This window comes from Mustelus asterias, chromosome 15, assembly GCF_964213995.1.
Source record: "Mustelus asterias chromosome 15, sMusAst1.hap1.1, whole genome shotgun sequence".
Taxonomy (NCBI): Eukaryota; Metazoa; Chordata; class Chondrichthyes; order Carcharhiniformes; family Triakidae; genus Mustelus; species Mustelus asterias.
This window is the reverse complement of record NC_135815.1, coordinates 26,746,183-26,818,271: the sequence shown is the minus strand read 5'-3', so window position 1 is coordinate 26,818,271 and position 72,089 is coordinate 26,746,183. Positions and strand designations below refer to the sequence as shown.

The 72,089-nt window shown below is 42.1% G+C and overlaps 1 protein-coding gene across 5 annotated transcripts; it reads left to right on the top strand.

Moving 5' to 3' along the window:
• Positions 1–23,992: 23,992 nt before the first annotated feature.
• On the top strand, positions 23,993–45,342 carry six2a (SIX homeobox 2a). 5 transcript variants are annotated; one of them, XR_013499624.1, is made up of 4 exons: positions 34,453–34,704; positions 34,845–35,679; positions 36,585–37,091; positions 44,044–45,342. XR_013499624.1 is itself a non-coding variant. In XM_078229678.1 (3 exons), exons 2-3 carry the CDS (start codon positions 35,114–35,116, stop codon positions 36,913–36,915), a joined length of 897 nt encoding a protein of 298 aa, XP_078085804.1. In that variant the 5' UTR covers positions 23,993–24,268; positions 34,845–35,113; the 3' UTR covers positions 36,916–37,632. The 5 variants fall into 5 exon arrangements, 3 of the variants coding, with proteins under 3 accessions (XP_078085804.1, XP_078085805.1, XP_078085803.1); XR_013499625.1 differs by having other exon boundaries at positions 34,623–34,704; positions 34,845–35,673; positions 44,044–45,340; XM_078229678.1 differs by lacking the exons at positions 34,453–34,704; positions 44,044–45,342 and adding an exon at positions 23,993–24,268 and having other exon boundaries at positions 36,585–37,632.
• Positions 45,343–72,089: the final 26,747 nt, after the last annotated feature.

Genomic DNA, 72,089 nt, shown 5'->3' with positions numbered 1-72,089 from the left:
GCTTGGGTCACTGTCTGTGTGGAGTTTGCACATTTTCTCCCGTGTCTGCATCGGTTTCCTCCGGGTGCTCCAGTTTCCTCCCACATTCTGAAAGATGTGCTGGTTAGGTGCATTGACCTGAACAGGCGCCAGACTGTGGCGACTAGGGGAATTTCATTGCAGTGTTAATTAAGCCTTACTTGTGACAATAATAAATACACTTTAGTTTCAGGTTGCACACCAAGAACATGGCTGGACTCAGGACTTCCAGGACAGGGTCCTGACATCCTTCTAGGTGAGACTTGTCGAAAAGCAGGACTTTAAAGCATTATATTATCATTTCAATAAAAAAGTATTTTGCTGATTCTTTTACTTTGTGGGATTTTAATCTGTTATTTTTATGCATTCCTTGCTGCTATGAAGATTATAATTATCTTGCAACAGGAACTGAAGTAGCCACACAAATAAACTGGATTGGAGGGTTCCAGCCAAAATGTTGCAAAGAGTATCAGTCACCAAAATCATGAGGTTGATTACACCTTGTTTATATTTCGATTAACATATTCGGCATCTGGATGAAATGCCAGTTTTATAGACATGTTAATTTGATAAAATTTGTTTCACCTTTACTCAAAATGTTGTGAGGTCTTAAAGATTGTTGAGTGAAATTCTCCAGCCTCCCAGGCGTGTGCTTCCCGCTGGCGGGAGGTGGTGTGTTGTTCGCTAGCAGTGGGATTCTCTTGTCCCACCACTGTCAATGGGAATTCCTGGAGAATTTCGGCCATTTTGTTTTGGGACTGTCGCTTTGAATTGAGGGTAAATGAAGTGGGTCATGTGACCCATTCTGGTGTCTATCTGACAGCCTAGGTGATTTGATTGAAAGAAAGGCTCAGATTGCTCTACTGAGAAGGTGATGTAAGGTTATTATATTTGGACACAATGGCAGCAGTCTCTAAGCTTACAATGAGTAGAGAATGAGTCTCCCAAAGTCCCAGAAAGGTGTCGGAGGTATCAGGTTGTAAATAGTTGTGCTGTAAATTGTCCATTTACTTCTAAGATTGAAGGGAGTTGGGATCAAGGATGGCTAATTAGCATTTTTACCTGGATGCAAGGTCAATGTGTTTCATGTTGCCATGGGGATGGCGGCAGAAGAACCCATTTTGAGATCAGGTAACAGGCTTCCTGACAAATTGATGAATATCACAGGCAGAGCAAAGGTTCTATTTGGTCAGCAGAGAGGAAAGACTGCTTGGCATTGCAAGCTATCTCAGTTGGATTCAAGAGAGACAGTTCCTCATCAAAAACATGCACCATGCAGCCATCTAAGTATTCCAAGGGAATTGTGCTGGCATGGCTGTGGGGTGGGGAGTGGAGAAGGGGTGTGGGGTGGGGGCTAGTGGAGGAGTGGTGGGGAAGAAGAATCATTGGAGCAGGTTTTACTGCAGGTGATAGATTCAAGTAACCACTCAGGAGACTGAGGAAAATTCCTGGAGATAGTCATTCAAACTTACTACTGCACAAAATTGGAATATGGAAACGCATTGGAAGCTGGGAGCAAATGCAGAGTGGTTGCCATAAGGACTATAATTCCATGGAGAGCTTCAAAACCCTCCGAGATATTAATGTTCTTCTAATTCTGGCTTCTTATGCATTCCCAACTTTACGACCTCCACCATTAGTGGTCATGCCTTCAATTACCTTGGACTTAAGCTTTGGAACTTCCTCACTATGGGCGCAATTCTCCCAAAATATTTTTAAGTGTTGTCCCTGATGGGAAAACTATGGAGGTTCCCATTGGGTGGATTAGCACAATCCCAATCGCAATCCACATATACTTAGTCATTTATTTGGAATTTGGGGAAATTGCTGCCGGCAAAGAGATGCGCAGGACTTAAGGATGCCGGCAAAACCGGCTTCTCGGAGATCAGCGCACCTTTTTTAAATGGCTTCTTGGTCTCCAGAGTACCCTACATGTGCCCTTCCACTTCAGCTCACCGGCAATGACCCCCCCTCCCCCCCCAACTCATTGGCATCAGACCCCTGCTCACAAATCACCGCTACAAGTGGCCTCCATGGGGTCACCAAAGGCCCCCTTTCAGGCCCTTCCTCTCATGCCCCCCCACTTCAGGCCAACTTTCTAATGCCCCACCCCCTCAGGTTCCTCCCTCTTTCAGACTCCACCCCTCCTTTCAGGCTCCACCCCCCCCACCCCCCAACTTTCTTTAGGGTCCCCCCTTCAGGCCCTACCCCTTGGCAGTGCTAATTTGGCTCCCTCCCCTTAACCTTGCTGTCCCATATTGAGGATGTTAACTTTTTCTCTGTTTCCCTGAGATACTCCAGTGCCTGCCAGTCTGGAAATTGAGGCTGGACATTAAAATGCCATTAAGTGACCATTAAGCGGCCTTAATGGGGTCAGGCTGAGCTATCCACTATAAAATCATGTCCAGGTTGGGGCGGGCAGGATTCTGGGTGGAATCCCATCTCTGCAATTTCTCACTCCTCCCATCATCTTGCACCCCTGCCCTCCACCTTCCCTAGCACCCCTCACCACCCCCTCAAAACCTGCCGGGTAGGAGAGGTAAAATTCAGGCCTCAGTTGCAGGAATTTACATTGCTCATTCATTGACGAGACGCACAGTAATATCATAGATTTTTTTGTGAATTGCAAATTGTAAATCTCCTAAGGCATATCAAGTTTTTCTTACAAAACCTAGCCTATTGTTAAATTCACTGTAAGTTTGTAGCCATTAGATCAAGTTGGTAACACTGGCTATATTGCATTAAAATGCTACTATTGCACTTACTAACATCGTAAAAGGTACAATTTTTAAGTTTTCAGTAACGCAGAGGTACTATATTTGAAATGTAACTTACAGATGGTACTCTGGTTTCAAGTCATTGAAACTACCACATACTGTTTTTCTTCAAGTTCCAACATTCCAACAACATTTCTTTTGAACTCTACAGGTAGTCTGGTGTTGAATCACTGGGTCTCACGCACACCTAGTATAATGTATTGATCGCAATAGGCTGAAATTTGTTCCAGTATATTCTTGCAATTTTTTTTTTAGCTCTTAAAATCTGGATCAAATAATAATTTGGTCACTTAGGCTGCCAACAAAATAAACTAATGCTACATGACCTGTTGCGAGTTTGCAAAGATAAATACCCCACAGTAAATTATGCATAATAATGAATTGGACAGTTAAAAAGAAAGCTTGATAGGACTAAACAGCACCGGAATGTTCTAATTTACTTACTTCTTCCTTTGGTTTTAATTACTTTACAATCCAGCTTTTCTAACAGTCATATGAGGAAACACTGTTATTCATTACACCTGCTACAAAAAATAATTTAACCACTTCCTGGACATATACAAAATTCAACACTCAGCCTGAATGGAATTTCCTCTGTAATCATCAGCAGGAATACACAGAACCTCTGGGTCAGCATGAGTCAGCAGCAATTTCAATGTTTCAGTTATTGCTTTGCGATGTTTCACTTTAACTTATGTAGGAAACTGTTGTCAATAGCAAACCCGAGTTTACACCCTGGTCCCTCATTAGTGTTCTGGACAGGAATGGAGGAGGTGGGGAGAGGGGGGGGGAGGGCGGGGTGTTGTTATTTTAAACAGCACTAATCTATTCTCTCGCCATCTGATGACAAACAGAAAGGTGTTTTGAATTTGCTTCCCTGTTTAGTGAGTGGACAGAAATTTGGCAAATGGAATTTAATGTGGGAAAATGGGAGATTTTTCACTTTGGAACAATGAATGAGAAGGCGGATTATTATTTAAATAGAGAGAGACTGCAGAAAGCTGTAGCACAAAGGCACTTGGGGGTCCTTGTTCAAGAAACCCAGAAAGCTAGCATACGGGTGCAGAAGGTATTAGTGATGGCAAATGAATTGCTGGCTTTTATTTCAAAGTGGCTGGAGTATAAAAGTAGATGTTGCTACAAGGTACTAGTGAGGCCACATTTAGAATACAGTGTACAGTTTTGGTCTTCTTATTTAAGGAAAGATATATTATCATTGGAGTCAGTGCAGAGGAGGTTTAATAGGATGATCACAGGTATAGAGGAATTGCCATATGAGGAAAGATTGGACAGGTTGGATCTGTACTCCTTGGAGTTCAGAAGAATGAGAAGTGATATGATTGAAACATATAAGATTTTTAGGGGGTTAGACAGGATAAATGTTAGGACAATGTTCTCACTCATGGCAGAGTCACAGGATAAGAGTGTTTTAATTGAAGATGGATTTGAGGAAGAATTTCTTCTCTCAAAGAGTGGTGCATCTTTGGAATTATTTTCCACAGGAAGCCGTGGAGGCTGAGTCCTTGAACATTTTCAAGACTGAGATCGATAGGTTTTTAATCAGTAGGGGAATTATGGGTTACGGAGAGAAGGTAGGAAAGCGGACTTAGTTAGTGTTAGATCAGCCATGATGTTATTAAATGGTGGAGCATGATTGAAGGACCGAATAGCCTATTTCTGTTCCTATTTCTTATGGTCTTACAAACAGTGGTGTATTTCCCAACCCCTCAGTTCTGATGTGATCCAATTCTTTTTAATTGTCCCTCAGCAAACAAAGGGTTAGTTTATTTGCAAACACTCAGACCAAGGGAGGAGGGTAGTAGCACTGTCATTTGCATTCATACAGTAAAAGAGGGATGAGGATAGAGAAAAGAAAGATTTACAGTGCAGAGGTCACAGAGAAAAGAAATATTATTTTACATGGGTCCTGAGTCCTGAGTCAAAGTCCAATGAGGTATTCCTTCATGGAGGTCAGTTGAAAACCAAAGCGGGAGCGATGGTCCCCACAGACATCATCCCACCCCCACAACGTAACTGTCCCCCTTATCCACCCATCCCCCCACAACCAGACCGATCGTGACCCCCTGCCCCCATTCCCCCCCCCCCCCCCCCACTGATCGCCCGCAGAGTGGCAACCCCACCTAACCCCACCTCCCCACCCCACCTCCCCGCCTCCCCCCCACCAGAGAGTGATCTGTCCTCCCACCTCCCCACCAGAGATACATCTGACCCGCCTCCTCCTCCCTCCCCCCACCAGAAAATGATCGGGCCTCCCTTCTCCCACCCACCCCTCACCAGAGAATAATCTGACACATCCCCCTCTCTCCCCCCACCACCGATCTGAGTCAGAGAGCCGCTGGAAGCTCTGAACTTACCACCTCAGCAGCTGCAGCGCCCGAAACAGACCTTTGCTGAGCATGTCCGTTTTGTGCCGAATCTGGACGGGCAAACGCGATGGTAAGGGGGCAAATGCTGATAAAGTTGGGCGGGCAGTTCATTAATTCAATTTAAATGCATGCTAAATGCATTTAAATCACTGATAAATGTCACTCCAAAAACACTCAAGAAGCTCAATACCATCCAAGACAAAAAGCTTGCTTGATCAACAGCTCATCCATCACCTTAAGCATTCACTCCCTCCACCATCGGCACACAGTGGCAGCTGTGTGTACCATGTATAAGAGGCACTGCAGCAATTTTAAGAGCATTTTTCAAACCCAGGAACTCTACCATCAACAAGTTTCCCTCCAATCCACCGACCATCCTAACTATAATAAAAACAAATCACTGTGGATGCTGGAATCTGCAGCTCAACGCAAACCGGAGGAACAGCATCTCATCTTCCTGCTAGGCACTCTGCAGCCTTCTGGTCTCAACATTGAATTCAACAACTTCAAATGATTTGCTCTACCCATCTCGACCCCTTTGTTTTCATTCTATTTTATTTAATCTTTTTGCTCTTCTCTACCTTTTATCTCTTTATTGTTTTTCTTCATTTCCCCCCCCCATTTTTTCCCCCTACTTTATCCCCCTTCCCTTACCTTTGCTCCCCCTTTGCTTCCGCTTTTTCTAAATTTTACTTCTGTCCCATCCATCCCCCCCACCTCCCCCCCGCCACTCCCCCCCCACCCCCCCCCTCGCGCCCCCCCCCCCCTCGCGCCCCCCCCACCCCCCCCCCCCTCGCGCCCCCCCCCCCTCCCCCCCCTCGCGCCCCCCCCCCCTCGCGCCCCCCCCACCCCCCCCCCCCCCTCGCGCCCCCCCCCCCCCCCCCCCCCTCCCCCCCACCATCTTCATCTGTCATGGCTTACCCTCTCATTTCAGCTTCTCTGCCATTTGGTCATTCACACCCTTTATCCTCTCTGTGTACAGCCATTAGCAATCTTTTCCCCTGCTTTCTGTGACTATGATTCATCTTTCATTCCCTTACCTTGCAGTATAAATATCTCCCACTTCCAAGCCTTTTAGCTTTGACAAAGGGTCACCTGGACTCAAAACATCAGCTCCTTTCTCTCCTTACAGATGCTGCCAGATCTGCTGAGATTTTCCAGCATTTTCTCTCTTGGAACTATAATCATCATTTCTTCACTTTCAGTGGGTCAAAACCCTGCAACTTCCTTCTGCTGTGGGTGAACTACACTAAATGGACTGCAGTGGATGAACAAGGTAGTTCAGCACCACCTTCTCAGGGACAATTAGAAAAGGGACACAAATGCTGACCTTGCCAGTAACACACACATCCCATGGACAAATAAAAGAAAATCCTGGTACACATTTCTGTGATATTTACATTTAGGATTATGGGGCCCAAGGGAACATTTCTGTTAAGACCCCAAAACTGGTAAAAATGTCCAAAGCAAAATAATCTGATCTTCACTTTATAAGACTGGTAACTTTTTAAGTGCTTAAGTTACGGTTTGAGTGATGAAGAGAAGAGCAACGCAGGCAGAAAGAGGAGGAGGATGCGAACTTGAGACAGAGAAAGAGAAAACCAACAAGAAAGAGGCCATCAGCATGCACCTATTAAGAGGGATAAAGAGCATTGTCACACTTCCAAACTGATATTTAAACATATATGATCAGTTAGTCTGACAGGTTGGTCAGAGAACTCAAGGCTCACCATTTAATTGTATCTGTTATTCCAGATTTTAAAGAGGCCGATAATGATATTATCTGGACATGTGAATTGTTAGTCAATGCTGGGTAAAAATGAATGGGGCATCCAACTCCTGACATTACAAAGAGGAATCTGATGGAATGGAGTGCAACATTGTTAATTTAACAATCTGGTTACTTGATCAGAACTATAAAACTTGAGCAGCTAGGCATGCATGTTTATCATTATATGATGCAAGGAATCCAGGTAAACCGTGGGAAACTGGGGTGAATTTTCATGGAGTTAGGAATTGGAAGTCAGGAATTCTCCTGAACCAACACCCCCCGCCCCCCACCTTTCCCATGCTGCTGAAAATAGCAGGAGACAGAAATGGAGGAGAGACTTCTGCCTTCGCCGATGTTACGACTAACTCCAGGTGAGGTTTCCCAAAGTTGTTGGGCAAGGAGGGACCCCTCAATTTGTCACCTGGGATACTGGGACACCCTCAAATTGTTACAAACCTTGTTGAGAAAGGATGAACTAGCTCCCTGTTGTTCATTGAACCACCACTGTTGGTTGCAGCAAGATTAAATCTGGAAAAGATCTCTTTTCGCCGATATCTTTTTTCCCAGATCCAATAGTTATGTTTTAAAAGGAGCCAATTTAAATAGGTTTTATTGAGTTAAAAGTAAAGTGAAGAAATTAATTACTAAAGACAAGAAATATTTAAACACATGCAAAAACATTCATACAGGTTAGAAGTGTGAATTGAGTTCAAAGTAAGTAAACATATTTCCATATATATATTTTATATCTATATATATATAGAGAGAGAGAATAGTAGAGGATTAAGCATTGCGGCCAATGCAATTTAAGATTCCAGTGGAGTTGACTTCAGTAGGTGAATAGTCAGTTTCAAGGCTCCAGTAGAGTTGACTTCAATAGACAAATTATAAGTTTTGAGATTCCAGTGTTCCATAGATCGGCAGAGAAGCTTCCCAGTCCTCTTTTCAGTGGCGGTCTTTTCTGACTTGACTGGCTTCCACAGTCAGAGAGAGAGAAATATTGCGATGAAGTGGTTATTTGCTGGGGTACTATGCGTGCGCTATTACTTCTGCATCAAAATTTACAGTATTTGTTCTCACAGAGTACGCATAGACAGACCACCAGGGCAGCTTTCCAGCTGGCTTTTAACCCATTCCTTGTACATTCCAACAGGGAAAGTGAATCCGCAAAATCTGTCTGGGCATTACTGAGGAAATTTCTTGTTGAGATGGCCATTATGGCCCTTCGTCTCCATCAAAATTGCAATCAAATTCTGGGTGTTTTTTAGAATTTTTTTTTTTAAAATACTTTTCCAATTCAATCAAATCAAATCCAATTCAGAGTCTCAACAAGTTGAGACATTTCAGATCCAGGCTGACAAGACAGGGCAAGCGACCAAACCACCCTGTCCTGGGCCCGATCTACATGAGCCAAGCTGATTGGAGAAGGGGGAGGTTCCTCCTCCAAGACTTGGGCTCATTTGCAATATCTTGTCTGGTAAAAGGGTGGAGTTCCATTGTCTCTTAGAAAATTACCCTGCAGCAATTCAGTCAGTGGCTTGTATGTCCATTTTTAAGTAAAACTCAGGTCTTATTAAAATTCCAATATTTCCATGTGCAATTCAATGTTGTTTCCTTTATTATTACAATACCGTTCAGTGGCTAATTTTTTTCAATTCATGACTCCGTGTAATCCCGAAACAGAACTACAAAGTCTGGTCCCTAGATGTCAATGGCCCAGCATTTTATGGTTAAGACAGGTATTGGAAGTGGCAAATTGGTCAATCTCCACAATCCATCAACACCCTGGAGGAGCCTGTCTGCCCTATCTTTGTGGCGGGGGAAGTGACCTAGGCTCAAGGCAGGCCCGCTGCCTCCAGATGCAGATCAGAGGCAGACACAAGCCTCGAGAAAGAGGTGGGCCAATGCTGATGCAGCCCAGTTTTGAAGTGTATCCTCAAGGATGGGAACATCAGTGGCTCAAAGCAATAAATAAAGCAATGCAGATCAGTTTTTTGGCCCTGCATTCCCACTCCTCTGCACCCCTCCATATGCACCCTCACTTTCTTGCTTCCTCCAACCCCTTCACCCCCTTAGCACACACTCACCCAAGTATTCCCTGTTGGCCTGTAATAATATATCCCAACCACTTCAAATAACTATTGTTATGGTTCATGTCACAAACTCCAAAGTGTTTTATGGAGCCCGCCTGGATCATAGGTTTTGCACCTTGAATTTGGCTAGGATAAGCATGATATGTTTCATCTCAGGTATGATTCAATTGACCACTAGGGAACTTTTATCAAACAAAGTTTAATTAAGAATATAGTTAATATATACAGTAAGAAAATTTGCAAGAGCTTTTATCAATTACAAACAAAACAAAACAACGATAATAATGTATAACCCTCAACAAATATATCTAAGATGTTCCAATCAAAACCAATCCCATAAGCAACCCTTTAGACAGGTTTGACACAGCAAAGAATAATGTTCATGTGATACTGGAATTGAGTACTTTGGATGAATTCTGCAGTTCTCTTGATAGACCCAGAATAGTCTGAAATCAAAACAGCTCCCAGGCCACCAGGGAAAGACTCTGGTCAAGCAGATTCTCCCCTTCAGAAAGGCAAGACCTTGTTTTCAGATAACCAGCAGAATTTCCAAATAAAACAGGAAGAGCTTCTTTTCAGCTTGCTGTCACTTCTAAAAACCCTGCAGCTCAGAACTGAAAATGAAATAATTCCTGTCACCTGACCTGCCAACCAGTTTTCCTCCTAACAATATCGGGTCATCAAACTAATCTCAGAAAGTACTTGAGGCCCACATTTAAGCCATGTAAGGAGCAATAAAAGAATATCCGGTAGACAGCTCGGCAACAAAGAGAAATACTAAAGCTGTGAGAGCTCCAGAGATCATGATCAAAAAAAACTTCCTTAAAGGTACACTAACATCATACTATAGACCTGCCGAAATTCAAAACAAATTAGCCAAGTAAGCTATTATAAAAGTGACAGTTCCCTGTCCAAAGCCCTGCTTGCTCTGATTTTGGATGCCAGTTTTCCCACACCATCTCCATTTCAATCTTGATTGGAACCGGGAAAATCTGGCCCCATGCCATCCCATGGATGAACCATTGAATTATACAGCTGCTGAGCACACCCAGGGCCCTAGAAAATTGACAGGGATTGTCTGGATTAGACCCTTCCTTCAGGTTTTCATATAGAAGGAAGTATGAAGATAGAGATCAAAGGGTCAATTCATTTCCCCCTCTTGGGAAAGTTGTGAACAAAAGTGAAGATGTTGGGGGTGGATTCCGGGCACATTTATACAGTCCTTCACTGACAGGTTTGCAGATGAAATTCCCTGAGTTACCTTCCCACTTCTCCGCACTCTTTCTAGAGCAAGAACATCTTCCTCAGCTAAAGAGATCAAAACTGCACACAATATTCCAAATGTGTCCTCACCAAGCCCCTGTATAATTGCATCAAAACATCTCTACACCTGTACTTGAATCTTCTTGCTCTGAAGGTCAACATGCCTTTTGCCTTTTTTTACTGCCTGCTGCACCCACACTTACCTTCAGTGACTGGTGTACAAGAACACTCAGGTCTCACTGCACATTCCCCTCTCCTAATTCATGGCCATTCGGATTAATCTCTACTAATTAGTAGAGATTTGCATTCTAATTAGTATTCTGTAACTTGTAGAGATTTGCATTCTAATTAGTATTCTGTAACTTGATTTCTGTGTCTGTGCACTGTTGGGGAACAGAGACCACTCCATCTGACGAAGGAGCAGCACACTCCGAAAGCTTATGGTATTTGCTACCAAATAAACCTGTTGGACTTTAACCTGGTGTTGTGAGACTTCTTACTGTGCTTACCCCAGTCCAACGCCGGCATCTCCACACTGTGAACCTGTACAACCATTCAGTAAAATCATAGCTGATCTTCTAACTAAACTTCATCTTCCTGCGCTATCCCAATATTTCTTAGTTCTCTGAGTGCTCTCAAATCTATTGACCCTTTTCTTGATTACATGAATCACAGAATCAAGTGCAATACTGCAGTGATATTTTCAATATTGATAATACAACAGCACCCTGTTTGCAACAATGTGAATAAATGCAACTGTGATATACTGTCTGCTGACATGGTTCTTCAACCAGAAGAAAAAGAATTCAATATATGAATACTTAATCATGGCATCAAAACTGGCTCAATGATCTCTGACAATTTTTTAGTCTTAACAGAAAGCTCACAGGGCAGTCAACTCTTTTCTATCATTGTAAATATAAAGACAGTTCAACAGTCCACCCTTGCACTTTCTAAAATGTTAATTTTGCATTTTACCTGTGAAGGTATACAGCAGCTGGTGCACATCACAAGCCACCTGTTTTCCCAATGAAATAATTCAACAGTTATCACATCATTTTGTACCAACACAAGGTGTGCAGTATAACTGCACCAAAAGAGTTTCCAAGATCAATTAAAGCCCTCCCAACTTTGAACGCTTCTGGTCTGAATAGGTTTTCATGTTTCTCTATAAAACACTTGACCCATGACTGACCCCAGTCTTCCTAGGATTGTGTAATTAGATCCTTCCGTCTTGCCTACTCCCGGTGACATTAAAAGAAGTGCTAATCACCGTTTCAAAGTTCTGTGTTGTGCGGTAGCTATAGACTTATCTCTATCATCAACATGGACTGCAAGCTCTAGTAAAGACCTTGGGATCTTGATTGGAAAATGCTTTATCTTAATTAATTTGCACAGATTACCTGTGCAAGAGGAGAGCATTGATAGTTACCTCTATAGATTTATAGATTCATGCAAGGAAGTGGAGTCATTGTCTATAAAAACATAAATGATCAGATCAGACAAAGATATCAGCTGCTCATCTTCCACTATTTGGGATTGAGAGACATCACATGAAGCCAAACTCAATACTTGGTTTCTACAGCAATAGTTTCTGCAAAGAGTATTACCATCTCTGATAATGCATGCAAGCAAATAAGCTGGACTGAGTAATTATTTCTCTACTTACCATTAAAGACTGATATATATAAAACATTGGGGAAACAATGGCTGGGGTTTAATGGAGCCCACCCAAGAGGGCATGATGAGCGGGAGATTTGGGAGGAATTACCCATTTCCAATTCCAGGCATCAGGAAAGCTGTACCAATTTATTTGGGGGGGTCTGCGGAGTGAGGCGGTGGCGGATGTGGGGGGGGTGGGGGTGGTGAGATGGACACAAAATGGGAATCCCACCTGCTGGTAGCAGAATGTCATTTTGGCTCATTAATGAACCACTTGAGAGCCAATATCTCTGATCCCACGAGGATTCAATGAAGGCTCAGGGATTTGACAGGACTTGAATAGGTCACTGCACTTCCTGAAAGCCACCCTACAAGCTCTGCTAGATTTCCCAGCGCTCTACCAGAGGGGCTCCTCATTCAAAGGCACTCTGTAACCACCCAAAGAACCCAGCGTCGGGAAGAAGGACCCTGCAGAAAGTCATCCACTGTCAGGTAGCTGGTGCTACCAGTACTGACCTCTGATTGGCTGTTTGTAATACATGTAAGTTTTCCAATATTTTGATTTTGCCAAATATCATACTTTCTCATTTTTAAAGCTGAAATCACTGTAGCAGAGTAGCTTTCATATCTTCAGGATATACTAAGCACATCACAGCCTAACAAAGTATGTCTGCGATGTAACCAATGTTACTTTATAGGCAAATGCAGCAGCCAATGTGTGCAAAGAAATGGCAATAGGATACAAGGCGAGTGAATCTATGTTTGAAAGTTTTGAGTGAGGGATAATCATTGGCGAAGGTACAAGGAGAACTTCCCTTCTCTTCTTCATATTATGCAAAATCATCTTTTACATTCACCCAAGCAGGCAGATAGGGTCTTGGTTTAGCCTATCATACGAAAGACAGACTTCCATCAACATACTCCTCCCTCAGTAGTAGTGTCAATGTTAGTCTAGATAATGTGCTGAAGTCCCCAGAATGAGCTTCAAATCAGTGCCACCCTGATCCGGAGCTGTCATGGATCTGCCTGGTAACAGCAGTAACGAGAATTTAACAAGGCATGATAGGATGCAATCTGCCAAGCAACAGGTAGAAATCTGCCTAACGACAGTCGTAGCCAGCATTGTGATTTTCCAAGTAACAAAATTAGCAGGCATCTATAAAGAACCAGGAGTAAATCACCCTTATTAGTAGGAAACAGCTTACCTAGATAACTGAGAGATGACTGGAGTCATATACATGTTAATTTTTAAAATCCAAAAACTTGAGAGATCCTGACAGCCATATATACAGAATGAAGTATCAAAGAGGAAAAATGGTATAATTACCTCAGAAGCAGGCAAATCAGTTTACATCTACTAGCCAAGCGGCCAGTTTACATCTAAAAGCCAAGAAGTCAGTTTACATCTAACACCTGAGAGGCCAGTTTACATTGAACAACTAAGAGGCCAGTTTACATCTAACAGCCTGAAAGGCCAGTCCACGATTCACAGCCAGGGGGCAAGGCCCGCATCTAAATCTTAGTGCCAAGGCAGTGCAGAAACCTTGGTAAAGGCAGTTTAAATATCTTGGACCAGGAAAAGACGTTTCCCAGACTTGATCCTCAGGCTGGTATTGTGTGGTAAGCATGATTTGACTCATAGATTTGTTTAATTTGGCCGTTGTTTGGAAGAGGGAAGTCTGAAGGAGTTCAGCGATCATAGATATATTTTGGAACAAGGGGTAATTTCTACATAAAGTATGTGTGTGTTTAGTGATTCACATCCTTAAACTGTCCTGGAGTATTGTAGTCCTGGATGTGTATATTTGTCTTTTCTTTAATTTAGTAAATAGTATTTACTACTTGTTATATGATGACTGCACTGGTTATTCTCACTGGAGTTTCACATGACTTCTCACACCATTCCAAAAACAAAACTATATACCACCACAATCTGGTGTTTCAAATTGGGACACCCTGACTGATAACATTAGCATGATTCAGGACAGGAGTGAAGTGAAAAAGCCATCTGACAGGACAAAATTCAATAAAGCCTCTGGAGCAGATGGAATCCTTGCCAAAATTCTGAAACATGCCGGAGATGTTCCTGGCACAGCTCAGCTGCACAACCTCCTATCCCTCATCTGGGAGGAGAAGTGTGAGTTGTGGACCTCAGGGACCCTGTGATTGTGACTATAATCAAGAAAGGAGACAAGTCCGACATCAATAACTACAGAGAGGTCACCCTGCTGTCTCCTGTAGCAAAGATCATTTCAAGGATCCTTCTCAATCGCCTGCTCCCACAATCTGAGGAGCTCCCTCCAGAATCACAGTGTGATTTCCTCTCATGAGGAAGCACCATGCACAGCCATGATCTTCACCGAGCAGCAAATCCAAGCAAAGTGCAAGGAACAGCACCAACTGCTTGTGCATAGCCTTTTTCAACCTCACAAAAGCCTTTGAAGCTGTCAAACGTGAGGGTTTGTGGAGAACCCTCCTCAAATGTGGCTGCCCTCAGAGATTTGTCGTCATCCTCCACTTACTCCATGGTGAAATGCAAGCTATGATCATCACCAATAGGACTACCACAGACCCTAACTCAGTGAAGACTGGAATCAAACAAGGCTGTGTCATTGCACGAGTCCCCTTCTCCATCTTCCTCACTGCAATGCTGCACCTCACTCTGGCAAATTACCCACCGCATGGAGATAATTTGTAGAACAGAAATGCTGTTTAACCTTCAACACCTTAAATTATTCCATATAATAAAATAAAAGCCAATTATTGCAAATGCTGGAATGTGAAACAAAAACAGAAAATGCTGGAAAACCTCAACAGGTTTGACAGCATCTGTGGAGAGAGAACAGAGTCAACATTTCGAGGCTGGATATTTTTGAAGAGATAACAGAGAGGGTTGATGTGGTGCACATTGACCACTAAAAGGCATTTGCTATAGTTCTGCACAACAGGTTTCTTTTAATTTATAGCTCAAGGGAAAGTAGCAACATGGGTACAAATTGGGTAATACAAACATACAAATTTACAAACATGGATATGAAGCATAAACAGTCGAGAACTTCACATTTTTAGGTGCCCAGATCACCAACAGCCTGTCCTGGTCCCTCCATGTCGATACTATAGTTAAGAAAGCCCACCAACGCCTCTACTTTCTCATAAGACTAAGGAAATTTGGCATGTCCGCTACTGCTGTCATCAACCTTTACAGATGTACCATAGAAATATTTTTTTCTGGTTATATCCCAGCTTGGTATGGCTCCTGCTCTGTCCAAGACTGTAAGTAACTACAGAGGGTTGTGAACAAAGTCCAGTCCATCACTCAAACCGGTCTCCCATCCATTGACACTGTCAACACATCCTGCTGCCTTGGAAAAGCAGCCAGCATAATTAAGGACCACACACGCCCCGTGCATACTCTCTTCCACGTTCTTCCATCGGTAAAAAGAAACAAAAGTCTGAGTTCACATACCAACCGACTCAAGAACAGTTTTTTCAATGTTGCCATCAGATTTTTGAATGGACCGACCTAGCATTAAGTTGATCTTTCTCTACACCCTAGTTATGACTGTAACACTACATTCTGCACTCCTTTCCTTCTCTATGTACGGTATGCTTTGTCTGTATAGTGTGCAAGAAACAATACTTTTCACTGTATATTAATACATGTGACAATAATAAATCAACAAATTTGGCTCATGCCAGGAAACAGAGAGTGGTGGTAATAGATGTTTTTTGAGCTGGAGCAAGGTTTGTAGTGGGGTCCCCCAGGTAAAATTAAAGAAAACTCAAAAATGTTTTACCAGTACATTAAAAGCAAGAGAAGAACTAAGGAAAGGGTAGGGACATTTGGAGATATACATGGTAGCTAATGCATTGATGCAGAAGTTGTGGAAAGGGTTCTAAATTATTATTTTATCTCTATCTTCACCAAGGAGAGGGTTAATGTAGATATTCTAGGTAAAAAGGAGTGAGAGAGGAAGTACTGGAGGGACTGACACCCTTGAAGGTGGATAAAGGGCCAGATAGATTGTATCCCAGGCTGTTAAAGGATGCCAGAGAAGAAATAATGAATGTATTGAGGATTGTTTTCCAATGCTCATTGGAGGATTGGAGGTCTACAAGTATGGTACCATTATTTTAAAAAACTGCGGGGGATAAACCAGAAAATTATAGGCTGTTCAGTCTGATTTCAGTGATGGGAAAATTATTGGAATCAATTCTGAGACAGGATAAACTATCAATTAGAAAAGAATGGATTATTCAGCATGGTTTTGTTTGGGAAATATCGTGTCTTACTAACTTAATCGAACATTTTGAGGAAGACAAGGCCGTAAAACTCTGGCCATAGAGCCAATACAGAAGAGGCCCTTTGGCCTATCGAGTCTGCACAGTCAAAACTACACTAAATCTACACTAATCCCACTTTCCAGCTCTTGGTCCATAGCCTTGAATATTATGACATTTCAAGTGCTCATCCATGTACCTTTTAAAGGTTGTGAGGTTTCCCACTTCTACTGCCCTCCTAGATAGCGCATTCCAGACTCCCACCACCAGCTGGGTGAAAATGTTTTCCTCAAATCCTCTCTAAACCTCCAGCTCCTCACTATAAAATTATGCCTCCCTTTAATTGAGCCTTAAACTAAGGGGAACAGCTGCTTCCTGTCCATCCTATCCATACCCTGATAATCTTATGTACCTCAATCAGGCCCACCTCAGCCTTCTCTGATCTAAAGAAAAGCCTATTCTACTTCTCTTCATAACTCAAATGCCCATTCCAGCCAACATCATGGTGAATCTCCTCTACACCCTCTCTACTGCATAGAGTCTGCTTTCATTAAGGATGGAATTATTGCTGTTTCTTTCACTAAAATGCATCACCTCACACTTACTGACATTGAATTCCATGTGACATTTTAACCCATTTCTCAAATTATCAATAGCACCTTGCAGCTTTATTCAGTCCTCTAAAGAATTGACATGAGAATAGATTTGTGGGAGTTTCGCCATTGTAATGGTTAGTATTAAGTCCAAGAGGAAATTTACAAATTTAGCAAAATAAAAAGGCTGTATATCGACACAACATCATAAAATGATAGTCAAGATAGGGTGTAGAGCCTTAAAAAAAGGAGGCAAGTTAAAGGGAGGTTCTAAGTCAGCAGTTTGCCTCGGTTTCCCTATAGGAGATAAATATTGGGATTGTAGAATCACAAACGGTGAGTGTTAAACTATTAGTGAAAGTTATTATACTGGAAGACATGGTACTAATGAAGTTATTCATACTTAAAGGAGATGGCTCACATTTGACAGTTTATATCTGAGGATTGGTAATGGAAAAACTAGGAAAGAAGTAACAAACAATCTGACTATAATTTTCCAAAGTTCTGTGGAGATGTACATTTTGCTAGATGACTAGTGATTGGCAAATGTGGCTTCCTTCTTCAAAAAAATGAAGCTAAGGATAAGCCAGAAAATTTGAAGCCAGTTAACCTTACTTCAATGGTAGTTAAACTCCTTAAGTTTATATTACAGGATGAAATTACTGAACACTTGGAGAAACAGGATTTAATCAGGGCCAGTCATCATGGATTGCTAAGAGGCAAGTCATGCTTGACTAACTTTATGGAATCTCTTAAAGAAAAACAGAATGTATAGATAAAGAAAATCCAGTAGATGTGGTTTATATGGATTTTCAAAACTCATTTGATTAAATATTACAAAAGAGATTGGTGGAACACGGAATTCAGGGAAATGTGGTGCCAACTGTGATGCAAGTTACACATGGAAGCGGAGTGATCAGGAAACTTGCATACAGAACTTATTTAGCGTTTTACAGTCTCTAAACAGACTAAACTCATCTGCAAAATATTTCAAAACCACTAAGAATGACTCTAACAACAGCTCATTTGACCCTTTTGGGTCAAGTATCTTCAAGACAACTCTCACTTTTATTTTATTGCCCATTCTGACAGTGCCGTGAGCATTAGGAGCCAGCTCTGCCTACTGAGCACCGTGACAAGATTCCATAGTAACAAATAACTCAAGGTTTTTTTAAGAGGGTGACTTGGAAGAGTTGGAAGACAGGAGAGGTAGAATGCTGGGTGTGAGAGCCAGCAAGCAAGCTGTGAAGGTTACTTATGATGCCCAGCAAAGGAACATGACCAGTGGGTGCAGCTTCCACTTGCATTTCGTTACTCACTAAGAGTAAGCTATAGAGTTCCTGGGGTGTCAACTGTATTGGAGGTGGAGTGAGACTGCTGCACTGTGGAGAGAGGAAAGTGGAAGCCTTGCTAGGTAGAGTGGATGGATTGCAGCACATCCTGTGAAGCCAGGAATCAGAAACAAAGTTTGGAAACCATTCAAAACTGTCAAACTCTTCACCCTGAAGCTGGTGACAGGGAGACAGCTGTGTTCTGTTGTTTGGCTATGTAAGTTACGCAGGCCGCAGTAGTGGTGTAAAAGTAGATGTCCTTGTCCATCCCATCCATTTGACGCATGGATTCATATCGGCCAATGGAACTTACACAGACAGTGAAAGTCAGTTTAAAAAAATGTAAGCATAAGTTTAAGGCTTTTAAAGCCCTATTCTTATATTTAAGTTCAAGAATTTTCTCAATTTATCTGTATTTTTCTTAGAATATTTTGTTTTACTTAGATACCTAGATCAACCTCCAATTGCCTTGACTTTTGTCTCTGAAATTCCCTCCCGATATTTCTCTGCTGCTTTACCACTTCCTCCCCCTTCAGGACACTACTTAAACCATAACACTTTGACCAAGCTTATGATCATCTCCTTATCTCCTTATTGACCCAGTGTCAGATTTTACTATGTTAAAGACACCGTATAAATTCAAACTGTTGTTGTTGTTAAAGCCACATGCAAGTACTGCTTTGGGGGTATTTAACTTTCTTTGAAGGTATCTACCCCAGCCAGTCTCCCAGAAAGAAATAATGATACGTTAATACCACTGGAAACTCTCTGTGGTCTTTGAAATGTTGGTTTTGTGTGAAACTAGCAGACTAGAATTGTTCTCAGAGCCAAGTTGTCTTCCATACTAGTTCGGCAACAGAAAATAATGAAAACAATCAAATTACAGAAGCTAATTGCCTGAAAGTAAAGTTGATTCAAAACATGCCTAGTGTTAAAGTACTGCTTTGATCTGGCATGTCAAAGCTGGCCTAGAGTATTTATACATGATGCTGACTTTCCCTATTCTGCACTTTGCTTGCTTCCCCTGCTTGTTTCCACATCACTAGAGTGACAGAAGTCTCTGGGCAGAAGCACATTCATGTCATGTCTAATGAAGGCTGAATGAAAAGATTTAGGAATGGACAATCTCTGAATTTCCTAACTTGAAGAAGATGTGAGCTCATGTATACCTGGAGAAAAAAAGGACATATATTTATCGAGTGCCTTATTCATAACCTCAGGATGCCCCAAAGCACTTTACAGCTAATGAGGTGCTTCTGAAATGTACTCACCATTGTAATGTAGAAAGCAGGGCAGCCAATCTGCGCGTAGCAAAATCACAAAACAGCAATGTAATAATGATCAGATAATCTCTACGCCAGTGATGTTCATTAATGGATAAATATTGACCAGACCATCAGGGAAACCTGCCCTGCTGTTCTTTGAAATTGTTGAAAGGAGTCATTTTCATCCACCTTACGCAGCTAACAGAACTTTGGTTTAACATAAAAGCAAATTGATGCTGGAGTCTGAAACAAAAACAGGTCTGACAGCATCTGTGGTGAGAATCAACCAGACTCAAAACGTTAGCTTTGTTCTCTCTCCACAGATGCTGTCAGACCTGCTGAGATTTTCCAGCATTTTCTGTTTTTTGCCAATCTAGAGACAAGTGTGCGACTGACTGAGGCGCAACTTAACTTAAACTAAGAGTAGTTTGGGGTGAGGAGGTGGGTGGGTGTGCAGGAGGGAAACCAGGAATTTGGACCAACCCCTCACTCTGCTGGGCTTCTTTGAAGTTGAATATGTACTTATCTCTTTCCATTAGAGATTCTCTTATGTGCACTCACGAGGTCTTGTAGTTCCCCGAAAGTTAGATTAAAATTCCAATTCTCAAGATTCTTTTTTTTGGTGTGAGCACAGATGTGTATGCACACATTAATGCTGACAGACAATTAATTCTTCCACAGGCTAACCCCTCTCTGAGTGAAGAAATTTCTCCTCATCTCAGTCCTAAAAGGTTTAAGCACAAATGTAATGACAAGGGGAAGCAGTGGCATAGTGGTAGTGTCATTGGACTCGTAATACAGAGACCCAAGACAAATGAAAACCACAACTTTATTAACCACAACTAACCTTCCTTCCTGGTAGTCACAAATTTCTTGCATGAATGTAGCAATTCCCAGAATTAGGTGAAAATTTGAAACTCAAGCTCTATGTAAAAGGGTAGATCTCTGCTGAGAAAACCTCACACAAGCCTTATTAAACATTAATAACTAATTCCACTGATAGCTTTAATGGTTTTTCAGAATTATTATGCTATTAATTTTGAATGTTTTCAACTGTGTGCATGCATGCAGATGAAAATAAGTTGCTGAATTCAACTTGAAAAAATATTTTATCAATACAATTGATTTGTTAAGGGATACTGTTACTTTTCTGCTGATGGGTTCTCCCTTTTCTGGTACCTTTTGCTACATTCTGACTTGTTCACTCTGAGGTCAGTTGAATATTTGATTGCTAACAACAGGTAAGTGATTACTTGGCCCAATCAATACATGTTTACGATAATGTGACATCTTGGATATGACACCATGGGGTGTGACACAATTGCTGTATGACCCATTCCACAACTGCCATTGAGCAGGACAATTTTTAATTGGATAGATAAATGGCTCTCCTGGTTTTTCTCCCTCCATGAGGGAAAATCTCATTTGCCAATCACATTTTCATAGGAGAGAGTTCTGAATGTATAAGGGAGCAGCAACAAAATAAACAAGAATCAGGGAACACATGGAAACGTAGAAAATAGGAAGAGGGGTAGGCCATTTGGCCCTTCAATCCTGTTCCACCATTCACTATGAAATGGGATATGTAATGTGCTGTTTCTGCATGATGTGGGAGCAAGTGAACCCCAAGGTGGACCCCAGGGACCATGTCTGCAGTAAGTGCTGGTTGCTGGAGGATCTCCAGCTCAAGGTAGATGAACTGGACTCTGAGCTACAGACACTGAGGCTTATCAGGGAAGGGGAGAGCTATCTGGATAATGTGTATAAAGAGAAAGTCACACCCCTTAGACTGACTAACTTAGCTGGGGGTCAGGGACAACAGGGAGTGGCTGCGGGTGAGGTGGACAGTGGGGGGAAGAAGGCGGGCAGTGGGGGGAAGAAGGCGGGCAGTGGGGGGAAGAAGGCAGGCAGAGGGGGGAAGAAAGGAAGTAGTTTGCGGGAGGTAAAGTCCCAAGAACCTCAGCCCTTAAATCTTTGCAACAGATTTGAGGTTCTTGCCACCAGTGTAGATGGGAAAAATGACTGCGAGAAGGACGAGCAAACTGTCAGCAGTACCAGGGTGCAGGGTGCTGCTGCAATGGAGAAATCAAAGAGAAATGTAGTAGTAATTGGGGATAGTGTAGTTAAGGGCATAGACACTGTTCTCTGTAACCAGGATAAGCAATACCGTAGGTTGTGTTGCCTGCCTGGTGCTCGGGTCCAGGATGTATCATCTGGGCTGCAGAGGAATCTGGAGTGGGAGGGTGAAAATCCAGTTGTTGTGGTCCATGTAGGTGCCAATGACATAGACAAAACAGGAACTAAGGATCTGCAGAGGGAGTACGAAGAGCTGGAGAACAAATTAAAAAGCAGAACCAACAAGGTGGTAATCTCTGGATAAGAATGGTTCGATTAAGCAGACGCAGCATGGATTCATGAGGGGAAAGTCGTGCTTGACGAACTTGTTGGATTTTTATGAAGATGTGACTCGTGCGGTTGACGGAGGGGAACTGGTGGATGCGGTGTTTTTGGATTTCCAAAAGGCGTTTGATAAGGTGCCTCGCAAAAGGTTGCTGAAGAAGATTGGGTCACACGGAGTTGGGGGTAGGGTGTTAGCGTGGATTGGGGATTGGCTATCCGACAGGAAGCAGAGAGTCGGAATAAATGGGTGCTTTTCTGGTTGGCAGATGGTAACTAGTGGCGTGCTGCAGGGATCGGTACTGGGGCCTCAACTATTTACCATTTATGTAGACGATCTGGAGGAGGGGACTGAGTGTAGGGTAACAAAGTTTGCAGACGACACAAAGATAAGTGGAAAAGTGAATCGTGTGGAGGGCGTAGAAGGTCTGCAGAGAGATTTGGACAGGCTGAGTGAGTGGGCGAGGATCTGGCAGATGGAGTATAACGTTAACAAATGCGAGGTTATTCACTTTGGAAGAAATAATAGCAAATTGGATTATCTAAATGGAAAGAAATTACACCATGCTGCTGTGCATGAGACGCAAAAACCCAGTCTGCAGGTGCAACAGGTGATCAAGAAGGCAAATGGGATGTTGGCCTATATCGCAAGGGGGATAGAATATAAAAGCAGAGATGTCTTGCTGCATCTGTACAGGGCATTGGTGAGGCCGCAGCTGGAATACTGTGTGCAGTATTGGTACCCTTATTTGCGGAAGGATATATTGGCCTTGGAGGGAGTGCAGAGAAGGTTCACCAGGTTGATACCAGAGATGAGGGGTGTTGATTATGAGGAGAGACTGAGCAGATTGGGTTTGTACTCGTTGGAATTTAGAAGGCTGAGGGGGGATCTTATAGAGACCTATAAGATAATGAAGGGGCTGGATAGGGTAGAGGTGGAGAGATTTTTTCCACTTAGAAAGGAAACTAGAACTAGAGGGCTCAGCCTCAAAATAAAGGGGGGGCAGTTTAGGACAGAGTTGAGGAGGAACTTCTTCTCTCAGAGGGTGGTGAATCTCTGGAATTCTCTGCCCACTGAAGTGGTGGAGGCGACCTTGTTGAACATGTTTAAATCACGGATAAATGGATTCCTGATCGGTAAGGGAATTAGGGGTTACAGGGATCAGGCGGGTAAGTGGAACTGATCCACTTCAGATCAGCCATGATCTTATTGAATGGCGGGGCAGGCTCGAGGGGCTAGATGGCCTACTCCTGCTCCTATTTCTTATGTTTTTATGTTCTTATTATGATTATGGCTGGTCATCCAACTCAGTAGCCTGATCCCACCTTCCCCCTTTGATCCCCTTCACCCCAAGGGCTGCATTGAGCTCCTTCTTGAAAACATACAATGCTTTGGCCTCAACTGCTTTCTGTGGTGTCAATTGCCACAGGCTAACCACTCTCTGAGTGAAGAAAATTCTCCTCATCTCAGTCCTAAAAGGTTTAAGCACAAATGTAATGACAAGGGGAAAGCAGTAGCATAGTGGTAGTGTCATTGGACTAGTGACCCAGGACAAGGTCCAGCGACCCAGGTTCAAATCCCCCCACGGCAGATGGTGAAATTTGAATTCAGAAAAAATCTGGAATTAAAAGTTGAATGAAATGATGACCATGAAACCATTGTCCATTGCTGTAAAGACCCATCTGGTTCACTAATGCTCTTGGAGGAAGGAAATCTGCCATCCTTACCCGGTCTGGCCTACATGTGACTCCAGAACCACAGCAATGTAGTTGACAAATGCCCTCTGGAATGGGGAGGGGGAAATTAGGGATGGGCAATAAATGCTGACCCAGCCATAGCGACGTTCATGTCCCATAAAAAAGAATGAAAAAAAAAGAACACTTTCCAGCTTTGAAAGTTTTTTTTTTAAATCCACACTTCTGTCTTTGAAAGTAAACGAAAATAGACGTGGAGGCATTTGATCTGTCAATAATACTCACAGGTATTGGAAGCAGTGGGTGTTGTGCAGGGAAGTTGCTCCCCATGGAGTTTGCAGACTATCTGCAGCGGGCGCGCGGACCTGCTGCGCCCCCCCTCCCCCGCCCATGCATCGCGCGCCCTGGTCGCGCCGCCGCGCGCAACCCCCGGGGCTGGGGACAGTGGCTGCACAGCCTGTGACAACTGCAAAGGCTGCTGAAGCAAACGGGAATTGTCCTGAACGTTTATTTGGTTTTTTTTTGCAAAACAAACAGTGCAATGCAAAACTTTCTTGGGGGTGGCGGAATAAAGCCCACCGGCGCGAGGCACATCCCCCTCGGATTTAAAGCGTTACCTGGGTTGGTGGAGAGGGATGCAGACCATTTGGACAGGGCTGTGACATTGGTCGCAAAGTCTTGTCCTTCCCGAGCTCTCCTGTGGCTGAAGGAAGCCCTGAAAACATCCTCAAACCCGTAAGTCTCAAAGGACATTCCAGTTGCACCCTCACTTTTGATAGCGAGCAATCGCAGTCAGTGCCGTTGATGGAAATCTTAATTTTAGTTTGCTATTTTTTTAAAGATCCAGATGTCCTGTTCTTGCAAATCTCTAGAATGTGGTATGAGAATGGACTTCTCTGAACTGTGCCCAAGAGAAGCGCTGTAGTGTTGCACAAGCCTGAATCAGTTTATCGTAACGCAATGTTTGCTTAATATTCTAACACGAATATCTCTACCTGCAGAACCAAAAAAAAATTGATTCAAAAGCTGCTGAAGAAAGTTGCCAGACCGATTCTTAGCAGCGCCACTCTCCCAGCTGTATCATTAGTTATTGAGGAATCAAATGTGCCCAAAGCGCACAGCTCTTTAAAAGTTCATTCCCTTTGTACACTGCTGAAGGGTAGTCAGAATTAATATAATTAAATCACAATAAACAGAGCTATATAAACCTCACGATTCTGTGGGATATTTCATGGACCTAATTCCCTAGGTGTGTTTTTTTTTTTATTTACCCACCCTGATCAGTACGTCTGCTAATTAGAAGTCTGAAGATGTGATAATGTCATTTTAGTTTCATGCAACAATAGAGCTAAATGTTTATTATTTTGCTGAATGGAGGTTAGGGTTAGGCCACTGTCTGGCATATTGAATGAAGCAAAATCATGTGTACAGCTGGTGCTATTCACCCCTACGGAGTTATAACTTTTAAATTCTTTATTTTCATTTCCAAAACGTTTGGTTGTTTATATGGCATTTAGTTATTTTTGGTTCGAACCATTTAGACAACGTATCACTAATAAATCGTTCAATTATTTGTAACACGTTAAATTACACTTGCTTCTCATATTATTGCAATAGTTGGTTATCAAGCAGAAAACAATCCACTCATAGGGTTTGAAAAAAAAATGTATTTGATATCCTTTCAGTATCATGCAAAATATTAATATGTTCTGTGGTGACAATTTTATTGGTGAAACTGGAAATAACAGTTTTTAAAATTTGAGTATGAGGCAGAATGCATAAGCTTGACACTGAATTTTTTTTTTTGCCAAACCATGTTGTGTTTTTACTTAATTTAAGATCAAAATGCCTGTCCTGTGTTTGTTTAAGGCGGTGAGATCAGTTCTTCCCAGTGCAATTAAACATTTTACAACAATGTCAGTTTACCAGTATTAGAAGTCTTCAATGAAGTGTCCTTATGGCAAACACATTAGAAATAAATGAATACAAACTAGACCCACATAATAAATTGCTAAAACCAAAATCGAAAGTGCACTTAATCAACATGACTTCAGTCTATTTGTTCCATCAACATACCAGTCATCCTACAAATGTTAAATTAGGAAGACTTCAAATTTAAAATAAACTTCTTACAAAGTAGAGAGTCTATGATTTAAAAGATTCAGAAAGAATATTAAAGGTACAGTTCTAAACAAAAGTAAATTACCTTTTTGGCCAGAATTGGATTTGTAATTTTCAGTAAATATATTTCAAACTGCAAGTCCATTCCTTGTTCGTGCACTGAAATAAAATACAGTACATAAAATAGTTCGTGTCTGGATTAGGAAGATCATTGGAGATTATGTCTCCAATTAAACATCAGAATGATCTTACAATAATTTAAATAAAATACAGTATTGATAATCTCATCTGTTTTACGAGATTATTTGTAGTTTTTGGCAAATGTAACCAATAATAATAAGAACATGGCCTCCTCATAAAGTACTCATCTTTCTGCTTAAAATAAGCTTTCAGTGATTACTTGAGGACTAATAACCCACTGTTATCATGAGATAGATTTTGAGAGGATAATTTTGAGTAATGCAAATACAGAACTATTTAGATAGGTTTTGGAATGATTTGTGGTTTTGACAAGAGGTATGCTGTTTTTATTTTGATCCAACCTTTTAAAATAATTTTGCTTCTTTATTTAAAAAGAATACTGGTAGTTTTTATTTATTTTCTTTGCAACTGTTTCTTCATTCTTCTGACCCAGCTGGCTGCATTTTCCTCAAAATCAGCTGGAGTTCTGTCGCTGTAACAGAGATTGTCTATGGAGTTGGATCGGGCTGTACATGGGCAGGAACATGTCTGTTTAATTCATCTAATTTTAAACGGCTTTGGCAGGTTAGCGTGAGTATTATTTTGTTTAATTTTTCTGTTGTTTATGTACTTTTCTATGGTAGATTGTTGGTGGTAGCATTACAATATTACCTAATCTGCTGCCAACATATGCAGTTCAAGCATGCTGTTTCTTTAACAATACACACATGTGTATATGTTATATATATAATTAGGTATACTCAGCAGCACATTGTACCGAAACTGGACCATTTATTGTTCGTTAAAGATTCTTGATGTGGATTAGGGTGCCATTTTTTATTACATTAAAATATGATGTGATTTAGTACGATGTGCATGTCTGAGTCCAACCCTGGCAGTTTATTTAATTCTGGCACTACCTTTAACCACAAATATATCACCTGTTATGAAAGGCTAGATCCCAATTTTATCCCGAATGCTGATAGAGGGAGAAAAAATAAATGTTCCAGTTGCACTTCTCCATTATTTTTGTCTTTCCACCCCTTTTCTTTTTGCAACTTTTCACTTTGGGTTTATTGTCTCTCCCAAACTATCTTTACTGGCTTTTTCTTTTGTTCTACTTTAAAGACTGCAGAAATAAGTTAGTTAGCTCATCACACCTGCCATGACTTTATGAAAGTATGGTATATTGATCATATGTCTCTCCCCTTTCCCCGTACTCTTTTCAAAAATGTATTTTACAAATATTTGTCCACTTCCCTTTTAAAAACTATCATGGATTCTGCTTCCACCATAGTTTCTGATAGGGGTTGTCCTCTCAATGCACTCGTTCCAATTTTCCTAGCCTCTCCCCTTGATCTTGTGATCAATTGGTTCTGTTTGCTTTCTGAATGAAGAGCAACAATATTTTTCTTATTTTCCAAAAGTAAAGAGGGAAGAATCTTCCTTTTAGAACCCTACAACTTTGGATTTCTTTCTTGTATTCATAGCACATAGAAAACACACCACTTTTATTTTTCTCAGAGGTTCTGACACATTTCTTAAATGGTATCCCTGTTCTCTCTACTTTTGTATTTCTGCTTCTATCTTGATTGCAGATACTTGGCGTTTCCTTGAGAGCTGACAGCAAAGAAAACGCTGTGACAGCTACGTCATGTAGTACATTTCCAGTGTGAACAGGACTTGAGTTTGTTCAGCACAGACTGAGGCCTTGATGTCCCATTTATCACCACTGAACTGCATTACAGAATTCTACTGAAATATAACAATGCAGCAAGAACTTGACCAATATTGACATAGAGTCATGAATTTTCATCCAAACTACTTAAACTACATTCAGATTTTATGGTTTATAATTCATAAGTAAACTACAAAGTGACTTCGCTGGCAAAGCCCAACAGGTTTTAATGCTGATCATAGATAAAATGCTTTGTGGTATGTGTTGATTTCTTTACTTGTGGTAAACCTAAGTCCTATGATCTATCTTTCTAGACTGAGTCAAAATCAGCAAGGAGGCAGCAATGATTAATAAGTAATATAAGTATTTTTTCATGAATTAAATAAGATGATTGCATGGTCCAGTTACTTGTTATCTTGTTTGTTCAATGACAATTGAATTGAATGTTGGAAGCTGGTTGATTCAAATTGTCCCCATTTATTAATTGGGGAGAACTGAAATAATAATAATAAAATAATAACGACTTGATTGTTTCATGATAATAATTCAAAACTTCTGTGCAAGAAATTGATTTCTGATATTTTTTAAAATACACAGGGGAATAAGAATGCAAATAGTTTGAGTTCTTATTTAGTAGGCCATAATGAATAGCTGGGAGTGATTGCTGGACATTGATTCAACCGATGAGTTCAGGTGATGTCATACACCACAAGCATCCATTTAAAACCGAACCCCAAGATGAAATTACTGCCCTGAAATCGAATTACTATTATTTTACCTGCAATCTAATCTGATGTTAGTGGAGATTTGTTTTGGTTCCTTCTGCTTCTTTTGCTGGTGACAATGTTATGATTAATGTCAACATGCAGGATATTTTGTGCGGTTGATGCATCATGATGTTTTTACTCATTTCAGATGTAATCACTACAGTGTCAGTCCTGTCATTGATTACCACAAAATGATGTAGTCAGTATATATTATATAGCAATGAATGGATATGTACTATATTTCCCGATATAAGTTAAAAAGCAAAACTGGTTGATTTGCATTCTGAGCTGATCCTTCAGTCATCTAGTCTGCCCTCCATTTCCCCCAACAGTAAACATGCTATTGCTTAAGGCTACTCTGTCTCTTAATGTGATGTCTTTAATTTTCAAACCTAGGTGGCCCTTTCGTTTTAGACCTTTTTTATATAATTATTTTCATGGTATAGTTAAATATGATTTACTTAAGATTGGCTAGGACCGAACAAGATTATATTTCATAAATAAAGAACCATTAACATTATTTTCATTTTTTTCCTAACAAGCTTAATCCAGTATTTCTTAAGATTTTTTTGCCTATTTGTTATGCTTTACTAAACGTTTTATTCATTTTTTTTCTCTTAGTTGTGATTGACTAAAATATGTGAGAATTAATAAAAACAGTTAAGCATAAACTGATAATAACATTTAGCTAATAAAGCTTGGTGTAATCAATAAGGTGTGCTTGAATCTGTGCCTCATATTCCATCACATGTCATGCACAGCTGGTGTATATTAGTAAATATGGAATCAATGCAATATAACAGCAAAACCAATAAGTAATAATAGCAATAACAATAAGTGAAACTGCTAGCCATTGAGTGTTACATAATGTGTCATGTTTTATATTGTAAGTGAAGAAATTACTACTTCTTATAAATGTACTTGATAAGTCTTTGATCTCTGAATATAATATACATGTTCCACTATCCGAAAGAAATGTATGGAAATTATTCTAAATGGTGAAAGATCATTCTAAATCACAACTTCAATACATTCAAAAAAATCAAGACATTCATAAAGCATAAATTCAGATAATGTACATAGAAATATAGTTAGAAACAGTGTAGGATCATGCACATGGGCTTAATGTAAGGTAATTTGATTGTACTATACCCTAAAATGCAGCAGAGGAACATGGCAACTCATGTATGAAGTAAGTGGTAGGTTTGTAAGAAAATACTTTATTGCTGTCCTTTAAATAGAAAAGAAGACATTTCAGTTTTTAGAAAGCTGATTTTCAAAGCAAACATAATCATGGAGAAAAATAAATATCATTTATTTACTCAAACCAGTACAATCATAAGGTGATATCTGTAAAATTTAACATGATGTTCAGTGTATTTGTATACTTCAAATCAAAGCTTAAAATATCATACCTTAGAATCCACCTGCAAGTCACTCTTAAGGATCACTTTACAATTTATGCAAATTTCATATCAATTAAGAGTTATAATTATCTTGGTTGTACAAATATGTAATAGCAATTTCTTCAATTATGACATTGCCTCTTTTGCTATGTATTAGCCACTCAGCAAAACAAAAACATTTTAAAAAATAATGTTCGTGATTACAAAGATATGCTGATAAAACAGAATAAATCAACAACACATATTAAGAAGGTCATGGTATTAATTTACAAAGTAAAACATCAATATAAAAAAAATCAAATGAAAACATAACTGCATCAGGTAGGCCTTTTGGTGTTTCATGTTTATTGTACCCAGTTCCAAAGTCCAAAACTCAAGTCATTGTACTCTGCCAATGGCTCAAACGTAAATACAAGTTAAAATTAGCCATGTTAAGCCTTACTCTCTATTAAACCATTTTCGTGAATTATGTTTGTCTAAGTATGCAATTCAGTTAAAACCTTTTATTTGATTTGCAACACACTGTGCAGCTGGTCCTGCATTTCCCATCGCCGTCCACGCACCAGCATAAGCGTTTATTTTTCATAAAGCATTGACATTGCCACAACCTTTATCCAGTTTAATTATGTTATGCAGTTAATCAACTGTTTTGTCACCGCGTAAAATAATTAAATCAAACTTTAACAAAAACAGAAAATGCTGGAAAATCTCAGCAGGCCCGATAGCATCTGTGGAGAGAGAATAGAGCTAACGTCTCGAGTCTGAATGGCCCTTCGTCAGAACAAACGTTAAGTTTTTAACATATGTAGTAAATAGAATTGCCAGATTAACTCTGTGTATCGTATTCTATGGCACTTAGAAAATGCTGGAAATTCTCAGCAGGTCAGGCTGCATCTGTGGAGGGAAAATCCGAGTTCACATTTCAGGTGAATGATCTTTTTCATCATCTTTCCTGGCATCTACTAAAGATTGACTTGGATTGTTCTTGAATGTGCTTGAAATGTTCCATAATACGCCCTATCCATAATTACATAAAGTCACGTCAGTACCCACTGCACACTGTTGGATTTTACTTCATGTCGTATTATATCACAATTAAATGGAGAGTGAACAGAAATCTTGTATGTTGGCTCGTCATAGAGTTTCACAATCAGAGGTCAGGCTGACAAGTTTCAGCCAGATCTGCAATATTGACAAATAAACCTGAATTCATGCAGATAAAACACGTGTGCTTCCTAAAAGACGATCCAGGGGCGATTGAGTTATTTAAATGTGTTTTTTTGTACAAGAGCAGCAAACAAGGGAATGCTAATATTCTTGATTACAAGCTAAGCAGCATTTCACCAGTTCAAACCATCAGTGTCCGGAAGAAAGTTTCGCACAGAATGGTTCATTTCAGATATCTTGCATATCAGAGTCGGTTGTGGCAGAACCATTGGATGGGCCAATGTTCACATGTAGAGTTTTTTGAACACTCCATTTGCACGCCAGGTTGCATTTTTCTACCTGGCCCTTTAATCCTGCCGAACAGACGAAAATTTATGAAAATTTATGAAAATGCCACATGATAATCAGGGTAAAAGTTAAACGGTGTATTTATTTTGAAAATAATTGACAGAATACGGACCACTGAGAAAGCAATTCCGCGAGCGTTTGTATTTAAATCGCAGATCTTGCTTTAATAATATCAAGGAACTCTTGCAGTTTCATTAATCGCATATGCTAATTAAAGTTTAAAAATGTAAATATATTCAGACTTGTATTCAGTTTAGTAATTGAATTAAGTGAGAAAACAGGTACATCTCTATGAAGACCTTTTAAAATATTATCTTTGGTGAAATTGTGAAGCATCGTGAAATGAAAATATTAGACGACGTAATAGGACTGTCATTTCCCAATAGCAATTGGAAGGCGCTTCTATCACATCAGTTTGCTTCGACATCTTGGAGCAATCAAGCAAATTAAGGCCGGTCGACCTACCAGCTTCTCGGGTTAGTAGTGGGAGGTTGTCAAAATACGGGGCAGCCATTAGTAGAAACGTGATATCCATTCATCAGCAAGTCTAATCACTGGTCAGACTCAGCCGAACCCTCAAGCTCTCCATTCTCAGATATGCAGCCCTGGCACGGAGGAGTTTACAAATATTGTCAAATTGATTCTTACACCGTCAATGAGTCTGTCATTCGCTGCCTGGCCACCGGAGCTTTTGGTTCGACTGATCTATCTGATCGTAGATTCTTACCTACAATTTTGCTCTCCGCATAAAGACAAGGCTTAACTCTGAATCACAATTAAGTAGTAGTTGGTAGAATGCCGATTATTTTTTCCCCCAGGTTTTTAATATTTACCATTTTCCCTAATATATATATATATATACATACAGCGTTCCCTGAGCAACAATATTGAATCACGGGCTGTAATTTAAAGTATGTTTTGAGTTTTATTTTTATCCCCAACATTCGATTTCTCCGTTTCTAATAATTAGACATCTGCTTTCTTGCCATTATCTCCGCCGACTTATGGTAGTATCAGTTTGAATCTTTCGCTTTTTCCCATTGCAGTGGCAATGTGCCACTATGGGTGAAACAGGCATCCCAGCGTATGGAGTGAATTAAGGTGAATATGCCTTGGTGTTGTTTTAAGATCCAAACTCACGATAAGCAAACCTAATTGGTATAAGTGACAGAGCTAATGCGGAAATAGCCGCATCGTTATTCTCTCTCGCTCTTTTCTCCCTCTTCCGGATAAAAAAAATGTTGACTTCCATTATATTACAATTAATCTCGCCACAAATAAAACAAACTACCACTTTAGCCGACTAAATCCATTGAACAATATGTGTGCAATATCAGGGCATGTGTAAAGTACACACAAATATTCTACAACTGCACTTGCCACGAAAAGGGAGCTTCATTTAATTCAGCCCTCGGGTTTCTTGGAGTTTTAGCGGAATTCATCTGCAACATTGTCTGCAACAAAGGGGCGATCCACTTTGGCAGTATCGTAATTCACCACAGACCAGAAATATTTCTTCCATGTAACAAAATTTGCGCACAAGTTATAGCTTGCGTTGACTGAGGAAATGCGTTATTAATGAACTGAACATTTGAACCATAACAAAGTGCGTACTTCTGGAGATTAATAATAAGTTATCATATCATGTCCAATTAAAACGCACAACCATTCATTACTGGTAAATATAGTGGGGAGTCTCTTTAAAGCCTTAAAAAAAACAGTGCCGTTAAAAACAAACACAAATAAATAATTTAGGATGAGAAGAAATGAGTTTCCGAATTTAGTTAAGATAAATGAACAGGATGTGGCAGATCAGTAGAGAGCGAGGAAAAGCGAGGCAGAAACGCATTTTACACCCGACTCAAAAGTTAAATAAATATGGATAATTAAGCTGTAACCACAGCGTAAAATGTATTTGTTGTCCTCTCAGGATACAACATAAATATTATTTTTTTAAGTAATGGTTTACTCATTTAAATGTTGAATTTAAAATGCAGGCTGGAATAAAATAGTTGGGGGCAGTTTTAACCCAGTTGGATTGAAACTTTGAAGTCTCTATTACAGAGTTCCCCAAGGTAGGGCTGTGGATTAAATTGGCAACTCGCTAACAGCTGGTTAAGCCTTTGTTTTCAAATGAACTCGACCTATTTATTAAAAGGGCGGGAAACGGGAAGGTTTTCCAACTATTACTAAAAAGCTGAGAATATTGCGAACATTATAAAGCAACAGACATTCCCGAGTGGGGAACGTGCGGAAACTGCAATGTAAGATTCAAGCGCGGGTTGGAAGTAAAGCTTGTCAGAATAAGGATGCACGCTTTGTTTTGCTAATTCGATAGGTACATTCTAGCCTTGTTTTGATCCAAAGTGTTGCTGACGCACACGTTGTTGGGAGAACTGTATAAAGAAACACTTGGCCGATTCAATGTTCTGGTGTTTGCTGAAGTTTTTGACTGGTTACCTCAGATTTGAAACACTGCTCCGGGCAAAGCGAAGCAGCTGTTTGCTTATTCCGACCACCGCAACACCCCCCCCCCCCCCCCCAATACCCCTCAAAACACACACACACAGTACCCTTCCTCCCCTTTTGTTATTAAATGTCATGAATGAAGACTTGTTAACCCAAATGCTGAAAAGAATAAGCTTGCCTTAGCTTACATTAGTCTCTAATCTCCCTTTCTACCAAAACGACAACCGCATCATCTATTGCCAACTTCGGTTCTGACATTAACGTCAACCATTTAACATGATGGTGCAAAAAAAAACCCTCATATTACCGTTTAACTACAATCTTAATAATCACACGAAAACTTAGCTCTTGCCCGAATGTTTCATGCAGCTGTTTGTAAACAAAATTGCGTCCCATCTGAAAACATCCTCCCGGTACTCCAACCAGTGATTAATATGCATGTTCGCACCATAGTGATAGTACACCTTATTTATATCAAATAGCATATTTCTCCAGAATGTAATGAGGCGATGCCTTGGAGGTGGCCGCTTTATTAATACAGTAGTTTTGTCCAAACTCAATATTCCATCCTTGCCCTCCACCCCCAACACCACGGCAACCGCCCCCCCCCCCCCCCCAACTCCGCAAGAAAAGCATTGTGGGAGCTGTATTTCAACTAACAGGGTCACAAAGTACCGCAGAGTGCCGGAGATGTAACTACAGATACCAGAGCACAACGCGATCAAATCCACGCGTTACTTCCAGATCACTGGCGCCACCCTTGTGTTCCTCTGCATGGTTGCTGCTCGGGGTTGGGGGTGGGGGGCGGGAGGGGCGGCGAAGCGCTCTCCTGTGCGGCTTACTGCGATGTCAATCATCGGAGAGGCTCCACGAGGTTCTTGTCAAAGCGGCTGAAACAAATAAATATATGGCCAGGCAGCAGCAAGGGCAAGAATTGAAAGAAGTGTAATCAGAGTATTAAAGCGCGGCTTGTTCTCCGTTCCCCGTCCATTGGAGTGTCAAAGTGGAATCACACATAGTGCAGTATTACAAAAGGTAGGTCTGGAACCGGGCTGGAGCTACAATCTGTTAGCTCAGCGAGGGAGACACCTCAAAGGGGATCGGGTTACTTTGAGTGACAGCGTCTCCATGGCAAATAATTTGACTAACTATTGTCTTATCCTCACTATCCGTAGGTCAGATAACCAACCAATCAAATTCTACATAATGACTATTCATGCCAACTTAGAATAATATTATTAAAAACGAAGGGAGGGCACTCTGGACGTCTTCAAGTGCAGTATGTTGGGTCTTCTGTGAAAGAAAGAATATTTTTTATGTGTCTACAGCCAGAACGCACTGGTAGAGACTGTAACCTTCAAACCAAGGAGAGGCACAGAGGAGAACACTTTTTTTTCCATTAGGATCTGGATGTGTTTTTAGAATATCTCAAGGCGGGGGAGATATGTCGATGCTTCCAACTTTTGGGTTCACTCAAGAGCAAGTGGCGTGTGTGTGCGAGGTCCTCCAGCAAGGAGGTAACATTGAGCGGCTCGGCCGCTTCCTGTGGTCACTACCTGCCTGTGAGCATCTGCATAAAAACGAGAGCGTCCTGAAAGCCAAGGCCGTGGTGTCTTTCCACCGGGGCAACTTCCGCGAGCTCTACAAGATCCTGGAAAGCCACCAGTTCTCGCCGCACAACCACCCCAAGCTGCAGCAGCTGTGGCTCAAGGCTCACTACATCGAAGCCGAGAAGCTGCGGGGGCGGCCGCTGGGGGCCGTGGGCAAGTACCGCGTCCGGCGCAAGTTCCCGCTGCCGCGCTCCATCTGGGACGGCGAGGAGACCAGCTACTGCTTCAAGGAGAAGTCGCGCAGCGTCCTGCGGGAGTGGTACGCTCACAACCCGTACCCTTCGCCCCGGGAGAAGAGGGAATTGGCCGAGGCCACCGGCCTCACCACCACACAGGTCAGCAACTGGTTCAAGAACAGGAGACAGAGGGACCGAGCCGCCGAAGCCAAGGAAAGGTACGAGTAAGTAAAAATAATCAACTTTTTTCACCATTAAGTGAAACCATTTAACTTACCTCGCTTGGTGCAAACTGCAGCAATTCCACCGATCCGCCGCCTATCCCTTCTCCAACCAGGGATCCGGCTCTTTTTGTTTCAAACTTATGTGTCCTGCTTTTTTGGAAGCAAAGTACGATAGAACCCCCCAAAAAACCCTCAGCAAGCCGAAGCGAAGCGCAAGACTGTGTCTGCATTGGATACAAAAACTCCAGCCAGCCTGCTGCCCAAATGCGGGACAGGCTGAGGCCGCATAAGTTTTAATGTAACTTTTATTTTGGCTTCGTAAAGTGAGGAACCGTTAAGTGGGGAGGAAAAAAAGTTCCAACTGTTTGTACAGAATGTCAATCTTTCCGTCTCCCGCACACATATTGATATTCTGCACAAATATATGATACATATGTACACATGATATATATAAATATCTTGCTGTGGGGAGTACAGTGGTTTATCCACGAATAAGTTTCAAAACTAACCCCGGGGTTCGTGGGGCCGATTGTTGTTCATTTAAAATCAAAGTTAAATTTTGCAAGTGTCGGCGCCAGGTCCTTTGGAATACTTTTTTTTAAAGATAAAGGGACGGCTTTAGAAATCTGAATCGTGCAAAGTGTAACTTTTCCAGTGTTTCCCAAGTGTTAGTAACTAGTGTTAATAAGTTTAAAAAGTTCAGAGGACTGACTTGAAAAGTAAGTTTCTAACCCGTCCTGGCGCCTCTCTCTCTGTCACACACGCACAGGATATTCTCAGGATTTTTTCTCTCTAATGCTCCTCTGTTTTGTTGATTAGTTTAATGGTTTTTTTATGCAGCTTTCTGATTGTGTTTTATTTTTTGTGATTTTTTTTCTCTCTCTCTTTCTGGCTGCCTGGTGCAGAGAAAATAACGAGAACTCCAATTCCAACGTCACCGCCGGCGGCCACAACCAGATGAATCCTTCGATGAATGGGAACAAAAATATGTTAGCCAGCTCGGACGAGGAAAAGACTCCGTCTCAAACGCCGGATCACAGTTCGGGCAGCCCGGCTCTGCTCTTGGGATCCCTGGGCCAGAGTTCCAACACCAGCCTCCAGCCTCTACACACCCTGGCCGCGCCGCCGGGTCCTAGCGCCGTGGCCGTGCCCAACTCAGATGTCATACACCACCATGCATTACAGGACTCCATGCTCAACCCCATGTCATCCAATTTAGTTGACCTTGGCTCGTAAACAGAAACAAAAAAAAACGCAAAAAATCCTTTTATCTTCGAACAAATAAAGACACTCTCAAGATTATTCTTTATATATTTTACTTGACATTTAAGCGATGTACATAAAAAAAAGCGTTAGTGGATATTTTGTCAACAATTGGAAGGAATGATGGATATAGCTATTCAAGTTTTAAGGTACTGTATTAGATCACATAAGAGATTGATGTAGCAAAGTCTTACGGTTTTATAAAATGGAGGATGCTTTTGTTTAGACGGACAACTTTTTATTTTACTGATCACAAAATCACAAAGTATTGCTCCCAATTACACCTCAAACACACACACACGTACATCTATATACATACATATATATATATATATATATCTCCAGATTACAAGAGTGAGTAGGTTTGTAATCGCGTGAAAAACGAGCATTTTAAGTTTTGATAAAATATGCTAAAAAAATTTAAAACACGCTATAGGAAGATCATTTTCATGTAGATGAAAACTGTACAGAAAGCTGGCTTTCCTGCAGTAGAATACGTGGGACGTGTAATCGCAGCTATATTGAACTGAAAAAAAAATCCGTAACAAATATGTCATTTCTTCAAAGCATCAGAAACTATCTCGGTCTACAAGACTCGCACGCTGCATAAGAATTGTTTTATTACTGTTTATATTACGCGCGACTACAATCTTTGGAGGGGAAATCCTGCTTATTTTATAATAAAAACAGAGCACAGCTACCTTCTGAAACGTTTGCTTTCTTCCCTCCCGCCCACCCCCACCCAAATATTTAGCTACAACTTAATTACATATTTTTAATATCGACCTCAACACGGTTTTATATTTCAGGATACTTAATTAACTGCGAAAGGTACTTGTTGTACAATGAATGGCAGGGCTTCCAACTGTTGCGTTTACTGTAACTATATGTCTCCCTTTGGTCTCACGCCCGTGAGGTATGTGTTAAATTTGTCACTGCGTTTTGTGTAAAGATTCCAGGTAATTATTGTCAGCTTAATTATGGCGTAATGTTAATAGTGCACACGGAAGGCTTGGCAAAAATGCAGAATGGGCCTTTTAAAACAATATTGATTGCCGCTTGCTTCGAATCAGTGTCCAAAAATGTGGAAAGGAGCCACACAATCCGTTTACTAGTTGAACCAGTAACATATAAAACGTATCGAGTCTCCCTCTCCTCCTGTCCTGAATGTTATGCGGGTACAAAGCAGATTAATTCTATACAAAAATCGAGATGGTTATTGTGGTCCTTGCAGAACAGCGTGTGCAGCTCATATCAGTGTTTCTCTTTTCTGAAGTTACAAAACGGGTAAAGGGATAGACTTAAAAGCTTAATGTGTGTTGGGTGTACGGCGTTACTCCGGAATTGTCAGTGTCTGCTCAGTTATGTATATTGTGAGGACACACGTTCACACGCATGGCCAGAGTTCATTTAGTTTAATTTCAAACATCTTGAAATGCAAGCCTTCTTTGCTACAACGTTATCTGAAAGCCTCTTGCAATAATTTAAGTGGTGAACGTGATCATATATCCGTGGGCCAAAACAAACTGGCTTCCTTAATTCTCCCATACTAGGAATAAATGATGTTGAGCGATGTATGGTCGGCGAGGAAGGACACTCAGCCAGTTGCGTATTGTTGATGAAAGTCGACGTGTGCGTCTTGCAAGCGGAGGGTTCTTAATTTAAGTTTGAAGTGCTATAGCAAGTAGTCTTTTCACTACAGTAAAGTGCAATGGCGAAGGAAGCTAATTACATGTTTATATCTGCATTGGGCAAATAAAGCCTATGACAAATGTGACTCCTGGGATAAAAACTATAAACGTTAGCATAAGCAACAGCAGCCAGTTGTTCTGAGACTCAGTTGAGATTTGAAATCTCTTGGGTGATTATTTTATTTCTATTTGTCTAGCTATCTATTTACCTCGCTATCTATTTGTCTGGCTATCTATTTATCTGGCTATCTTTATCTGGCTATCTATTTATCTGTATGTCACCTCAGAAAGCGGATTCTGCTGGTTTGGTGTTCTGGCATAATTTGATCCCAAGACGTCATTGCATCTTTACATTGTTTTAAAAAAAGGACTTTACCGCTTGTGGTTATAAAGCAAGGTTTTGATGTAATATTCAGCAGACATCCTCCATGGCCACGGTGCCGTTTAAATATGACAGAATACCTTTATTGTCTTTTGTGAAAGGCTGTTTCATATTAAGACTCAAGCGATGAGAGTCGTGCAACCGAGTTGCTTCTGTGGCGATTTTATCGGTAAATCGACTACAGCTATAAAACAAAAAGGGGCGCGTTACAGAAAAGAAATGGTTACACTGACGTAGTTACAGATAAGAACTGAGGGGGTTACGAGCAGGCATGAAAAGGATATTACAACTTGAAAATCGACTGCTCTATATATCACATAACTGTAACCTAATATACGGGATATGGTTATAAAAGTTGCCTCAAAATAGCAGACAGGGGTGATGCCATTTATGAGACTAACCGTCGGCGCGCCTGGGAGCCTAAAGCCTAGGTTAGTTTACTGCTTGCTTCATGCTATGATTCAGTCGAAGGTATTGCCGTTTTTAATATTTATATACTCATTAACTGCCGAACACTGCGACTCCCGTGCTGTATTGCAACATGGGCAACGAAGCAACAAATTCATAAATATACAATGCTGCTGTGGTTAAGTGAGCATATTAAATTACCCCATCCTCTTCCTTCAGCCACGTCTGTTACTCCCGGTGCTGTTCAACTTTTGTTTCTCCCCCTTTTTAATTTTAAACATGTATAGGCTTGTGGAAAGGGACGTGGGGAGTTGAGGAAAACGGTTGCCTTGATATTAAGAATGAGTCGTGTTTAATTGTGCGTGCTCATTCGGAAGTAATTAGAGTTAAACTTACATTAGAGCACTCGCTCTCGCCATCTTTGACATGCTTTATCAGTTATGTCAGAGCGTTTCCTAGGCATGCTAATACCTAGACTAATTTATAATAATAACCACTTCAGAATAACAGCGCTTTACTCCACAATCGAAATGCCTTTTGCTATTTATTATATGTAGAACTTTTTAAATATAGACACTTAAAGTCGTTACTCTTTACCTAAAAAATGAATGCATATAATAATGATCGAATATTGAACACAATTCTCTCAGCAGTCCGATATATGTAACTGTTTCATCAAATCCAATTACGATGTAAATCAACATTTTATAACATTATATAGAAGCCAAATGTAGGAAAATTAGGATTCATTCTGGTCTGAGCTTTTTTTATGTGTTTCGGGGCATTTTCTTGGGTAATTGTTCTAAATATATAAACGTATTTAAAAACACGAATAGCTGACGTGAATTTCACTTACTGTTAATTTACAGCCAAATAACCTGATAGAACGCAGGGTGCCAAGAAATTTGGTGCACTTTTAATAAACTAACCTTTATACCAATCAATTTACTGCGACCATCATAAAAGAGGTGTTATCACAGAAGTAAAGCCCTCAGTGAAAGGCACCAAGTAAGCAACTATAATGATTGCATGTGGCAAATAATGATGCCTTTCCACATTTTAAATAAACAATGTTTGTTAATTCTTCACAAGTTGATTAACGAAATGATAATTTTCTGTCATTTCAAACTGAGGACTGTCCATCTAGTGACAATGGGAAATAGGGTGTTGTAAATATTGCGGAGGAACGGGTTTTGCGAGTTATTTAATAACACTGGAGGGTCCCAATCTGTTGCTGGATACTGTTAAAGAACCAGGAGGATAGACATGCACGATTTAATACCGAGTTGGCTTCCAATTGTTTTCTCTTCTTATCCACTGCGGGCGAGGAGAGAAGCTTGACAACAGACACGCAGTTAAAGCAACAGCATACTGTTGCCTATGCATCTCTGCGTTGGTGGGGTTGCTGATTTAGTTAAATAGATCCGTGATTTGCAACACCCTGAGTAACTTAGTGCTGCAAAACAAGTTGACGTAAAACCGAAAAGGGTGGGCGAAGCTCGAGAAGAAACGAAGGAGCTTTGCAGGAGCTGGATGTCGAACTCTTTGTCCCTGGTCTTTAGCAGAGGAAGGAAGCAGACCGCTTACTTGGAGACGCAGACTTTCTGTCCAAATTGACAGCCAGCCACTTTGAGAAATGAACTCTCACAGCCAGAGCCCTCTATAGGTTTGCCCTGTTATTTGTTCACACGCAATCATTTCGGAGATTCGCCTTTTAACAGATTTGTGCTCGATTTCGGGGATTTTTTCCCCCCGCTATCCGCTGTGAAGTTTATATTCGGCTTGGGGATGCGCACATCCCTCGAAAATAGCCCACTATTTGGTTTACGCTTTATAAATGGGGGGAAAAATCAGTTTGTAAAGGACCACGATCAAATTATGTCCCTACAAATCTCCCCTTTGCACGGCTTGGCTTATTTTTCTCCCACAGGGGAGAAGGGGCAAGTTCACAGGTGGGCCATTCGGTTACCCTCTTCCCCTGCCTTTCCTGAATTGCACCAGGGGATGTCGCTTCACTTGGACTCATTTGCGCTAAGGCAGTCCAGTGAGTTTAATCATCTGTTAATTTTGCATTTGTTTTAATTGTTGCGCGGGTTGGAGTAACTGGGTCAATAGTAGAAAGACAGCCCCCAGACTGCGAAAACCGCACTCGCTCGGATCAGTGTCATAGATAAATTTGCTCTTGTCCCAGTGTTCATCTCTCACATTTATTTTCCCTAGTCATAAATTAAGATTCTGCAGGTAACGTTTTAAATTAAAATGACCCAATAAATCAGGAGTAAAACACTCAGTAGGAATTCTGTGGTTGATTAACATGATGACCCGCGAGTTTTGCAAGCTTCACGAGCACGTTTGAGAGTTTCTTTGATTCTATTTTGTCATGCGAGAGAACTCTTCGGCAAAGCTTCTTTGTCTTATTTTTAAAAACGTGTATTTTGTTGCGGTTGTAGCTCTATTCTTGCACGTTGCTCGGGTGGTAAATCTATCCAGCATAAATCTAATTAAATAATATGCTGTCGACGGTATGTCACGACATTGATTATTTTTCTGAGGCTGAAATAAAGAATGCAGTTGTGCGTATTCTTAATAAACGGCCAGAACTGGGTTTAGATATACAACTTATTTTAATAGGCTGTGAACTGACTTTGACCCTTGATCACCAAACTCAAAAAGGAAGAAGTTAAACTTGAAGTTTGACTTATCGGCATGTAAGCTAAGCTTGAAGTTTGACCATGTCGCTCCGATATCAGTTTGTAAGAAGTCACGCCACGCTGTCCCTTCCTCCATTGTAAATTTAGTAGGAAACTCGCAGGCTTAGCGGCGCTTTTTAACATTTTAAATATCAGTACGGGCAAATCCTCTTTTTTTTTAAAGGAAATCTTCCCACGCTCCCTTTTCCAGCTGCCCACTTAAAGATTGCAGGTCAATTTCACAAATTGAAAATCATTGGCTAACCTGGAACTTTGGAGAGGAGCATGCGAAAGACAATACAGAATGTTTAAAATTATATATGTATACTTTATTGATTCTAATGTAGGTCTATAAAGGGCTCAAAAATGAAATGGCATTCGCGTACAATAATATTTATTTAAACTTTCGGAGGCACAATATTCCCATTTTAAAGTTGACCATATTGATACCTTTACCATCTATGTTGCCAATAAGAATGTTTTGCGTCTAAAATTAAGTTGCCTGATTTGACCTGTGATAACGTGCCATATGAATAGCTGCCTCATGGTAGCAGATGTTAAAGGTCGGAGCAAAATTTGCAAGTGCTCTCTAGAACACAATTGCTCTTTTAAATCTGGCGGTAGAAATTGACTATCTTAACTTTCGCAGGATTCGCTAATGCATATACTGCCCCAAGCGCAGGAACCAGCTCCGCCCGTAAAGGGATAGTAAATAGGACTGCCTGAATCGAATTTAACGGGTAAAGATACATTGAAGAAAATAGTGATACATGTCAGGGCATCTTTTTTATTTGGAGGACTGACATGACATCAATTCGTACGGTGAAATCTAACAGAAATGCGCAGCTATGGATAGGTGGCTTTGAAATTGAGCGCAGAATGCAAGTGCCTGGGCAGGGAATCTGACCTTGGGGTCAGGCAGCAGGCAGCCTTTAAGACAAGTGTTACAATAGGAATTTAAACATACAACTAATATGATAGCTCCTAGATTCAATTAGAGGCAAGAATATGTGTCACGGGAAAGAGCATCTCTTTAAAATCAGGAATGGCTGAAGACATAAATAAAGATCAATATTATAAATAGCACAGCAATAGGACAATAAGGTTACTCAATGCACGATTTACGTCCAGGAGCATCAGGAGCTACGTGCGCCGAGGGTTCATACCACTGATAATAAACGCCTGATCAAACACTATTAAAATAAATACATATTAAAATCAATATATAAAGGTCTATAGTTGTTTTCAACAATGTTACCATCTGCCTACTTCTCGTTCTCCGCGATTATGGCTAAAAAGATTTGTCTCTCTGTTCAATAATCTATTAGTATTTTATAGCGCCCAATCCTGTTGGAGTTTGGAGTGCAAATAGCTAAACTCAATAGAGTTTAATTAATTTCACGGTCGGGGGGAGGGAGAGAAATGCTCCATTTAGAAATCTGCAATTAAGACAAAATGTTGAACAAATCAGTCAACTGCTATTTATTTACGACATAATTATGTTTTTATTTGAGGTCACTGCCAAAGACAAATAGTCAAGTAATCATAGAAGGGCAGGCAGCATCTGTAGAGAAACCGAGTTAACGTTTCGAGTGGAATCTTCTTCAGAACTTGCAGTTAACTCTTGATTCCGTTTTCTTATCCAGAGGTGCTGCCAATCCCACTGTGTATATCCAGCATTTTCTGTCTTAGTTTCAGATCTCCAACATCCGCAGTATTTTGTTATTATTTTAGTCAAGGTAATCAATATTAACTGCAGCTTGCTTACTGAGATGTTGATGCCTGCAGAAATGGAATGCAGCGAAAGTCAGTGCGTTGGTAAATTCCATTACAGGGTACTTAAATATGTAAGAAATGTTTCGACAATTGTACTAACCAAATAGACCGGCACTTTGTGAAATAATTACAAGATTATTTGTTTTTTTAACAGAATCATAAAATCATACAGTGCAGAAGGAGGCCACATGGCCCATCGAGCCTGCACCGACAACAAACCCACCCAGGCCCTATCCCCGTAGCCCCATATATTTACCCTCCTAATCCCCCTGACACCAAGGGGCTATTTAGCATGGCCAATCAACCTAACCCCCACATCTTTGGACTGTGGGAGGAAACCGGAGCACCCGGAGGAAACCCACGCAGACACGGGGAGAATGTGCAAACTCCACAAAGACAGTCACCCGAGGCTGGAATTGAACCCGAGTCCCTGGCGCTGTCATCTCTGAAACTGAAAATGTTGTTGGTTAACTCCTAGGGCCTCATATTGAACAGTGGTGAATTCAACCTCATAATACACATCATACTTAAAATTATGAGTATAATGTATGCTCTGTATGTATATATATATATGTGTGTGTGTGTGTGATTGTTTCAACAACTCCATCGCCTTACTAAATAATAATCACACAATGTAATAATAAACGAAGACATCGACTTGTGGGCATATTTGCACAAAATGGCAAATCCAAGGATGCATTTATGGTACAGATTTACTGTTGGAGGGAGCGATTCGCCTTACTTGGGTTTTTGGGCAGTATATGCATTTATAAACGATAATAGCATAGATTGAAAACGATTCCGATGTCCATCGACAGAAAAGTGCGAATTAAGGCAATGTAACCCAGGAGTCAGGACAGATGTGACACTGCTTAGGAGAAAAGTCCTCCGAAAGGGCAAGTGGGGAGCGGGAGGTGTCGGGGACTAATCCCCCAGGCTTGGTTTTGACAGGCGGCGAGTGGAAACTCCTTGCGGCACAAACCTGGTTGCTGCCGTTTGGACCCTTCATAAACTTACCTGACTATAACTTAAGTGTTTAGCAAACCAAGATTCTCCATCCTCCCTTTCAAAATGCTTTTATTTTTAATTTCTGGGTGCTACAAAGTCAGCTATCCTGAATCATATTTTTCACAGCAATGACAATGCAAAAAGAAGCACACCAAGCGTGCATTAGAAATGGGGGCATGTTCTTCAATATATAAAAGAGCAAAAAAAATGCACTAATATTCTCTACATTTATAGTAGGATATTTTAAACAACAACTACTCCAAACCCCTCAGCTCCCAGCCCCCAGCCCGGCAGGTAAATATAATTACGTAATTGGCGAATGTTGAGTTTCATTTGGAATCAACACTCCACCTCCCTTTGTGAATGTATTAGGCTGCAATTGTAAAGGGGTCGTCGCAATGCTGCGCTTTACAATTCCTGGGATTAAAGCAAATAATGAATCGATGGTTTGGCTTCTCATCCGAATTTTTTTGAAGTAATGTGTTTTGCTTTGTTTATATTTATTTAGTTGCGGTGCCTGCCCCATGGTACATGCCCGCTACAATGCAGATCCATCTGGAGAAGCCGTTGAGGTTAGGGAAGGGAGGAATAGAGTGAACGGATAGCAGTATGGGGAATAAACATCAGCAATAAACATATCAGAATGCTGTAAACGCCATGTTATTCTATGTAAGAATGCAAGTGAAATTTCGGCAGGGGAACACCAATGAGACCCAACCTTGATCATATTCAGATACTTCTAACCATTCCGTAAATCCCGAAGCACTTATGCGACTTTTCACTATTTGTGATTTGCACATTACATGCAAAGCATTTTCATTAGTACGTTGCAATGTCACCATCCTCCGACTGCGTTCTCTCCCTGAATTCTTCAATCTGAGTTCGAACTAAGGCCGTACTGTTGAAATAGGTTTATTTATTTGATGGTCGAAGGCTACTATCTAAATAAGGGAAGTACATCTCCAGCACTCTGTACTGGGCTTGGGTGCACAGCATAAACCAGTGCGTGTCTGCCATTAAATGGGCAATGTTACTAATGCCAGGATGTTTGATATGAAAAAGGAAAACGTTCATGCTTTTCTAGTTGGGCGTTCTTCTGAGATTGGATTTAAGGGTGAAACTGCATTGCAGCTTCCGGTCCTAGACCGATACATGCCATAGGGTTACTAGCCAAGATGAACTCGGTTTGTATTCACTTGACATCCCCTTGCCTGACCGGAACATTAGCTAATCTGTACAGAGAAAGCTCTCTTCCATTAGTTTGAATTTAAAGTGTTTAGAGAGTTGGGAAAGGTGAATTCCTGCTCTCTAAATGTTTAACTGAATTCAGGTGGATGTTGGTGAGGTCAAGAAGACCCCATGAACATTTCATAAACCAGTGTTGACACTACCCTTGGTTTACACAGCAAGCAGCAGCAAACCTAAATAAAAACAGAAAGTGCTCGAAAAACCCAGCTGGTCTGACAGCATATGTGGAGAGAGAGAAACAGAGTTTCAAGTCCAGTAAGATTCTTCGGGACTCCTTCGGGAATTAGTTTTTAAGGATGTTAAGGTTGCAGTGTAAATGCTGAGTTATTCCTGAATAGACAATTTGGCCTCCCACCTGTATTTACTTACATCTGATCTGGGAGCGTTTAGCAATGACAATTGATAATAAAAATACGAACCTACGGGCAAGGAGCTGGAGTGGGCCATTCGGTCCCTCGAGTCTGCTATACCATTTAATAAGATCATGGCTGATCTGATAGTAACCTCAAATCTGAATCCCTATCCCCAATAAGCTATCACCCTCCTTGCTTACCAAGAATCTATCCATCTCTACCATAAGAATATTCAATGTCTGCTTCCATCACCTTTTCAGGAAGAGAGTTCCAAAGACTCCCCACCCTCTGAGAGAAAAACATTTCACCTCATCTCCATTTTAAATAGACGACCCCTTATTTTTAAACAATGACCCCTGGTTCTTGATTTTCCCACAAGAGGAAACATCTTCTCCACATCCAGCCTGTCAATACCCCTCAGGATTTTATATGTTTCAATCAGGTCATCTCTTACTCTTCTAAACGCCAGCAGATACAAGCCTAGCCTGTCCAACCTTTCCGCATTACCCAGCCATTCTAGGTATTAATCAGGTAAACCTTCTCTGAACTGCTTCTAAAACATTTACATCCTTCCTTAAATAAGGTGACCAGTACAATACATAGTACTCCAGGTGTGGTCTCACTAATGTTCTGTACAACTGAAGCATAACCTCCCTACTTTCAATTCTCCTCCCCATGAATGACAACATTCTATTGGCTTTCCTACTTACCTGCTGTGCCTGTATAGTAGCCTTTTGCGATTCATGCACTAAGGTACCCAGATCCCTCTGCAGCCCAATGCTCTGCAAACTCTCACCATTTAAAAAATATGCGTCTCTTTTATTCTTCCTGCCAAAATGGACAATTTCACATTTTTCCACATTATACCCCAGTTGCCACATCTTTGCCCATCCACTTAACCTACTTATATCTTTTCCTTATGGGAAACTGTTCAATGTCCAGCACCATTTTAAATTGTTTGGCGAGATTATCATACTCTATAAAATAAGGTGCTCGTTACTTTTACCCGCAAAGATCGCATAGAATATTATTTGCAGCACAGAAAGTGACGCTCGGCTCGCTAAAAAAATCGTCCACCTACTCCTAGAATTTCGTCCGTGTGTGAACTTTCAGTAAATACATAATATTCAGTCAAAACTATTTTTATGCGCGCCCTTTTCTTCTAGAAACAGATCATTCGGCCCATTTGGTCTATGCAGGCCTTTATGCTCCCAACCCTCGCACTTGATGTAATCCTTTCAACATATCCCTTTCTCCCTCATGAATTTATCCATCTATGCTATTTGCCTCAACTACTCCATGTGAATAGGATGTTAACATTGCAGTTACCTTCCATTGGGTAAAGCATTTCCTCCCGCATTCCCCATTGGATTGAAGAGCTACTGTTTTACTCCAGCAAGTTAGGTGCCGTTTGGGGGAAATATTGTGACATCTGCAAGCGTTTCTGCTTGTGTTTGGACCAGAACTTGGGAATTTTCAGAACAGGAAATCAATTGTCTGCACACCTCCACTAGCTTCACTTTCGATGGGCCGCTGGTTATGATATATTTCTCCAAAGCACCCCGCTTTTCACAAAAAAACCTACAATCAAAAACATTTAAAATAAAACATCAGCAGTAATACATGCGCGACGAATGTGCCCAGGTCAGCTAAGAAGCCGAATGTTCTAAGCAATCTGCACTGTTTTCATCCACAGACAGTGTTTTTTTTCAACATTTGACAGCTAGGATGGGTGTTAAATGAAAGCAGACTGAACAGTTGACTGCGGGTTGCAAACGCATTTAAAGAAGTTTATGTAAGCTTGCTCAGGCATTAAAAAAACTATGACAACTGGACCAACAGCAACAATAACAATATCGAATGCATTACAAGAGTACTTTCCATGTAAACTTAATTTCCCAGCTATGTAAACAGAAATTCATTTTCCATCGGTGTGGGTTTATTCCGGGGGTTATTTAATCTAAGAGGAGTCAATTAGGAGCAGAGTCGCAAGGGTTCAATTTCACAACTAAACACTAAGATGCATGATCCATTAATAATTTGACTGTCCCACGTGGATACGATTAAATTATTCATTGGAGTAAATCACAGATGTAACAATTACATTCCTATAACCCCCTACAAGGTAATTAACCCCCTATTAAAAGGTCTATCAGTTCAAAATCCTGAATCCACGCCTGCAGTGTGAATATCATGATGTGGTGATGCCGGCGTTGGACTGGGGTGGGCACAGTACGAAGTCTCACAACACCAGGTTAAAGTCCAACAGGTTTCTATTTGGACTCCACGCATCTGATGAAGGAGCAGCGTTCCGAAAGCTCGTGATTCCAAATAAACCTGTTGGACTTTAACCTGGTGTTGTGAGACTTCTTACAGTGTTAATATCAGAATTCGATTTGCTCCTTTTCCCATGAAGCATTCCAAAGAATCATGATGTATTTGTAAACAAAGGGCGATGCGAAGTACACAGGTGAACTACCTGTGTGGTCATAGGGGGAACGTTTCATTGAAAATGGAGAAAATAAAATGAAATTCGGCAATGCAACTGGGGGGATAGATTTATCCCCGCCTTTTAACTCCTGAAGCCTATTTAACATTTCGACCAGAGTTCAGTTAACTGGTCAGCTCATTTTAAAACATATTCATTTAGGTATCAACAAATCAGTAACAGGGTGCAGTTTCTGCTAAAGCCTCATTTTCTCCCATTAGTGAAGGATCCCGTAGAGTCACCCGCCTGTTCGTCACAAGTTTGCTGAAACCTCTCGCTAGCCAAAGGAATTAGCAAAGATAGTAACCGCAGATATTCTCTCTCTGGACAATCCTGTTTGCGTAACCCGTGAAATGACAAAACAAAATGTAACCTGCGAAGTAAAATATAGTTAATTCGCATTGTTTTATTCAGAGTTGAAGCAGTATTATCCGTACCAAAGTGGTCATGCCATGTTATTTGAACTGTCCAACATATCATAAACCACAAACGGCTTTATCCCCTAGTCATATTTCATGAAAAGGCGCAGGCGCGCTTCAGGCCCATTCTCAAGGTACTGGCATTTGGCTCACTTGTACTTTTGAACCGTGTTGTTAAACTGAAGAACTTCTAAAAGGTCAGCAATATTCTGAAGTTTAATACAAGAATTCAGTTTCTTGAGATTCCAATCATAGAATCCCTACAGTACAGAAGGAGGCCATTCGGCCCATCGAGTCTGTACCGATAATCCCACCCAGGCCCTATTCCCGAAATCCCACACATTTACCCTACCAATCCCCCTGGCACTACGGTCAATTTAGCATGGCCAATCAACCTAACCGGCACATCTTTGGACTGGATACATACAAGAACCGTAGCATCGGAGGAGCAGACACAACCAATTTCAGATTTTCTCAGAACCCGTAGAAATTACACAATTTAAAAATATATATAAATCCAAAATTATGTTCCGAATTGCCTCAATCTGCTTTTACAGGTTTTAATTACTATACAGACTCCAACATGAATGCAAAGCGATCGAGTCAGACGGGGTTGTGAGTGTTCAGGCGGTTGATGTTGGTGTTGTTCCCATGGCCAGTGGTTCCCAAACTTTTTTAACAGGGCCGCACTTTCGGAATAAAAATTTGCTCGCGCCACACCGAATTTTTTATTGATAAGAAATACATTCAAAAACAAACAACTCCTAGCAGTGCTTGATTCATAACATAGAACACAACTACTTCATAATATGATCATGGGACACCCAGAAAGTATAAAACAATCACTTTGGAAAAACATCTAATCCATGTTTAAATGTTTCTTTGATTGTCCTTGAATCTTCCAGCCACACTTGCCATCCTCTCTCACCGCACCAGTGTGGCGCGCCGCACCCTTTGGGAACCACTGGGTTAGGCAGAGAACTAAGGAGGTGGTTACTGCAGTTCTGGAATGAGATTAGTGCCCTCTTTTTAGGTCAAACCAAATAAACAAACTCAGATTAAATCAGGACAAAGTAAAAGGGGCAGCTCCCCAAAAAGGAGGGGGAACAGCCCGATCAGAAATCAAAGTGCAAAGGAAACTTAAAAACATCAAATTAAAATGTGATTATTAGGGTCAATAATGCACCCCAACCCCTGCGGTGCCCAGCGGGGGAATGAGATTAGTGCCACAGCAGGAACTCCCAGTGTCATCGTGTGTGTTAGTACAGCACCAAATGAAATCGGTGAATCACCTCCAGCCCTGGGAGTGAGCAGCTGTCATTTTCAGCCCTTATAGCCGAACTCTCGGCCTCACCTGCGTTGGATACAGGGAGCATTGATGGAACAGATCAATCCATTCGGATGTTGACTAAGTCAGCCTTGCTGTCGGCAAGGTGGACAAAAAAATCACATCGATGCCTGGAGAGGCTTCGTTGTGACGTTACCAGCGAACTGTTAACGTTAGTTTATCACCTCAACGTCCTACTCAGTTTAAGAGGGATAATCAGTTGGTTAAGTTAGTCCATTTAACTTATTTAATCGACGTATCATATTGAGCTCTTGTGACTTCCTTACGGTGTATCGGACCAATAGACACATACGAAAAGTAAGAGATTAAAACGAAAGCATCATGAATTATTTACATTATTACATGTATTTTGATTTGGCTCCTTCCTCATTGCTAACAGTTCGGGCATTTCCCCACGCAATATCCGATGTGATTTTTAACTCAAGAAACAGTCTGAGAGCATGATTTCTCTTCAGTTTGTGTTTGACTTCTCTACACTTTGTCCTAATTTATGCGTCGCTCATAGTCCCATAAATAGAAAATTAAACCTATTGCATTAAAGTGAAGCACAGCTTCATGGTTACTGTCCAGAAGCGCCCACTTCCTGATGTTTTTAAAGATAATTTCTCATGATGTGGACAGAACTGCTGGTAACCGCCCCAAACACAACCGCGAACATTGGATATTGCCATCTGCTGGCATGGTAGAAGTCCCACACTCCCAGGTCCCGAAAGATTGGAAGCTTATGCTGTGACATTTGTACTGGTAGCATAGTACTTATCATCACGATTGTGAACTTGTACCTTTTAAGGAACAAGGAGTGAAAAATATTAGTTCACGCATCTGCAGTTAAAAATAACATTAATAATAAAAAAAGAGGAAACATTGGCTTTTGACAGAAACGCGACAGAGACTTCACCAGTTTACCTTTCTGTGCAGCTTGCCATTGCGATTATCACCAGGATCTCAGACACAAATCCAAACAAAGGATCTGAAGGGAAGGTATCACGTCTGGCTAGTGTGTTGGGTTCAGAGTCCGCTTTCAAGTAAACACGCGTTTTCAATAACCCAGCAGGAGCACACCTCAAACTGTCTAATGTAATCAGGGAACATTTCCAAACATAAGCAGTTACTCCAAGAAATTATATGGTCACCACCTAGTCGGCGATTCGTTGATACTGATGCACCCAAATGTAGACCTTGTTAAGTGTGTCCTTCTGCTGGGAGTGATGAACAATACATATAAAGGCCCGATTTTAACTCTGTATGACTGGGTGGGATTTGAGTTCGAATCCCATCATAGCATTTTACCGTACAATACTGTACAGAAACAGGCCATTCAACGCAATAGATCTGTGTCGGTGTTTGTAAGCAGCAGGATCCATCTCATCCTAATCATATATCCTCCTATTCCTTCCCCACTCAACTCCTTATCTCGCTTTCTTTGGAATGCATGTTTGCTATTCGCCTCAACTTCGCCATGTACCACGAGTTCACAGTGAAGTGGATGTTGAGACCATTGAACTACAGAAGGTCCTATTATTGTTTACTGAGTATATTTTGGGCGTACCATTATTATTCAGAAATATATATAGTCATTCCCAGTTTGGTAACTGCCTTAAAGTGTGGGCGATTCGTTTAAAATAAAGGGTACTCGGGAAGTTTTCATTTAAACGTTCCCACAGATATTCCTCGAAAGCGCCGTAAAAGAAACAACTTTCCATTTCGCTAGAAAGGGCAAACGTCCCCGTTCGACGCACGTCGCTATCATACAGCGACCAAAGGAAATCGCCGTTTGCTTTCCTGTATTTTGCCATGCTTATTTTGTTTTGAGTCAGAAGGAACCAAAATGACTTTTGTGAGAGGTGTCTCATTGTCTCCAAACTGAATGTTTGGCCCTTCGCATGGTGAAAAATAATGGAAATTGCCATAGAAACCGCTAAATAAAATTGCTGCACTTTTCAAACTGAAAGTTCATTCCAAAAGAAGTTGGACAACATTCCAAATAATGCAGGTACAGTTGTCGGGGTGGTAATCTTTCACGTCCGTGGGTACTGTGGTGCACTTCCTCTCCTTAAACCCGCCGTAACCTCATAGTCTCATAGTAACTGAATCTGCGGCCTCTCCGAATCTGGGCAGAAAGCCAATCTGTCACCCAGGAAATCTCCAGCATTTGTTGTTGACGCATTGCCATATGCCAGCGAGGCACTTAACACAGAGCATGACAACCACAGGCAGACACTTCCTCAGAGCAAAAGTGATGAAGTCGTCAGCGGAATACAGTAGTCCTTATGCATGACATACCAGAGATAAATGCTCTTGCGGAATATTACTGAGTTTACAATAGCATGAGAGAAATATAAACTGATAGAAATTCAGAACCAATTTTGTATATTGTATTCACTGGTATCTGAATGCAATTAATCGCCTTAAATAGTATTACATTGAATATACAACACAGAAACAGGCCAATCGGCCCCAGCAATCTATGCCAACATTTATCCCGGATTCGAAGCTCTTCCAGTCTCGCTAGCAGCCTAACCTTTTATTCACCTTTCGCTTATCTGCTTATCTAGCCTCCCCTTGCGTGCATCTATACTAGCCACTACAACCACTGCCAGTTCCAATTTCTCGCCACCCTGGTAAAGAAGTTTTGAATTTCCTACTCGACTTATTCTTCTATTGGTGGTCTCTGGTTGTTGCTCTTCTCCACAAGTACTCTTTCTTTATCTATTCTATCAATACCTTTTGTAAGTTTAAAGAACCTTATTTGGTCACCCCTCCTTCTCTTTTCAAGTGAAGAAAGCCCCAGCCTGTTCTTTTCTGACATACGTAACTTCACATTTCCGGTACCACCCTTGTAAATCTTTTTTGTGTTCTTTCCAGTATCATTTTCTATTATATGATGACCAGAATTGTACATGATACTCCGAGTGTCTTGAGCTGTTCAAGATGCTGTATAAATCCAAGCTGTTATTGCATTTTCTGTGAAATATTGCTGATGATGTTTTCTAGGGTCACGTTGTTTCTTAGAATCATAGAATCCGTACAGTGCAGAAGGAGGCCATTTGGCCCATCGAGTCTGCACCGACCACAATCCCACCCAGGCCCTATTCCCGTAACCCTTCATATTTACCCTGCTAATCCCCCTGACACTAGGGTTAATTTAGCATGACCAATCAACCTAACCTGTACATCTTTGGACTGTGGGAGGAAACTGGACCACCCGGAGGAAACCCACGCAGACACGGGGAGAATGTGCAAACTCCACACAGACAGTGACGCGAGCCCAGAATTGAACCTGGCCCTTGGCACTGTGAGGCAGCAGTGCTAACCACTGTTTTCGCATATTTACCCGTGGTTTTTGTCCCATCTCCTACTCTTCCTTTGGAGAACAGTGTTAAGTAGTGAAAGGATTCACAAGCTAATTGCCAGTTTTGCAGGTCAGAACCTTAGTCATTTTTATGTCAGTCAACATCGGAGGACAGAGCAGATACCCAGATCCATCAAAAACAGATGTTTCCTTGGATGTCAAAACAGAATCCAGAACCAGAGTTTTGGTTTCCATTCAACAAGGCTGTCTGTAGTAGGACTTGAACCCAATACCTTCTGACTGAGGGACCAGGAGATCAGTTAAGCCCTTACAAATGGTCAGATAAACAGATTATGGGAATTACTGTGCTCTGTCCTTCATCAAACTAAAAAGGATATTTTGATATTTCTCACAAATTTAAGGCATCAATACCTCCAACATAATGTCAGCAAATAGGGTGAAGGACTTGCAACCTCTGTTCAGCCTGCCACAGTCCATAATCTTCAGTTATAATTGCACACAGATACAATGCATCGCCTCTTTAAGAGGTGATGGCTGCCACTAAATGGTGTCAGTAATGTTTTATTGTGATGCTCAACCCTTCACCCCTCCGTCTTGGGGCAGGCTGTCAAGGTACTGCAATTTATAGGAGAGACCAATTTGGAGCCTTATGTTTGCATGAGTAGTAAACATTCTGTGCCGGAAACACAACACTTTTAATTTTAAGTTTATTTATTAGTGTCACAAGTAGGCTTACATTAACACTACAATGAAGTTACTGTGAAAATTCCCTAGTTACCACACTCCGGCGCCTGTTCAGGGACACTGAGGGAGAATTTAGCATGGCCAATGCGCCTAACCAGCACGTCTTTCAGACTGGGAGGAAACTGGATCACCCGGAGGAAACCCACGCAGACACGGGGAGAACATGCAGACTCTGCACAGACAGTGACCCAAGCTGGGAATCAAACCCGGGTCTCTGGCGCTGTGAGGCAGCAGTGCTGACCACTGTGCCACCATGCCATCCTAAACCATTTTTTAACCTGTATTGTTTCTAAATGTGGGTAGGACCATAGAGATAAGTTTATTCGCATTGTTTTCAACATGACTCATCTACTCTTAGCTGACTTGCTATTTGCATTTTGCATTTAGTACAGTTTACAGGAAGAGCTATGGTGTGTGTACCAGATTATAGAAAAGCTTTGATTAATCTAATTTCACTGCCCTGCTGGTTAATATTAGCTCCCGGATCTTCCTCTGCTCCAACAAATTATCCACTTTTCTTTTGAAAGGTCTTTATTATGCAATGCCCAGATAATAGCATAAAAGACTTGAAGCTCACAAGCACCAGAAACAACAATCCCATGTATAAATGAGACTATCTTGAATTAACAGTGACGTAATCCGATGGTACATGACTTCCAATTTTACTTCCAAGTTCAACAATGGAAAACCTTCCGGTAAATTAGCACCAACCAATTCACTTTCAATAATGTGCTATTTCTATCCAGCCAAATGGGCTTTCTGAACATAAAAATTGCACTTTGCATTGAGTGATACATGTTTTCTCATTTTAAATTGAAAATACCCACGCTAACAAGTGCCCAGCATGGAGCAAATAATAGGACCAAGTACTGCAGATATCGGAAATCTGAACTATAAACAGAAAATGCTGGAAATACTGGAGATCGGGAACTTCAACTCCTGATGGACCTCGGAGCTTTTGCGTGCGCACAGACCAGGAACATGTGCAGATCAGCATTTTCTTTGGGCCCAGCACCCCTGTGCAAGTTGAAAAATGGCGCAAAAAAAACCCCAAGGTCTTGGAGTGGATCGCCATCGAAAAGAAGAATTCCAGGCAGGGGACAGGAAGAGAAAGTGATCCCAGTTCAGTTAAACAGAGAGGAGCAGAGAAAAAGGTTCCAAATAGGAAAAACGCTGTGGGTAGCTGGCTTTATGTGAAGAGGGCTCATGTGAAGCACTGGTTATTGAAGAACAAACACAAACACAAAAATCCAAGGAGGCAGCCAAAGGTTGGTTGGCAGGCTGTTGGGGCAACGGACCTCTTTGGAGCAGTAGTGTGCTCTTCTGCACAGCCGATGGTCTGATGTTGTGCTTGTGAGTTGGTGTTTGAGTGCATACTCAGGAATTCAGGGCAACAGAATCTCAGGAGACAAGTTTGAAACCCTGCAAGGTGGGCCATTGTTGGCGTTGTCTGCGTTGGACTGACAATTGGAAATAATTTCCAGGTCAGAGCTTTGAGGATGAAGACTAGAATCCCTTGTGAGAGAGACGTAGGAGTTTCAGTGAGATTGATTGACACATGGTGCTACTGATGTCTTTGTGGGTTGTTGACAAATCCATGGACTCTGTTTTCGTTGCATTTGGCATATATTGTGCATATGACGTGTTCCACCACAGTTTGCTTGTTAATTCACATGTACCTCATATTAACCCTGAATGTTAGAATGTAAGATAGATATTGTACATTGTTTTATCTTTCTGACCTTGTATAGTAAAGTTTCATTTCGTTTCTTCAAACCCGTGGAATCTTGTGGCTGTATTCACTGAGCAAGTGTCTTGAAACTCAAATTCTGTTCACTTAAGTCAAAATATTACTGATCCCTAACTGAATCTTACCAAAAACCTTGAGTTTAGTCATTTCTATTGGAGCAAAAATAACTCCTTTAGCCAGTTCTCCTAAAAGCAATGAGAAATCTTGCGAGCCTTTCATTTCCCTTCAACAAGAAATCCAGCAGCAGCTGCCAGAGATCTGGTTTGGTTCAACATTAAACATGAACTTAAAAAAATAGCGAAGTTATGAAGAAAACATATACAACTTTCTGAGCAAAAATAAATGCAACGTCAATACAAAAAATTATAATTTTAAAAAATGAGTAATGAATAAAAATGACCATTATAAAGTGCCAGGCCGTAGGGCTAACTAATGAAAAGTTTCTTGCCTGTTCCATTAAGAAGCAGAGCTAGGGAGAGGCAGATTCGGCCGCAAGTCCTGGTCACCAGGAAAGTGGGAGGGACCAAGATAAAGATAAAAGCAAAATACTACGGATGCTGGAATCTGAAACAAAAACAGAAAATGCTAGAAAATCTCAGCAGGTCTGACAGCATCTGTGGGGAGAGAATAGAGCCAACATTTCGATGGCCCCTTCAGGGTGTTTGATGTTTGATGCTGGTTAAATCTAACTCTTTATCTTGGAAAATCTCAGCGGTTCTGACAGCATCTGTGGGGAGAGAATAGAGCCAACATTTTGACTCGAAATGTTGGCTCTATTCCCTCCCCACAGATGCTGTCAGACCGGCTGAGATTTTCCAAGATAAAGAGTTAGATCTAACCAGCATCAAACCTCACGTTCACTGGTGGCACACATTCTGAGTGGCCTCTATGGAACGCATAGAAAAGTGGGGGTGGGAAGCGGCTTAACTTTCATTCTGGGCTTTTCTCCTCCCTGAGCCCAGTGTGCAGATAGGTTTTTGGGAAGGAAGGAGGAGATGGAGGGGAAGAGCATGTTTGTGTGCGGAGGTGGTGGGCGGGGGGAGGGGGGGGGGCGGGTTATGTGTTTGTCCCCCGCATCAAGAAACCACTGTGTGTGTGTATGTGCGCGTGTGTGACTCACTCCCATTCACAGCTCTCAAACTCGCTCAGGAGCAACCCAACACTGAGCAATCATAGAATCCCTACAGTGCAGAAGGCGGTCATTTGGCCCATCAAGCCTGCGCTGACTCTCCAGCAGAGCATCTTACCCAGGTCCTGTCCCTCGTCCTATCCCTGTAACCCCCACACACTTACCCAGGTAATCCACCAAAACTACACAGCTTTGGACACTAAGGGGCAATTTAACATGGCCAATGCACCTAAACTGCACATCTTTGGAGTGTGGGAGGAAACTGGAGCATTTGGAGGAAACCCACACAGACACGGGGAGAACATACAAACTCCACACAGACAGCCACCCAAGGTCAGAATTGAACCTGGGTCCCTGGCGCTGTGAGGCAGCAGTGCTAACCACTGTGTCACCGTGCCACCCATTCAGGAAGAATGTAGAACACCACAAAAACATTAGAAAACTTGCAGAGCTGAGTGTTAATTGACAAATGAACTTTAACGTTGATAACTGTGAGGAGATGCACTTTGGTTGGAAAAATAGGAATACAAGCACCTGAGAAATTTTTTAAAAAGAATAAATCATTAAAAGCAACATTGTAAGTCAGTAAAGCAATTACAAATGTTAAAGCAAGCATTAGGATTTTGTTCTGGGGTATAGAACTGAAAAGTTGGGAAGTTATCATAAAATTGTAAACCTGGTTAGGCCACAAATAAAATACTGTGCATAATTCTGGTCTCCATACTCCGAAAAGGATCTAGAGGAAGTGCGAAAATTATTTACAAAGATGGTACAAGAAAGAAGGATTACAGCCGATGGAAATGATTGAACAAGTTGGGGCATTTTGCTTGAGAAAGAGAAGACTTAGAAGTGATCTTAATCGAGGTCTTCAAAATTATGGACAGGACAGGAGAGAATGTTTTCAATTATGGGAGAATCCAAAACTGCTATCTACAAATACATGGTAGTTCCTAATAAATCTAATAAGGAAATAAGGGAGCATTTCTTTACTCCCTTATTGAGAGTTGTTTGAAGTTGTTGAGACCAATAGCTTAGATGCTTCCAGAAATAAACTAGGCAAGTACAAGAAACTAAAAAGATCTGCTGAAAGGCCGAGATGAGGCAGATGGAATGGGAGAAGATTAGTGTGGAATATAAACATCAGAACAAGCTTGTTGATCCAAAGACTCTATTTTTGTGCTGTATGTTCCATATAATCCTTTTTCTAAATATTTTTTCTTCGTTAAAAAAAAATGAATGTATTCCATCTCTATTCATTCCGGCATAAAGATATTCTTTTGTTTCCTTCCAAATTTTTTTTTGTGATTACCCTAAAAATCTGTCTCTTGTTGCAGTTTTACTGACTCAGAGGCATATTTGCCCTGATCTTCCCGTCTCCAGAGAGTTGGAGACTGGATATGTGGCAGGATTTTCTTGCCTCCCCATGGCGCCCTTGTCAAGGTGGGAGGTGGCTCACCATTGGCCGGCAGTGGGACTTTCTGGTCCCACCACTATCAATATAATTTCTCATTGACTCCACCCTCGTCGGGGTGCACTATTGGCAGGACTAGACAATCCCGCCAGCGAGCACAGCTGGAAAATTCCAAACATGATCCCCAAACACTGCTACCTCAGCGCCAGGTACCCGAGTTTGATTCCCGACTTGGGTCACTGTCTGTGCAGAGCCTACACATTTGCCCCATGTCTGTGTGGATTTCCTCTGGATGCTCCCACAGTCTGTAAGATGTCCTGGTTAGGTGCATTGGCCACGCTCAATTCTCCCTCAGTGTACCCGAACAGGCACTGGTGTATGGCAACTTGGGGATTTTCACAGTAACTTCATTGCAGCTTTAATTAAGCCTACTTTTGACTAATAAATGAATAAACTTCAAAATGCACTTTGGAACCCTTCAAAAGTCTGAATGGCACTGATTCTGTGGGAATTACCCAGTAAATTTGTACTTCTGATGGTCAATTCTCCTGCTGCCTGCAACCCCCCCGAAAAAATTTCCAGCTTGAAGTTAGAGTCAGAGACTTCAGACAGTTCTGACTTATTTACCTGGATAATTAGTTCCTGAGTAACTGTACACCTGACCCCACCGACTCTCCCTCAACCCCCTGGCTAAAACCCCAACACCTCACTCCTCCCTTACCTTCCTACTCCCCCCTTTAACCCCATACTCCCCTTGACTTAATCTGACCAGCCCCTCCATGTGATTCCCTCCCCTGACCTCAGATTCCCTGAATCTGTCCTTACTGCCTCCAATGTTTGAGCCCCTTGGTTGTATTTCAGTAAAGGAGACATACGGTGAGCTTCTTCATAAGCTAGCTTTATTTCTTTGATCCAACATCACACATAATTCCTCTTCAACAAACAATGCCACCTGTGGCCCCTTTATATAACAGTGACTTCTATTGAATAATTGATATCAAATTAGGAGTTAATTGGAAGGTCTGTTAACCCTTTCCTAACACCCAGAACCCCAATTCAATCCTCGACCCTCCTGATTAAGGTCCAACCCAACTTGACGAGCCCCCACCACAACACTCCACCCAAACTTGTCTTGATGACAGAAGCCGGAGGGTGGTTGTAGAGGGTTGTTTTTCAAACTGGAGACCTGTGACCAGAGGTGGGCCTCAGGGATCGGTACTGGGTCCACTGTTATTTGTCATTAATATTAATGATTTGGATGAGAATATAGGAGGCGTGGTTGGTAAGTTTGCATAAGACACCAAGATTGGTGGCATAGTAGACAGTGAAGAAGGTTATCTCAGATTGCAATGGGATCTTGATCAATTGGGCTAGTGGGCTGACGAATGGCAGATGGAGTTTAATTTAGACAAATGCGAGGTGATGCATTTTGGTAGATCGAACCAGGGCAGGACTTACTCAGTTATTGGTAGGGCGTTGGGGCGAGTTATAGAACAAAGAGATCTAGGGGTACAAGTTCATAGCTCCTTGAAAGTGGAGTCACAGGTGGACAGAGTGGTGAAGAAGGCATTCGGCATGCTTGGTTTCATTGGTCAGAACATTGAATACAGGAGTTGGAACGTCTTGGTGAAGTTGTACAAGACACTGGTAAGGCCACACTTGGAATACTGTGTACAGTTCTGGTCACCCTCTTATAGAAAGGATATTATTAAACTAGAAAGAGTGCAGAAGAGATATACTAGGATGCTACTGGGACTTGATGGCTTGAGTTATGAGGAGAGGCTGGATAGACTGGAACGTTTTCCTCTGGAGTGCAGAAGGCTGAGGGGTGATCTTATAGAAGTCTATAAAATAATGAGGGGCATAGATCAGCTAGATAGTCAATATCTTTTCCCAAAGGTAGGGGAGTATAAAACTAGAGTGCATAGGTTTAAGGTGAGAGGAGAGAGATACAAAAGGGTCCAGACGGGCAATTTTTTCACACAGAGGGTGGTGAGTGTCTGGAACAAGCTGCCAGAGGTAGTAGTAGAGGCGGGTACAATTTTTTCTTTTAAAAAGCATTTAGACAGTTACATGGGTAAGATGGGTATAGAGGGATATGGGCCAAATGCAGGCAATTGGGACTAGCTTATGGGTTTTAAAAAAAAGGGCGGCATGGACAAGTTGGGCCGAAGGGTCTGTTTCCATGCTGTAAACCTCTATGACTCTAACCACACTCTGACTCCCTGACTCTGCCCTGACTTTTCCTCACCAGCCCCTGACATGACAGCTCCTCATGACCTGATTGCCCCAAACCCACTCACCCACCCACTCACCTCACCCAACTCACCTACCACCCTACCTAGTGGCCACCCTATCCACTTACCATCCTACCCAGTACCATCCAACCCGACTACCATTATACCCAGTGGCCACCCAACCCACCCATCACCTTACCCAGCTGCCACCTTATCCATCTACCACCCTAACCAACTGTCACTCTATCCACCTGCCAACTTACCTCACCCACCTAACTTACCCCACCCACCTACCCACTAACATAACTACTCATTCACTCCCCCATTCACACATACACTCTAATACTGAGAAGCTTGGGACCTTAAACACTTCTGCCAGAATATGTCAGCTGGTGCCTCAGAAAGAGGGTTTGGTTCATCTTCTCTCCAATGCTCCAGCTCTATGGTGAATCTCTTCGGGAGACTGTACACTCTGCATTTCTGGAGAAACCAGGTTTGGAAGATCCGGACAGAATAGTGGACCATTGTCCAGGGGCAGAACAATGGGAGCCGGGAAGCATTCAACAATATTTACCACTCCTCAGAAGATCCAGGCCAATCTGTTATTATTTAACTTTTAACCCTTCTAAACTTTGAAGATGCCGATCAAATCCCCTTAACTATTTCAGTGATATAAACACAAACATGTTAAACTTCTCTTCGTTACTGTAATCCCCACATCCCTGGTGACTTCCACATCAATAGATACAAGAGCAGTCAGAGGCTAGGAATACTGCAGCGAGTAACTCACCTCCTGACTCCCCAAAGCCAATCCACCATCTACAAGGCACAAGTCAGCACTGTGATGGAATACTCCCCACCTGCCTGGATGGGTGCAGCTCCAACAACATTCAAGAAGCTTGACACCATCCTGGACAAAGCAGCCTGCTTGATTGGCACCAGATCTACAAACATCTACTCTTGCCACCAGCGACGCTCAGTGGCAGCAGTGTGTACTATCTACAAGATGCACTGCAGCAATTCACCAAAGTTCCTTGGACAGCACCTTCCAAACCCACGACTACTTCCATCTAGAAGGACAAGAGCAGCAGATACATGGGAACACCACCACCTGCAAGTTCCCCTCCAAGCCACTCACCATCGTGACTTGGAAATATATTGCCACTCCTCCATAGTGGCTGGGTCCAAATCCTGGAATTCCCTCCCTAACGGCATTGTGGTTCAGCCCATAGCACATGGACTACAGCGATTCAAGAAGACAGCTCACCACCACCTTCTCAAGGGCAACTAGGGATGGGCAATAAATGCTGGCCAGCCAGTGACGCCCATGTCCCAAAAATGAATTTTAAAAATTTCATATTGCTGCCTCACAGCGCCAGGGACCCGGGTTTGATTCTTAGCTTGGGTCACTGTCTGTGCTGAGTCTGCACATTTCTGCATAGGTTTCATCTGGGTGTTCCGGTTTCCTCCCACAGTCCAAAAGACGTGCTAGTTTGGTGCATTGGCCATGCTAAATTCTCCCGCTGTGTACCCGAACAGGCGCCGGAGTGTGTATACCAGGAGATTTTCACGGTAACTTAACTGCAGTGTTAATGTATGCCTAGTTGTGACACTAATAAATAAAATGTAAACATATTTTTGTCTGTCCTTTCGATAATTAGATGTCCAAGACTGGACACAATATAGGTAGCCATGATGTGGAGATGACGGCGTTGGACTGGGGTGAACACAATAAGAAGTCTCACAACACTAGGTTAAAGTCCAACAGGTTTATTTGGTAGCAAATACCATAAGCTTTCGGAGCGCTGCTCCTTCGTCAGATGGAGTGGAAATGTGCTCTCAAACAGTGCACAGAGAAATCAAGTTACAGAATACTAATTAGAATGCGAATCCCTACAACCAGCCAGGTCTTAAAGGTACAGACAATGTGGGTGGAGGGAGCATTAAACACAGGTTAAAGAGATGTGTATTGTCTCCAGACAGAACAGCTAGTGAGATTCTGCAAGTCCAGGGGGCAAGCTGTGGGGGTTACTGATAATGTGACATAAATCCAACATCCTGGTTCAGGCCGTCCTCATGTGTGCGGAACTTGGCTATCAGTTTCTGCTCAGCGACTCTGCGCTGTCGTGTGTCGTGAAGGCTGCCTTGGAGAACGCTTAGCTGAAGATCCAAGGCTGAATGCCCGTGACTGCTGAAGTGCTCCCCCACAGGAAGAGAACAGTCTTGCCTGGTGATTGTCGAGCGGTGTTCATTCATCCGTTGTTGTAGCGTCTGCATGGTTTCCCCAATGTACCATGCCTCGGGACATCCTTTCCTGCAGCGTATCAGGTAGACAATGTTGGCCGAGTTGCAAGAGTAGGTACCGTGTACCTGGTAGATGGTGTTCTCACGTGCGATGATGGCATCCATGTCGATGATCCGGCACGTCTTGCAGATGTTGCTGTGGCAGGGTTGTGTGGTGTCGTGATCACTGTTCTCCTGAAGGCTGGGTATTTTGCTGCGGACAATGGTCTGTTTGAGGTTGTGTGGTTGTTTGAAGGCAAGAAGTGGGGGTGTGGGGATGGCCTTGGCGAGATGTTCGTCTTCATCAATGACATGTTGAAGGGGCTCATGGTGAACAATCACTGAAACAACTATATGATGACATCAACAAGTTCCACCCCACCATCAGACTCACCATGGACTACTCTCCGGAATCGGTTGCATTCTTGGACACACGGATCTCCATTAAGGACGGTCACCTCAGCACCTCACTGTACCGCAAGCCCACGGATAACCTCATGATGCTCCACTTCTCCTGCTTCCACCCTAAACATGTTAAAGAAGCCATCCCCTACGGACAAGCCCTCCGAATACACAGGATCTGCTCGGATGAGGACGATTGCAACAGACACCTCCAGACGCTGAAAGATGCCCTCATAAGAACAGGATATGGCGCTCGACTCATCGATCAACAGTTCCGACGCGCCACAGCGAAAAACCGCACTAACCTCCTCAGAAGACAAACACGGGACACGGTGGACAGAGTACCCTTCGTCGTCCAGTACTTCCCCGAAGCGGAGAAGCTACGGCATCTCCTCTGGAGCCTTCAACATGTCATTGATGAAGACGAACATCTCGCCAAGGCCATCCCCACACCCCCACTTCTTGCCTTCAAACAACCACACAACCTCAAACAGACCATTGTCCGCAGCAAACTACCCAGCCTTCAGGAGAACAGTGACCACGACACCACACAACCCTGACACGGCAACCTCTGCAAGACGTGCCGGATCATCGACACGGATGCCATCATCGCACGTGAGAACACCATCTACCAGGTACACGGTACATACTCTTGCAACTCGGCCAACATTGTCTACCTGATACGCTGCAGGAAAGGACGTCCCGAGGCATGGTACATTGGGGAAACCATGCAGACGCTACGACAATGGATGAATGAACACCGCTCGACAATCACCAGGCAAGACTGTTCTCTTCCTGTGGGGGAGCACTTCAGCAGTCACGGGCATTCAGCCTTGGATCTTCAGCTAAGCGTTCTCCAAGGCGGCCTTCACGACACACGACAGCGCAGAGTCGCTGAGCAGAAACTGATAGCCAAGTTCCGCACACATGAGGACGGCCTGAACCAGGATGTTGGATTTATGTCACATTATCAGTAACCCCCACAGCTTGCCCCCTGGACTTGCAGAATCTCACTAGCTGTTCTGTCTGGAGACAATACACATCTCTTTAACCTGTGTTTAATGCTCCTTCCACCCACATTGTCTGTACCTTTAAGACCTGGCTGGCTGTAGGGATTCGCATTCTAATTAGTATTCTGTAACTTGATTTCTCTGTGCACTGTTTGAGAGCACATTTCCACTCCATCTGACGAAGGAGCAGCGCTCCGAAAGCTTATGGTATTTGCTACCAAATAAACCTGTTGGACTTTAACCTAGTGTTGTGAGACTTCTCACAATATCGGTGCCATGCGATTTCTGATGCTGGTCAAGTGAAGGCCCCTCTGATTGTTTTGTTTCAGCCTATGCCTTTGGAACCAATATTCGGTTTGATTTTTCTACAAATGAAATAGTCCATTCAATGTTTTGTGCAAAAACAAACTTCATTCACAGGCAGAAATAATATTCACATGTTTGTGGAAAAGCATCAATGGAAATTGTGAATTTATTAAAGTGAATGGGCTCTTTCTGTTGGAGTGGTGAATATCCTTGGAAATATTTTTTCATATCCAAGGATGTGCAGGTTAGGTAGATTGGCTGTGCTAACTTGCCCCTTAGTGTCAGGTGTTAGCAGGGTAAATACGTGGGGTTATGGGGATAGGGCCTGGGTGAGATTATGATCAGCGCAGACTCGATGGGCCAAATGGCCTATTTCTGCACTGTAGGGATTCTATGATTTTATGATATCATGGATTTTGATATGGTTTATCCCTGGTATCTACATTGATAAAATCATAGCATGAAGGTATCTCAGGACTTCAGAGCAGTGGTAGGCAAGTTGTGGACTGGGGGCCCATATGTGGCCCATCTGCGTTCTGAGTGTGGCCCACTGGACATTTTGTCGACCGTTGCGCATATGCAGTTTTTTTCTATCACTGCGACTGAATTGAAAGGTGCTTAAAGCAAGGGCAAGTGAAGTGAGGTGCACCTCACTGTGAGAATCGTGTGCATCCTCTTGTGTCCAAAGTGTAAATATTCCTTTTGTTTTTACCATTTGAAGTTGATGATAGTTCTATTAATATGTAAATGATTAACCATTTTCTATAACTCATTATAAAATATTTAGCATGAACTGAATGTATTTAATCTTATTCATGGGGTCATGGTTGATGAACAAGCCTGATTTCAATCTTGTGGCCCACTGAGATGAAGGAAGGTCACTCATGTAGCCCACTCACTCGCTGAGTTTACCCATTGCTGCCTCAGAGGGTGAAAATACAGGAATATGGAAGGAAATCTGTATACAGATTCAATAATATTGTGCTGTGGTGAGTGGAGCACCTGCGAATAAAAGAATAAAAAGAATGAAAGAAGGGCTTCTATTTATATCTCATTACATCCCAGGTGCTTTACAGCCAATCAAGTATTCTTAGAAGTGTAATCAATTCCAGAATATTAGAAGTGCACAGCCTCTTTGCACAAAGCAAGTTCTCACAAATAGCAATGTGACAATGGTCAGGTAATCTGTTTATCCAAAGTGCTTGGATACTGGAGTACAGCTACAAAAGAACACCCACCCTTCACCTCACCCACCTGCGCTGTGTCAAACAACAACTCATAACAAACAACCTTGCAATTGATATGGAATCACTGGGCAAATAGAGAGATCCGAGTGCCCAGGATGAACAGCGGACCACAAAAGGGCATCAGAGAAATGACCTTTTAGAGCAATGACTGTGGAACAAAAACATAGCAATGGAAAATCAGATTTTTTGTCTCTGACATGAACCGACTTTAGATTGCATTAAGGTTGTGACTGTTTTATGTCTTTTCTACGTGTAGAGTATAGCCCATGTCTAATATAAAGGCTTGTTTAAGATGTTAGTCAAAATTTTAAGAGGTAGAGTAGGTCAGTGAGTTAACACATTGTTCTCCTACCATGGGCCAGGGTGTCAATGCGTACAAACTGATGGATAAAGGCCCCCTCTCACTCTCTACTCTCTGTCTATGCATCCCCCCAAAACTGCCACCTCTCCCACCCTCCCACCCTCAGTTGTAATTGAAATATATGAGATTCTGAAGGGGCTTAACAGTGTAGACACAGAGTAGTTATTTCCCCTGGCTTGGGAATCTAGAATACGGGCCCAGTCTCAGACACATGACTGGTGGCGGGAGACTGGGGAAGGGTGCGCTCAAACACATGGCTGGTGAGGGGAGATTGGAGAAGGGTGTACTCAGATGCATGGCTGGTGAGGGGAGACTGGGGAAAGGTGCACTCAGACACATGGCTGGGGGGAGTTGAGGAAGAGTTCACTCAGACACATTACTGGGGGGAGTTGGGAAAGGGTGCACTCAGACACATGGCTGGGGAGAGGTGGGGAAGGATGCACTCAGATGCATGGCTGGGGGGGAGAACTGGAGAAGTGTGCATTCAGACACTGGGTGGGAGTTGAGGAAGGATGTACTCAGACACATGGCTGGGGGGGTAGTTGGGGAGGGATGCATTCAGGCACACAACTGGGGGAGACTGGGGAAGGGTGCACTCAGACACATGACTGGAGGAGAATTGGGAAAGGGTGCACTCAGCCACATGACTGGAGGGAGTTTTGGGAAGGATGCACTCAGACACATGGCTGGTGGGAGTTGGGGAAAAGTGCACTCAGACACATGGCTGGGGGGAGTTTTGGGAAGGATGCACTCAGACACATGGTTGGAGGGAGTTGGGAAAGGGTGCACTCAGACAGATGGCTGGTGGGAGTTGGGGAAAAGTGCACTCAGACACACGGCTGGGGGGAGTTTTGGGAAGGATGCACTCAGACACATGGTTGGAGGGAGTTGGGAAAGGGTGCACTCAGACACATGACTGGGGGGAGTTGGGAAAGGGTGCACTCAGACACATGGCTGGGAGGAGTTTTGGGAAGGATGCACTCAGACACATAGCTGGGGGAAGTTGGGAAGAGTGCACTCAGACACGCGGCTGGGGGGAGTTTTGGGAAGGATGCAGTCAGACACATGGCTGGGAGGAGTTGGGGAAGGATGTACTCAGGCACATGGTTGGGGGGAGTTGGGGAAGAGTGCACTCAGACACATGGCTGGGGGTAGTTGGGGAAGGATGCACTCAGACACATGACTGGGTGGGAGTTTGGGAAGGATGTACTCAGACACATGGCTGGGGGAGACTGGGAAGAGTATGGGCTTTTCAATTGTGAAAGCTAATGAATGTCAGAGACCATGGAATTGAAGAAAAGATTACCCTTCACGATGTGCAGATACATCTCTCCTTCTACACTCCACCTTTCCAGAGTACAGACTAGTCAGCGATTACATGAACCTCCATCTTACTCAGCCAAGAATGAACATCATTTGAACCTGCAATGCATGTCAATGAGATGCTTTGCACAAGTACACTTTATATTGAGGGTGAGGCATCATTGATGTTGGTAACGAACCGAGAAGGAGCACACACTGTAAAGAGAAGGTGGCACAGAACATTAACCCGAGGCACATGATGTGAAATATGTGATAAGTGGGGAGAATGAATATGTTGTGACATTTGATTGAGCACAACACATTTCAACATTCCAAAGAGGCACCCACATGTGGAACTGTGGAATGGGAGTAATTTAAATAATACTGGTGCAAAGTATATACATGTGGCCAGTATATTGGTGAGTATTTCTTGATCTTTCTAATCCAACCCCTATGTCTTAGCATATCCACAATAGAGGTGAAGGTAGCCTGCTGACTGCTTTGCCCTGTTGACTGTGATGACTTTGGCGGACATCCTCTGGTGGGCTGAGACTTGGATGGACCCGGCCTGCTTTGGCTCTCCTGCTGTGGGCAGGTGCACCCGTCTCGGCCTGTGGAGCTGGAGGTGATGGGGTCACAGGAAGAGGGGTTTGGATCAGCTGGACGCTCCAGCTGTCACATGGTGGATGGTCCTGTGGTGTCCAGTTTCTGGTCCTCCTCCCTATGGATACTAAGGGCCCCTGGCTGACTCCCTGGGGAGAAAAGGCAGCTGAAGGGAGATTGAGGTGCCCTCGCCATCTATCGCATAACTATTGGTGGATTCCGCCAATGCCAACAGAAATGGAGTGCAAGTCCTGGTGTTAGAATGTAACCAATGATAACATTGGATCTGTTGTAGTGTGACCAATGGTAACATGCTGTAAGTGTCAGCTGACCCAGTAAACTATATAACCAATGACAAAATGATGTGGTGGTCAGCTGACCAGCTGACTCAGTAGAACTAAGAAGCTGCTTGGGTTTGTGGGAGTTTGGGAAGGATGCACTCAGACACATGGAGTTTGGAAGGGCCTAGGGTAAGGCCTCAAGTGTTGGAGTAATGAAGGTTCTTTACTAAACCTTTTTTTTGATTTATGAGTATGTCTTGTTTGATTTTATTGCCTATACAACTGAAGACTTTCTTCTGGTGGATCACCATTGGTAGTGGAGGAAAACCCATCATAACATGGTGTTTGTTTTTGAAGAAGTGCTACACCATGGCAGAAGGTAGAGGTAAACCGACAGGAGTTGATTGTCCCCCTGTCTTTTCAGATGCTGAACCATATCAGCAATGAAAGGCAGAGGTGGAAATACTTAAATACCGAAAAAAAAGCAAGTTATGGCATTAGCTTTGTCACTCTCAGTTAGGAGCAAGATAAGAAGTATTTTCTGATTGTATGGTAGATGCCCTAAATGAAGAAGGGATACAGCTCCTGCTATGATGCTGAGATATGTTTTACCAAAAGGATGAGTTCTTGGAGAATAATAAAGGATGGGTGATGTTTGACAGGTTAGAAGACAAGATACCCAGTCCATGGAAGAGTATATCATGGATTTTGATAGGGGCCGTAACAGGCTAATTAAATTTGATTTGGAGATTCCAGATGCAGTGTTGGCCTTTAAGTTGTTGGACTGAGCATGTCAGTCGCACTCTTTTAGTAATGACTGGAATACAACTAAGGGGAACAGAGCCGCTCTTTAATCAAATGACAGCATCATGAAAAAAGTTTTTCGGGAAACAATTATTCCCCGCCACTTTATTCAATACAGACCGGAATGCCATAGCACCCAGTACAGAGGAGTCAATGATAACTCAGCCACATGCCAGACCAAATGACACACAAAGGCCCTTAAACAGAGACAGTTACATTAATAACAAACCTCGTGTTGAAACCGGATAAAACCGATTTGATGAGGAAAGAAGACACACATGGGAAACTGATAAAAAATGTTTAAGTTGAAGAAATGCAAAAGGAATTGTGAATCGCTGTTTCCAATGCGATTCCCCATACCACTACATTGTAAAGTGTCTGAAAAGAAGAAATCGTGTCTTTGAAACTACATGTGACACAGAATACATAGAAACCGACAGTGACGAGGATAAGGACCAGGAAGGCATTGTTTTGGTGGCAGAAATGTTGGGTCCTATAATGAGCATCCTGATGATAGACTCTTTCAACTGTGCTGTTTTAGATAGTGGATGTACCAAGATTGGCTAAATTGTTACTTAGGAACTCTTGATCATAAAGACCGAAAGAAAGTGAAAGAACATGATAGTTCTGCCTGCTTTAGATTTAGAGATGTCAAGATTTTAATGTTTTCCAAAAGGGTGGTACTTCCTTGTAGGATTGCGTGAATCAGCTTATTCATAAGTGCAGATGTAGTTTCCAGTGATATACCGTTGTTATTAAGCAGGTCTGCGATGAAGAAAACGCATTTGTAACAGGATAAAGCTGTGGCATTTGGAAAAACGGTGGACCTACACTTTACAAGATCTGGCTATTATTGTCTTCCCTTAAGTGAACCGAAATTATCGGACCAAAGAATTCATGGTGCATTAGTGTCGCTAACAGACAACAGCATGATGGACAAAAAGAAGATTATTCTGAAACTCCAGAAACAGTTTACTCCTCCAATACTACAGAGAATGAGAGCAGTGCTGCAGGATGCAAGTGTGCTAGACAAAGGATAGATATAATGATCTCACAGAGCAAATATTAGCCCAGTGTGAGACTTGCATAAAATATAGAAGGACACCCCCACATCCAGTCGTGAATCTACCACTAGCACAAAATTTCAATGAGATAGTGGCGGTGAAGCTAAAGGTATGGGATAAGGACAAAGGTGTCTATTTATTGCACTTTGTGGACATGCCCACCCAGTTTAGCATATCTACAATGATTTACAGCACAGATAAAAAGACCATTATAGATAAAATTATGACCCACTGGATTGGAATAGGGTTGGGGGCACTGTCTAAATTTTTGACAGACAATGGGAGTGAATTTGCAAATGATGAGTTTCAAGAAATGTGCGAAAATGTATATATTGTAATAATGCACACTGCAGCGAAGAGCCCATTCAGCACGGCCTCTGTGAAAGAAATCACAATTATAAATGACATGTTGCATAAAATTTTGGCAGATCAACCAGGCTGTAAATTGTAGATTTCATTAGCATGGGCAAGTGAAAACTTCTTTACAGATGGTGGGGGCGGGGGGGGGGGGGGGGGGGGGGGGGGCTTTGGTTCATGCCAATTGGTATACAGGAGGAATGCAAAGTTGCCATCAGTATTAACAGACATTCCTCCAACATTAGAAGGGACAAGCATTAGCTCCATGTCTTCGACACACTTAAACACTATGCATACAGGGAGAAATGCCTTTGTTAAGGTTGAGGTTTCAGAACAGATAAGAAGAGCCCTTAGGCATTGCATAAGACCATCAGGGGTATACTTCGAGAAAGGGATGTTGTCTACTCTAAAAGAGAGGGCCTAAAAGAGTGGAAAGGCCCACGGAAGTGATAGGAACAGATGGCAAGGTAGTTATACTACAACACAGTAACCAGGCAGTGCGAGCCCACTCTTCGAGAGTATGGGAATTGTTATGAGTTTGGAGCCTCTGGACAAGATATAGAAGTGTCCAGGAGGCACCTTGTTTCTCACATGCACATACCTTGAGCTACTATGAGGATCAAACAGTTATAGATGAGAGAGAATCTGATGATCAACAAAGTAACAGTGAGGCAGGGGATGAAGCTGCTACTTCAAAGGTTCAGTTACCCAAAGTAGGGTACATATATACCC

Coding starts and splice junctions, on each gene's coding strand:
- six2a (XM_078229678.1), top strand. CDS start 35,114: ATGTCGATGCTTCCAACTTTTGGGTTCACTCAAGAGCAAGTGGCGTGT. Junction 35,680..36,584: donor GAAGCCAAGGAAAGGTACGA/GTAAGTAAAAAT, acceptor TGCCTGGTGCAG/AGAAAATAACGAGAACTCCA.